General features: G+C 37.8%; 3 protein-coding genes across 3 annotated transcripts; 2 read left to right on the forward strand and 1 right to left on the reverse strand.

Moving 5' to 3' along the window:
* Positions 1–7,205: 7,205 nt before the first annotated feature.
* LOC145782524 (large ribosomal subunit protein mL48-like) lies at positions 7,206–10,453 on the forward strand. Its single transcript, XM_082594327.1, has 4 exons — positions 7,206–7,644; positions 8,327–8,508; positions 9,658–9,862; positions 10,003–10,453. The coding sequence occupies exons 1-4, from the start codon at positions 7,462–7,464 to the stop codon at positions 10,093–10,095; spliced, it is 663 nt and encodes a 220-aa protein (XP_082450453.1). The 5' UTR covers positions 7,206–7,461; the 3' UTR covers positions 10,096–10,453.
* Positions 10,454–16,980: 6,527 nt separating this feature from the next.
* LOC145782369 (COMM domain-containing protein 7-like) lies at positions 16,981–25,746 on the forward strand. The gene is made up of 4 exons (XM_082594155.1): positions 16,981–17,207; positions 19,947–20,103; positions 23,780–24,009; positions 24,496–25,746. The coding sequence occupies exons 1-4, from the start codon at positions 17,103–17,105 to the stop codon at positions 24,619–24,621; spliced, it is 618 nt and encodes a 205-aa protein (XP_082450281.1). The 5' UTR covers positions 16,981–17,102; the 3' UTR covers positions 24,622–25,746.
* Positions 25,747–28,951: 3,205 nt separating this feature from the next.
* Positions 28,952–38,519, reverse strand: LOC145782387 (lysine-specific demethylase RSBN1L-like). The gene is made up of 5 exons (XM_082594169.1): positions 37,672–38,519; positions 36,762–37,010; positions 31,402–31,578; positions 30,768–30,876; positions 28,952–30,061 (listed from the first exon to the last, which is right to left on the reverse strand). Exons 1-5 carry the CDS (start codon positions 38,415–38,417, stop codon positions 29,849–29,851), a joined length of 1,494 nt encoding a protein of 497 aa, XP_082450295.1. The 5' UTR covers positions 38,418–38,519; the 3' UTR covers positions 28,952–29,848.
* Between the last annotated feature and the right edge of the window lie 22,136 nt (positions 38,520–60,655).

Here is a 60,655-nt window from a genome sequence, read left to right on the forward strand (position 1 = left end):
ATTAAAAAAGTTCTAAAAAACGCACTTGAAAAATTATCAGTATTTTAAGCGTTATTGGTAGTAAAAATGTGCATAGCCTCCTGTGAAATCCATCAAGCTTGTCAAATTAGTCGTGTTTGTTTTAGAACAATAACATAATTATCGTAATTTAGGCTACTGATAATTTCAGATAATTTTTTTTTGTTTTCTTTGTGAACACTATCATTAAAGCAATGGCAGAAGGCTGAGTTGTTGAGATAAGAATTACAATATAGGCACTGTATTAGTGGAAATAAAAATATTTGATTGAGGTAGGCTATGTCGCATAGGTAAATGAGAAAGGTTATAGGCTACTGTATTTAGATTCAATTTTAGTTTGATTAACTAGGTGACTAGTAAAAACATTACTTTTTGTTATAGTCGTCATTTTATTTACGTTGATTTTATGTAAACTTGTGACCTGCCTCACTACATAATCACATTCAGCGTTTTCTGGTACAGACGTTGGAATTGATTACCACCGCACTGCGCGTGTAATCAATTGAGCGTTCTGTACCACCAGAGTCATTATATACATAGTGACTCTGGTACCACGTTCCTTAGTTGATTGTTTTGCGTTTCTTTCTTGATATATATTGAGTTGTTTTTGTGCACATAAGTCAGTAAGTAACAAGAGGTAAATGGTTTTCTCACTTGGTTGGCTATCGCTACAATTATTATTGTTTATTTTATATTAAACGTCTGGAAATACAACAGACATTTAACTGGCGTCGGCAGGATCTTTACAGAATTTCTACAGGATTTTAGAAACATGGAGAAACTGATCGAAGTCCTGCAACAACAAATTGCCAACCAAGAACGCCAGACGAAGGAGCAAATTGCCAGACAAGAAGAACATCACCGAGAACAAGAACAACGTCACCAAGATCAGACGAAAATACTCATGGAGCAACTACGAGAAATGCGAGCCCAAGCTTCAAGACCACAACCAACAACAATACAACAGCAGGTATCTTTACCTAAGTTCGTAACGTTCGATGCCACCGCTGAACTGTGGGCAGACTATTGGAAGAGGTTTAACACCTTTGTAGCAGCACATTCAGTCGCACAAGACAAAATGCCGCAGGTTTTTCTCACCAATCAATCACCTACAATCTACAAAATGTTAACAAATTTGGCTGCGCAGGAAACAAACCCAAAGGAAGTCAACAATCTCACCATGACGGAAATTACATGGTTCAACAATGACTGTAGGTTTAAGAAAGCCACTTGCCATTTCTGCAATATTACGGGACACTTACAGAGTGTTTGTCGAAAGAAAGCTAGACAGTTCAAACCTTCTAAGGTAAATTGTATCGAGGAAATTAACATGCTTTCTAGTTCTTGCAGAAAACCTCGAAATTCAAAGTTGGAAGTACCGATCTCCATTAATTCGCTAACCACACACTTAGAACTGGACACTGCTACAAATGGAAATTTCCTTTCCAACGACGTCTGGACTCGGGTAGGCGCACCTCAATTGCAAGCACCAGTGTCGCAGTTCCAATCTGCTACCAAGCATCTAGTACCAATCACGGGTTCTTTCACGGCCCAGTTAACTTGTCCTTCCACGGGAAGGTCAGATAATTTTCCTTTTGTAGTCACGATCACGACAGTCAAAGGACTAAACTTGCTAGGTCGTGATGCAATCTCGTCTTTAGGAATTTCCATCGATAAATTCCTTCTGTCTAACTATTCTACTTTACAGAGTATCCAGTCATACGACAAGCCTGATAAGAGTCTGGAGAAAGCATGCTCCCTCTTATGTGACGAGTTCAAAGATGTTTTTAAGCCTGAACTCGGGTGCTTACGAGATTATCAACTAGACATAGATTTTAAGTCGGATTACCTGTTTTTCCCAAACCTAGGCCTGTAGCCTACCTTTCGCGCTAAAGGAGGACTTAGCACAAGCCTATGATTCGGGCATTGCACGTGGTGTATGGACACCAGTTCAATTTTGCGATTGGGGCACACCGGTTGTTCCAGTCCGTAAGCCTTCAAACTCTTCAGAAGCGAAGGCCAAGTTACGCATATGTGGCGATTATTCAGTCACAGTGAACCCTTCCCTGAAGACCCATCGTCACCCGTTACCCTTACCAGAAGACTTAATGCAAAAGTTGGGTGGTGGGTATGGTTTCAGCAAGATAGACTTGGCTGATGCCTACAATCACATTCGACTTGGTTCTGACAGTCGAAAACGACTCGCATTAAGCACTCACCGTGGCGTACTTTTACAAAATGTTTTACCTTTTGGCATATCTTCTGCTCCAGGTTATTTTCAGAAGATCATGGACGACCTTACAGCCGACCTTCCAGGGGTCGCAGTCTACCTAGACGACATTCTTGTCAGTGGCACTACTGCTGAGGAGCATCTCCAGAATCTTAGACGGCTCCTCGATCGACTTCACTCAAAAGGCCTGAGGTGTAGGAAAGACAAGTGTAAGTTTGCACAACCTCAGGTAGAGTATCTCGGACACATTTTGTCCAGGCAGGGAATCTCCAAAGGTCCTAAGGTAAACGCCATACTGGAGATGTCTGCCCCCACTGACGTATCTTCTCTTCGTTCATTTTTAGGTTCCTTACAATTTTACTCGAAGTTTCTACCGTTGAACGCTTCTACTGTAGCAGAACCACTATACCATCTCACGAAAAAGGACATTCCTTGGAGATGTGGAAAACAAGAGGAAAACTCTTTTGTTCAGCTGAAGCATTATCTTTCTACTGATGAGGTTCTTACACATTTCAATGCGTCACTTCCGGTAGGTATCGCATGTGATGCTTCTAGTGTGGGCATCGGTGCTACTTTGTTTCACCGTTACCCGGATGGCACAGAACGGCCTATAGCAAACGTTTCAAAGATATTAACAGCTTCGCAGAGAAACTATAGTCAAATTCAGAAAGAGGCTTTGTCGATAATTTTTGCCCTAAAGAAATCTATCAATATCTTTTTGGTAGATCATTCATTTTGGTCACAGATCATAAACCATTGCTTAGTCTTTTTGGCCCGACCAAATCGACACCTTCTTTGGCAGCAAATCGTTTGGCTCGTTGGGCACTCTTTTTGTCGCAATTTACATACACTATTGAGTACAGGAAGACGAAGGATCATCAAAACGCTGATGCTTTGAGTCGCTTACCAGCAGGAGGGGATAAAGTCTTCGATGAAGAGGAAAGTGCGGATGACATTGATATCGTCTGCACTATCGATGCTTTGGATTTGCAGGTCCAGACCCCAAATTCTGCCTCACTACGTAAAGAATCTTCTAAAGATCCTACCATTTCTACGGTAATGCGTTTCATTCATGAAGGATGGCCGGCCAAGTCTTCTCCACAAGACCCGGTCGAACCGTTTCGTAGGTACGCATACTCTCTTTCTACTTGTTACGGATGTCTACTTTACGGTTCCAGAGTGGTCATCCCGTCCAAACTTCGTCCTTCCGTCCTTCAATTGCTTCATGTAGGACATTTTGGTATTGAGAGAATGAAGCAGTTGGCAAGAACACCCGTTTACTGGCCAAACATTGACCGAGACATAACGGAACTTTGTGGAGGCGCCATATGGACCAACTGCAACCTCGCTATGCATTATCGGAGGGCCAGGAGCCGGGAGAAACTCCTGCACCAAAAGTCGACTCCTCCCCTGTCTTCACCTCAGCTCGAACGGATTCGGACGACACACCGACTGTACCGGAATTCGGGCCACACAGCCCACGAAGGTCGAGCCGTCGCCGCAGACCTCCGGCTCGTTTCCGACTTTGAGTTTTATTGTTTAATTCGGTGTCTTATTCATATTTTTCTTTGTGTATAAAAATTATCGGGGAAGGTGTTATTGTCGTCATTTTATTTACGTTGATTTTATGTAAACTTGTGACCTGCCTCACTACATAATCACATTCAGCGTTTTCTGGTACAGACGTTGGAATTGATTACCACCGCACTGCGCGTGTAATCAATTGAGCGTTCTGTACCACGTTCCTTAGTTGATTGTTTTGCGTTTCTTTCTTGATATATATTGAGTTGTTTTTGTGCACATAAGTCAGTAAGTAACAAGAGGTAAATGGTTTTCTCACTTGGTTGGCTATCGCTACAATTATTATTGTTTATTTTATATTAAACGTCTGGAAATACAACACTTTTCATGGTCTTTCCACTTGTGTGTTGATCCGAAATAAAATTTATCGGCGATAATCAAATATTGCCTTTGGCGATAAGGATAACTGAAAAAATAATTGAGCGATAAAAATTTATCGCCGATAATGCCCATCACTGTCTGTGAATAAGTTTATCATAAAAGCCTAAGACAACACATTTCACTGATTGTTGAACACTCCTCGTTTACTTCTGATCCGGTTTGCAATACGCAAAATGCTAAAGAACAACAGGGAATTTTTGGATTCTTTTTGAATTCATTTACTTTTTGATTTTTTGGATTCATGGTTTTAAACTTTTATACATCGAATAAGTTTAGATGTGAGTGTACATTTTATACTGTTATTGCAAAATTGAATTTTTTACATTCTTTTGTCGATACGAACAGTGTTTTATTTTAATAATTCTTCTGTAGTCATAGTAATACTGTATGTTGACCCTACTGATGTATTGCACTGAAAAGAGTTTCCATTTCAGTAGTTGTAGATATCCCTGATAGTATGATATATACGTTCTTGTGGTGCAAACTAAGTTGAACTATCACAAGATGTATGATGTGATAATTTACATTTATTTTGACGTTTTGTCAATGAGACACGACGGACTTTATCAGGAGGTTAGGTCAGGTGGAAAGTTTAACTTTCCGTTTTCTAAACCCCACACTTTTTTCCTTAGTTCATGCTTCTCTTTCTTGTCAATTCCATGGTCATTGTCACAATCAATGCGCAAAGCCTAGCGGCGGGCTGCTTGTATCTTGACCGAACTTGCTGTTTTGATTGTGGAATTCTTATGCTATGTGTTATTGTTCCGGACAATTTTTAAATCAAACGTCACATAAAACCGTTCAGGTCTACTGAATCTTGGCGTCTGACTGGTCACAGCGGTAAACCATAATCTCTTCGTGGGAAAATTGTAACATAAGATTTCCGGATCCGTTCGTCTGTATGTAATGACCGAAAGAAACACTCTTCTGAAACGTCTATTCAAGAATTGTATTTCTGTAAAAAATAGCCCACTGGCCGTCGAAAATGGAGTGCAACGCGATACACCACTAAACTACAAAACAAATTACTTGGATAAAGACGGAAATTCGTCCAGCTGGCAAGCACTAAGCAAACAGTTAAATATTCGACCACTCTTCAAGCAACAATTTTAAAAAATGACGAGAATAGATTGCAATATTTCAAACGCACGTAAGCAGTTACTGTGACGTAATAATGATAAGCAATGATAAGCTATTCAAGCAGCTGTTCAAGTTTGGCTCACACCTGTTCAAGCCTGGCTCACACTTGCTCAAGTTTGGCTTACACCTGTTCAAGTAATGAAAGATTTAACGATGATGTAATGTTATGCTGCAGCTGCAAACGGTTGTGCAATTCAAGATTTAAAGATGATGTAATCTTTGCTATTTTCTAGCAACAGTCCATGACGTAAGACGTCAATTTTAGTTGACAACGGTTCTATGTGACGTTTGATATGAAAATTGTCCGTATCACTGACGTAATGGACTATTGCTAGAAATTAGCAAAGATTGCATCACCTCTGGTCACACCTGTTGAAACATTACATCATCGTTAAATCTTGAATTACGAGATATGGTGTAAGCCAAAGCCAACAGGTGCTGGAATAGCTTCATAATGCTTTTATTATTACGTCACAGAAACTGCGTACGTGCGTTTGAAATATTGCAATCTATTCTTGTCATTTTGAATTGTTGCTTGAAGGGTTGGTCGCATATTTAACTGTTTTGCTTAGTGCTTGCCAGCTAAACGAATTTCCGTCTTTATCTCAGTAATTTGTATTGTAGTGACAAGTTTTTAGTGGCGTAGGCCTACGGTGTTGTGTTACAATTTCGACAGCCTTGGGGCTATTTTTACAGAAATAAAATTTTTGAATATTTGTTGGACAAGTGAAATATTTAGGTATTGATGATACCATCAGTGATGACGCAGATATTAAAAGGCAAGTGCGATCTCTTTATGTCGCTGCCAATCAGCTTAGGTCCAAGTTTGGAAATTGCTCTACCGAAGTTAAAAATGTAATGTACCAATCATATTGTATGCCAATGTATGGTTCGCAACTATGGTGTAACTATAAAACTTCTACTTTAAATCGCACACGAGTTGCTTACAACGACTCGTACAGAATTATCCACAATTTGTCGAGATGCGACAGTGCTAGAGTGTATCAGGTACAGAACGACGTGTTAACATTTGATGCTCTATTAAGAAAAAATTGCTATGCATTTGTAGAACGTTGCAAAAGATCAATTAATCCACTTTTGCGCAATGTTATGTCTTCTGATTACTACTCTACATTTTATATTCACTACAACAGTATTTTGTACGTTGTTTGATGTAGCCTGCTTGATGTTGTGTTAGTCTGATATTTTGTGTGATGACTGTTAAAAAATTGAATTCTATGGACTTTGAGTCTGATTGCAAATAAATAATATCAAATAATAAACCTACCACAGGGCTACAGAGTCTATGCGTGCATTTGCGACCATTTTTAAGGATCTCTGAAAATCGTATTTGTTAACTTAAACAGGTACTTTTTTTATTACAAAGATATTTTCATACTCTTAAGTGTGCAATGTTTTGGTGGTATTGTTGTGTGTATTAAAATTACAATAGCCTAGCCCTAGCGTATTTTGTGATTGCTGTTTCAAAATGCGTCCATTAGGAACACCACTGTCATTCTGTCGGAATAATTTTGCGCGATCCGCCTAATAAGTTGATCCGTAAAAATACTCATGGTAGTCGGCAAATAATGCGATGACAGCAACAACACGCAAAGCCTGATAGGCACTTCTCGTATATATTTTTATGACGCTTGAAAGTCAGGATGCCAGTTTTAATTTTTTTTTTTTTTTTTTATAAAATAAACGGAATTTTTCTAAAAACGTAATTTGAAAACCAAAAAACAAGCCACATAGTTACCAAGTTAGCGTAAAAAGATAAAACTTACACTGTAGGCCAAAGTTGTGATAACATTTTTTATAAATAAACTGTTTATTTTTCTTATGTCAAATTACTTTTAATTGCAAAACATTTACAAATTTTTAATGTGGACGAGGTTACTGGTACCTCGAGGTCGCAAATACACACATCGAACCTATGTGTATTTGTTGCTTATTTAGCCTATTGGATTGGATCATAACATTTTAATATTATAGACCGAGCTGCTTTTGTATTTGGCATAATGTACCCTTTTCAATGGGGATACCATACGGTAGGCTACTTCTTTTCAGAAAGTTTGTGTATAAGTTCTTTGTAGATCTGATATTTTAACATGGCTTTGTCAAGCTGTGTGCGATTTTTTCTTAATCCTAAAAGTAAATTTATTGAAAAAAGTGATTTTGTGCAAAATGGATTATGTTCTATTTTGTTTGCATCAATTATTAATCCTCAAAGGTTTTATCGAAGGCGTCCAACTCATAATATTGGAAGGTTGTATGGACTTGAAAAACCAAAGGTAAGAAATACTTTGGCTGACAGATATTTTAAAATTTCAGAAGTCATAATTGCTCAGGTATCATATAGTTACAAAGTAATAACGTGGTATTAAATTATACAGTAGATAAACAAAATAATGACATATCTAGCCTTTTAGACAGCTGCTCCCATTATTTGACATGCTCTTAAGTCTTTTGTCGAAACATAGCCATGTGCTGTGAAAGCGCTTCAAACAGACGTTCCCACTATTCAACCAATGCTGACAAACTTGGTTGAAATATTTTGTTTGCAGCAAAGCTTATCAATCTGGATGTTGTATTTTGTCCTTCTTGCGTTTGAGGCCGCCCCAGATCACGTTGTTACATCCAGGCGTAACAGCCAATGGATTCTGTGTTCATTGAGCATTGTGAGGTCTACATATCTGTCCTGAGGTCGATATATAGGGCAATGGTAGATAAGGTGGTGTGCAGTCTGAGAATCTGAGCTATGGTCCCATTGGAACATGTTGCTGTTGAAACGGCCACCCCAGTTCGCAAGCAATTGAGCTTCACTCATTCCTTCTGAGGTAGTTCTGCATTTGCTAAATGCAAAATAGAATTTCGAAATGTGTGTTAATTTTTTCATAATATACCATATATATATGAATATTGATGATTTAGTTATGTCTAAAAACCATAATTTTTATACACTGATATTTTCAGCTTGTTGAAGTTTCACAAAAACTACAAGGAGTATGGAACCCAGAAATACACAAAGCAACATTACCCAATCACTATGATACATTAAACTTCATCGTCAGCGGTTATGACATGGTGCTCGTGGAAAGTTTTTCTAAATTTGTTCATCAGCAGATCCTCAAACAAAAAATTAAAGACGTAAAAATGTAAGAAACTTGTTATGGAATTTTTTTATTTAATTAGCAGTCAAAGTCGTATTGCTTCTCATTTTTGTTGGTATCCATTACAACAGTCTTTTATTGATCTTTACATATTTGCAGTTGGTAGGTTACTTTATTTTTCTGTTCTTGATTTGGGTAAGAACCAAAGGTTTGGATGCGCCAACAGTTGATCATTATTATCCAATGATTAAACAAATAGGCCGATTATGCAGATTAATTTGCAAGCCAATTTCTCCTGATGTGACAACCATACTTCACTTATTAGAAACGACGATTACTGATCTACAGGAGACCTTCATGTTAACTGTTCTTCAGTTATTTAATCGGATGATTTGCGTCATCAGATGCTTAATACAGTAGATCGGTTGTTGTTGGTGTATTAATCCTAATTAGACAACTCTTTCTAATGCAATTAAATAATCATAACATCCCTAAATTGTTTCTATTTGTTGTGTTTTTATGGTATGATCAACTACATAGTTTTCAGTTGAATTACATTACAATTACACCACCAAAAATTTTAGTTATATACATTACAATTGCATTGTTCTGAAAATTTTAAATTACAATTACTTTTAAACGTAATTAATCACACGTCTCAATTACTGTACAAAATTAAATGTTTTAATATTTATGTTCGTTGATGGTTTTTGAGAGTTTGATTAATGATTTCTTTAAGACAAGCAGAATGGTATTTGATCAGGTATTGGATAAACAACTGAAGCTGCAATGTACAAGTCCTTTTTTAACCCCAAACGGTGGCTCAATAAAAGTATTGATATCAATGCGTACAAGTTACCAAATGTAATTGTAATTTGCACCAAATATATTTGGAATCATAATTACACAACAACAAAAAGTTTCAATAACAAAATAAAGTAGGCTACAATTACATGGAATTGTGTGATTAATTGCACTCAATTACAATTGTAATTGATGCAACTCTGGTGTGTGTATGACTCCTGTTTTGTGGAGACATGAATCAGAAAATAAATATGCGACACACAGAATTTCAAGTTTTGTGAGAAGTAATCTGCAAAAGATGTGTTACTAAAAAATTTAGTCGAAATCAACACTGGTTTGTCGAATCAAGTGACTGATACAAGTATGACAGTTTTTTATTGTAATTTTTAGGTATGCTCTTCCGACCAACAAGGTGGAGATTAAAAAGATGAACCATGCTCATCAGCGAAAACTTAATGACATGGATTCCGACATTACACTCAAGTCTCACAAAAGAGTGCTTCAAGTCAAAGATTTACCGTCCAAAGTTTTCCCGATTCTGCTACAAATGCTTATTCATAATGTGCCGCAAAGCGTCAAGTTCACTGTCGAAAAGGTGAGATATTGTTGGTTATAATTGCATATTGCTTGTAAACACTGAGTGCACATCAGTTTTCTGGCTTCGTCTTGACTCATTCTGTTATAAAAAGTAACAATAAGTTTTCCTGAAGATTGTTACCATATGTTTTGTTTCAGCATTGTGAGGAGCACCACGAAGTGCGCTTTCAACGTAAAATGGAACTGGAGACCGAACGAGAAGCTCTTCGGAAGTTACAAGCTTCAAAATGATTCATTACCGTTTGGTTTGGATTCAAGGATTACCGATGGAGTAACTGAAAGAAATAACATGGAAGAGATTGGCCTCCAAGGGCTTACAAATGAACGGCGTTTTATGAATTTGCAATTTGTTTAGGGGATATTTCGTTCTTTGAAATCTTTGAGGCTGCACTTTTGGACTACCAATTTGTCAAATACTCAATCAAGCCTTTTGGTCGAAAACATTGCTATGTCGTATTTTAGGGTTTTAGGCTACACTAGTTTTTTAATTCCTACACACCAAACGATTTGGAAACTTAACTCCGAGAAAGAATGACTTTCAAATTGTTAACATTATATACATTGAAGTTAATAAAAAGGAATGTTTGCATTTATTTTTGTTTCAATGTAAGCTTGTAAATGAATATCTCAGTGGATTAGCGTCCATCAGGTGTCTGTTCATCACAGCCTTGCCCTGGCGGCTTGATGCGTGATGGCTCCGCGTTCACTGAAGTATTGAAATATTTCTTGGGAAGACGCTTTAAGAAGACACGAAGATTAGTTCCTTTTCTACGTCATTAAACCTCCAATCACAAGCCTAAACTGGGATGCGATAAAAACTAGGTTGCCTACATTGACAGTTCTGTGAAGTGCCAGAACAGGTCGAAGGTCATTTTTTTTCTCATACTTTGATGCCTTACATGCATTTGCATAACAGGCATCATGGCCACCTAAAGATACGGCCTGATTTGTCACATTTTGCATAAATTTCCAGGTTTTTCTAACTTTGGGCAAACGTTTAAATAAATTTTTCTAAAAATCAGATTTTTACGCTTTCTTTATTCTTTTCCCCAGATGACACAATAGGTTTTAACATCTTCACATGTTGAAAAACAAAGAAATTTTGATTTTAAAGATTTTAGTCAGACTGTTAATTTTCAATAACAGTCAGATTTTGCGTTTTTCAACTTACTTTTTCTCATTTGCTACTGCTTCCCCAAGGCAACAAAAAAGTTTTATGTCATTAGGAAACCGCAAAAAGTAAGAACATCTCAAAAAATGTCAGTCAAGCACCAGCAGTAGCTGTAATCAAAATCTGCAAAATGTGACAAATCAGGCCGCATCTCCAGGTGGCCATGCAAGCATATATTTTATCGTTTTATCAAATACGAATGTTTTAACGAGAACATTTGTTTAGGCTTATGGAATGGAGACTAAACTAATCGGAAGGACTGATCTGGTCTGCTTCAGGGTAAATTATAAACGCTGCAGATAATTGTTTAACCGTTGAATGCTTATAAGGCACCACTCCAATAGCTCTGCTGGATAAGCGGTGGAGTTTGTGAATGAAGCAACGGCAGAATCAAATAATCCTGGTTCAATTCTCGGTGTGCGCTTGAGCAGTGCATTATCACATTAACAGGTCTTCATTCAGCAGCAACCAGTGAACACAAAAATTCACAGGCAAGAACAAACTGAAATTCCTTTCTTTAATTTTGGTAACCGAACCTGTGGTTTCGTCTAAATTTGAGCACCTGCAACAGAGCTTCTCCTTTGGTTGTGCCCGCACTCAGGGGTGTGAGAACTCACTGAGGATATGGCTGAAATGACTTGTGGAATCAAAATATATTTTTTCGATTGTAAGACGAGATTCACACCGAACATACAAAACTCTTCAGCATACAAAACTGTCTTTTACATACAAACGTCCCACGAAAAATGGCGCATGTTTCTTTTCTTTTACCATCCACACCAAAAATTGTATTCCAGTTTAGGCCGAATTTTAAGGAAAGGGGATTGAAAATTGTGCCGCAAGCCAAGACCCGCTAATAGCGAAATTCGGGCAGTAGGCCAATCATGTACTCAGTGCAGCATCCCTTGATGAGAAGCGCTGCCATTGATCGATTAAAAAGATTTTGTGTCGAAAGTTGTCGGCTTACATTGCTACAGGCTGATATTTTTCATTATGATATTTTTTCATTATATCATTCATTATGAAAAAATGCGTGTAATCTCTTTTGATGTATTGTTTTAATACGTAAGTTATTTTGATTGAAAATAAAGTCATTTTCAAAATAGTGGGTGTGTGGTTGGTTTCATCAATCACTTGGGGATGTGGTGGGTGCAATGACCAAGAAAGCACCCCTCTACAAGTAAGCAAAACTGTCTGAATAATCTTCTAAAAATATTCACAGTCTATAGCCTATCATCAGGGCTCTCAAACTGGGGTAGCCTAGATTAGCCTCAAACAAGAGAAATTTCGGGGGGTAGGGAGATAGCCCAACAGTGCCCAGTTTTTCTGAATATTTGAAACTTTTTCTCAAAAGCTTGTCAATAATATTCATTTTTTTACGCTATGTCTTAGTACCGTACTATCTTTAGGGAACGTTCAAATATTACGTAACGCCTTCGAGGGGGAGGGGGGGTTTATGCAAAGCGGTTCGTTAGCGTCACATCGGGGGGGAGGGGGTTCAAGCAAAACGTTACGTAACGCTTTCGAGTACGGAATGGTAGCTTTTTGTGCTGAATTCGTAGTGAAAAAGCGTTACATGGGGGAGGAGGGGATTGAAAAAAGCGTTACGTTGGCGTTACATGGGGGAGGGGGGGTCAAAAATTTGTAAAAAAAAGCGTTACGTAATATTTGAACGTTTCCTTATGCTATTTATTGATAGTTTAGTTTAAATTCTACGATAAGCAGTATTTGCATAATGGCAATATAAAAACAGTGATGTACGCGCATACAAAAATATTGACGCCGTCAGCGTAAACGCAAACGTTCGAAAAACCATACGCCGTATGCGTCAACGTAACTTGTAACAAAAGTTGGCAGCGTCAGCGTATACACTAGCGCAAACTCATTTTGTTTGCTAGCTGCCAAACATTCACACGGTATAAACCACTCGAAACAAACCAGTTTTATTCTGAATTTCCACGAAGAAACACAAGCATCTGAAAGTGTTCATCTGACATTTTGCTGTGTTTTGGTTCCAATATGTCTTTGCCCATTGAAAACATTTTTTTAACTGCAGTGCTGGAAGGTAGGCTATTGGCGTGTTGTAGCGAAAAAAATACATTAAAAAGTATGCGTTGACGCTATGCGCCAAGAAATCGCGAAAACTTTACGGCGTAGCCTCAAGCGCAAACTATCCAAAAAAATGTGGCCGTAAGCGTTAGCGGCGTAGAATTTGCGGCGTATACGTACAACTCTGTATAAAAATGCTTAAAAAAAGTGGGCACTGTAGGATACGAATGCCTAACACTACCCATGTAGGGTTCCCACAATGCCCACTTTCTGTAAACACATTGGAGAACACAGTACCGTAGCCTACCAATTCCAATATTGTCGAAACCGATCTTTCTTTTTGTTAACAGTCTACTAACTAGCATGAAAAGCTGGAACCATTTCTTTCCAGAAGTTTTATTTTCGTTCTAACATTTCGGCTTTTTTTATTGTATTTTACAGCAAGTTCGAATGCCAGTAGCCTGGTTGAAACAGTTGTCTTGGTCGTGCAGCCAAAGTGATGCTTTGCGCGTCTTGAAGATATTCACAAAGCTTCCTCTCTTTTTCGTTGGAGAATATTCTGTTAACAGTATAGGTCTAGTTAGGTTGAACGTTTTTCGGTGCTAAAGTTTCTAACTCATTGTTGGTGCACTTTTCTAAATAACCCCCCAGTGTCCTGCGAGGAATGCCGAATTCTTTGGAAACAGAAATGGTAAACTTTCTATCGGTAAGGACATCTTTGCAAGCTCTTTTCATGATTTCCGGAGAATGTTTGACCATTTTCTTAGCCATTTTTCTAATTAAGATCACTCTGCAACAATAGGCAATTAAGTTATACGTATGCACATATGTAGTCAAGGGAGAAAACTGAAAATGGAGAATCGTTAAACGTTTGATAATGTAGTTTTGATCAAGCTAATACGGACCATCTATCATACCGAGTTGTCAGCTGACAGTTTCATTCTGCAAGGTTCCAACAGTGCCCACCCTGAGTACTGTTGGAACTATCGTTGGTGGGAATGAGAGAAAGAGAGAGAAACCTTTCATTTTGTCTGCTGCGAAAAATAGTATACGGTACAAATATAAACCGGTACAAATATATTCAGCAACAGACAGGAAGCAGCGAAAGACTATATCAGTCATCGAGTCAGCTGCTTCCCGTGTTTTTAATGTGACAAATGTAAAGCATCGGCATTACGTTGCAAACAAGATAAGCATAAGTTCTGCAAAAATGTAAACTAAAAAGTGGATTCCTGTGGTTTCATTGTAACATCAAAAAATATCATGCCCTACAAAAGTAAGTTATTGTATGAGAAAAAAAACACCTATGCAAAAACAACAACTGTTAACTGCTAGCATAAAGGACGAAGCAAAAACACTAAAAGTAGGCCTATCGTAACATAGTTTACAAATTCATAATTTAACAAAATCAGTCAGTTTATAGGCCGACTTGAGTAGGCTACAGTTAATAAGATTGCACTCGTTAGAAAAATTTGGTGGGCATTGTTGGCACCGACACCATTTTGAACAAAACAAGCTGTAACTTCCTAATTGCTGCAGTTATGTCTAGCCAAAACGTAACATATAAGACTATAGGCTACCTATTCACAATGCGAACATTGCTAAATATCTGATATAGTTAATGATGAGAACGGTTTTCCTTTTTATGTAAAATAATAATAATTTCCTTCAAATTTGACAATCTTTTGCAGCTAGCTGCCTGTCTTTAGCTGAGCCTTCAAGTTGTGACTGAGATATCATTGGTCACGTGGCAATAAGGGAGATGTGGGACCAATGAAACAAAATGAGTACTTTTTCCGTTGTCGCGCGTGATTTTCGCACTACAGGGCTACTTAAGCGTTTGAGGGAAATATATCTTCTTACTGTATTTACGCATTGCTAGGGCTTCGGATCGGATCACAGATTAAAAAAATATTTCCCTTTTTAAATGTTCACTTTTTGTATCATTGGTCCCACCTGGGTGGGACCTTTGCAACACACCAATGGGACCAATGAGACAGGTTTACTACTTACACGACAACTGTACTTTTTCTGAAAAAAGATTGCATTTTGTGTAAAAGCAAAGAACAAGCAGTTTTTAAAACGAACATGGACAGATAAAAGAACGAACGAGCTGATTCAACACAAAATTGTTTAAAATTAAACACTAACAGTTAGCTTGGGAAAGGGTCGTCAAAGACAAGTTTTTCATCATGCAATGTGATATTGTGACAAGTTTATTGCAAATTTCAAAACACCAGACAAGCGTTTCGTTTTGGCAACAGAGGTTGAATCAGGCAGAAGACACACAATATCTCAATGAGACACAGAAACCACATTTTTATTTTCTGGGAACACAAAACAGTCCTTCATTTTGTCTGATGTTTTCTCAATTCAATTTTAATAACTCAGTTTTATAGTCATTATCTTGATCAGGACGAAGTGCAAGGCGGCCGATGAAATGTTTAAATTTACCATCTGCATTTGCATGAACTTTGGCCGCTACATAGGTTTAAGTAGAAAGACAATCAAGAATTATGGTTTGCAATGCATTTTTTTCATATGAAGCATCACTGGTATCGGTGTAAATACTCTCAGCGTCAGTTTCTAGAATCTAGATGAACTTCCACAACACTGCTTGTGCTAGATTTTATAAATTTTCTTTTAAGATGTTGTGCCAGCCGCTTCTTTGGAGAATTGTCAGCAATCACAGCTGATTTACGTTTTCGTGATTTTATCTTTCTTCCCTTTGCAACAGCTTTTGGATATGGCCGTATTGAAGATAACAAAATCGAATCATTTTGTTGTAACGAAGCTGAGGTGCAAGACTCAGTTTCTCTTGTTTGGTGATGCTCATCAGAAGTTACAGAATTCTCACATTGTATGTTTCCAGAAATACCTAGACTGGTCTTGGAGACAATCATAAATTTAATGAAGTGTGATAATATTTCAGAAAATGGCTCATTTTTCATCCATTATTCAAGTATCTTCCAAGAGTGGTATGATCAAATTTATGCTTTTTGGCAGCTTTTCTCACAGATAAGTTATATTGAACAATGTCATGCAAAGCATTATTTAAAGCTTCATTTAAAAAATTCCTTTTTAAGCCTTTGGATTGCTTTAACATAGGCATTTTCTGCCAAAAATACTTTAAAATTCAGACAGGGGCCTTTGAGACATGGTTTCAATTGACAGTGTCTCAAAGCTCCCCTATCTCAAAAACTTTGAATTAAACGATGGTTCCGGTTTTCACAAAACTCGACTTATTATCTCTCATAAAGCCTACTAATCTTGTAGAATACCTTCCTACCTAGTACATGAAAAACTTAGCATTTGCTATAATAAACACCTGAACATAATATTGAAAGTTTTCTAGAAGTACAGTACTACATTTTACTTTTGCCTTCCAAAAACATACTTTTGTCTCTCATTTCTGCGTTTGCAACAAGCCAACTTTCAAACCTTTGCATGCAGTATGTGAAATAATGGCTGTATGTGTAAACAGATAGTTTGTTATGTTTTTTTTTTAATTAGGTAGGCTACACTTTATGATACATAACTTTTAAGGGTAAGCCATAACTATACATGCAGATGAATCGAAAGGGTACACAGCTAAGAATAGTTTGAGAACCCCTGGTTTATGAGGATAAGCAGTGTTTCCAAAAGAAACATTTTCATTACCGACATTTATGGAAATTCGTCGGATTAGGGAAAGATTTAATCAACCAAGGCATCTATGAGAATTTCTTAAGAAACACATTCTGTTGAAATTGGTTGCTTTTACCTTTTTCTAGACTACTTCTATGTCTGGCATATATTGTTTTTTGTTGTGATGGCCAGAAATAAAAACAAACTGATCTGAACAGGTGAAAACATCTGGCAACACGTTTTTAGGCTATTGAGTTTGAGTCGTTTTTTTTTATCATAGAATCTCTGGTTCTATTGCTTGGTTTGGTAGGTCAATGGTCAAAAGGTAACTTGTGGCATTTTCTTTCTATTACGCTGTTGACTTTCCAGGAGTCTTGGAAATTTCAAGATAATGACTTTCACGGGCAACAATGAATCGCAGTTTTATTTTTCCACTGAAACACTCCCTGAGGAGTTTTTTACGATGATTTCACTCATCAATAGACTAACAATTCAGGTAAGTTGACTTGTTGGTGTACTTATGCTGGCTATCAGCAGGGCTGTGGAGTCGGCTGGCTTACTTCCGACACACCAAAATCCCTGTAACTTAACAGCTCTGATAAGGCAGTGCAGTTGGTGGCTATCAGCTGTATATACAATTGGTCACAGCGGTAAACCATAATCTCTTCGTGGGAAAATTGTAACATAAGATTCCCGAATCCGTTCGTCTGTATGTAATGACCGAAAGAGAAACACTCTTCTGAAACTTCTATTCAAAAAGTGTATTTCTGTAAAATTAGCCCGCGACTATCGAAATTGGATGCAACGCCGTACACCACTAAAACTTGTCACTACAGAACAGATTACTTAGATAAAAGACGGAAAATTTGTCCAGCTAGCAAGCACCAAGCAAACAGTTAAACTTGCGACTGACTTCCAACAAACAATTTTACGAATGACTAGAATAATTTGCGATATCTCAAATGCACGTAGACAGTAACTGTGACGCAATAATGAAAGACATTGTCACGCAATTCAAACCGTTGTTCAAAGGTAGTGATGCAATATTTCATCAGGTCTTACGACCGATGGTGCAATATTTGGACATTTTCTAGCAATTTCCATGACGTAAGATGCCAGCTAGGTTAAGTAGACCATAACGGTTTTTATATGACGTTTGATTTGGTGAAAATTGTCGGGAACAACAATACAGTAGAATTCGCCTATAACGACACCTTTAGGGGATTTGCAAAAACTGAAGTTATAGCCAAATTGACGTTATAGACGAACTACCGCAAACTATTTCCAAAACTGTCTTTTGATTAAAGAAAGAGGTGTTGAGAAAAGAGGTGTTTGCAATGTTGACCTCGGAATTTCATATTATATTCTTTTGCAAGCTGTCATACGCTTGTAGCCTTACCGCTGTTGAATCGGCTAACAATTTCATATTTTTTCCAAAGAGGGAAATGTCTTCGTTTGTTTGGCATTTTGCTTCAGAGATCTCTTTCGACAACTGTACTGTGTAACACTGCGGCTTCTAGTTTATACAGTCACTTCTGGAACGAAGAAGCTTCAAGATCAAGCGGCGCTGGTTCGACTCTTGGGGTGTGCGCTTGAGCAACGCACGTTAAGGACTGCTCTCCATTCAGCGGCATCTAATGGATGGAATAGTTCCCCGGCAACAAGACTTCAACAATCGGAAACTTCACTCTGTCAATCTCGGTGACCGGGCCTGCGTCAGTGATTCAAAGCCTCTACAAGTATGCGAAACTGCCAGGATTAAGCTCTGCAAGAAGCTTTCCCAGTCCGAGGATAAAAATTCAATCAATCAATCAGTAGTTTATACATAAAAACGATAATATTGCTTGCCGATGTAAATTCGCACTTCGGATTAACACTTTGTTAAAATAAACGTCAGGAATTACAAACAAGACTTATAGCGGGTGATCGGAGCTGGATATTTTCCATACAATAGCAAAAGTTTCCGCACAATATGACATTGGGGATTATGACCTGCTGACCTAATTCTGCGTCACTCTTTGATACTAGATATTTTCGGCAGTTAATCCACGATCATTCTATTGCAAAATTAAATAATTAGCTACAAGAAACTGGCAGCCAAATTGGCTGACTGAGGGGGTAGCACTGGCGGTCATTCAAGTACTACTCAGCGGCGATGGCCGCAGCTGCTTTAAGGCTTGAATGATGCCATGTTAAGCTGACACTCTTTCAAATTTTAGTCAGGTTCTCTGATCACTCAGTTGACTTCACCCAAATGTTAGGACTATAGGCATGGTGCTTCAGAAATTGTGATAAAACTGATGAATGACTTGAAGTGTTAGTGGCTACTGGCTAGGTTATTCTTAATATTATTCTCTTTAAAATTAATTTCTCTTGGCTGGGGCAATGTTAAGATTATCTGCTTTACAAAAGGGTTTTATGCTAACTCGATAATGTTTTTATTGATTAATTATTGATGGCTGGTCTTCATGCTATGAAAGACTATCCCACATGTGCAATATATATATGTCTTTTGCATTTTTTAAATCTATTATAGTGCAATCTGTTTTCAATCAAACTCTGATTTAATTCCTGAAACATCTTAATTTTCTGATGTCAATATTCTTAATCAGACTCCAGTCATTGTCTATTTGTTAACAAATACAAATTCAGTTGTTTTCCTTTCCATCCAGCTGATACGTAACAGCCTCCTGTAGCACCACGTTTCAAAACTTCTTAATATTTTAAAGTCATGTTTTTTGCATATTGAAATCTCACATCCATACGTGGCAATTGGAAAACAAGAGTTTGCAGTACCGTAATCTTAACTTTGTGTTTCTACCAATTAACTTCTGTTTCCACTCCATTGTAAGTGATGTAGACGTGTAAAGTGACTTAAGTTATAGACTAGGCTTATATTGATTGATTGAATTTTTATCCCTGGAATGGTAAAGCTTAGAACTTTGAGAGCTTAATCCTGGCAGTTTCGCATACTTGTAGTGGCTTTGAACCACTGACGAAGTTTCCGATTGTTGAAATGTTATTGATTGGGAATTATTCCATCCATTGGATGTCGCTGAATGCAGTTCTTAACGTGTGTTGCTCAAGTGCACAGTTTGAGTGCCGAACCAGCGCCGCTTGATCTTAAAGCTTCTTCACGAAATCACACGCTACTGAGCTAACCAACTGAGCTGTTGGGGCGGACCCTAATATGTTTTATATAATGATATTGATATTATAAAACATTTTTCTACAGCAATATGGAGAACTTTTTAATCGAACTTTTCTGGTTTTGATCAATCCAGACGTTGCAAAGGAGTCTGAGTCGAACTTGCACTCATACACTGACGACTCTAACTTTGATGAAGTGACAGCGAAAAATATGTTGAAAGTTTTGTTGTTGATATGCAGAGGTATGGCATGATCATGACTTACAGGTGGTTATTTAAATGGATTGTATTTCACAATGTAGATATTAATGACCTGTTTTAGCCTAATGCTGCGAGTTCGCTGTGGTAATAGCGAATTGCACTAAGTTTCGGAACACAGTTTCCTAGTCATGTGCTATGAGAAATGGGATTGGAGTGAGTGAGTCGTTCTTTAATGCGGCTCTTTCATTTGGCTTGAGGCTGCAGTGTGTTGAGTTTCTGTGTTGTTAGGTGTTATTGCTTTGAAATTTTGTGGAATCAGTTGATAATAATGGATTAGCTGATGTAATTCTTCTCTTTCGGCACGGTTGTTAATATTTGGACTCTGTCTAAATGGCCTCTTTGAAGCGCAATTGTTCCGCTTCGTTTTCTCTGACAATGATTGTAAATTCGAAGTCAGCGAGGCACTGTTGTTGCTACTCAAAGACCAGAAAGAAAATCAACAAAAGAGCCGCATTAAAGAACGATTCACTGACTTCAACACCATTCGTCATCTAGAAGGTTTATTTTCAACCAACAAATTGCTGTTGCTTTCGCATACAAGTTTGCTGTTGCTTTCAAATAAAAGTAGATTACAACATACCATCCGTTTGACATTTGATGAATATTGAATATGGTATTGTTAAAACTTGCATTTCATGGACCAATAGTGAAAGGTCTGGTACCACTCTCGAATGGCGCCGGTTTGACAACGCTCAAGAACATACCGCTGTGTCCAGGGTTGTTGGTATTTTACCCGACCCAAAAAAACCCGGGTGGGTTTTTTTAATAAAACCCACTTAAAAAAAACCCAAAAAAAACATAAAAAAACTCAGAGCATCATATTTGTCCAGTTTTTATTGGAAAATTAAAAAAATTTACAAAAACACTACAAGACACTTACAACAAACTTTAAATTAGGACTTAAGGATGTGATTGTGAAGTAATTTCCAAGAATAAACTGAAAACGCAGTGGATATTGCACAGTACACAAAAATCAAGTAATGTCACTTTGTGTATACTACACTAAAACTCATTTATGCAAGAAGGCCTTATAGTTAAATTGGTGAAAGTACTACTCTACTGTAGTCTGTATATATGATGTGAAATGCAATTTAGGAGGCTATTTACCAATTACAGATTCTGGATTCTAACGCATGGCTGTTTCAGAGCATTTGCCTAATTGGCCACGCAATCGCTCAATTGCTCATCCATTACTATATATAATATATATATAAATGATAAAAAATATTTAAACATGATGGCATAAATGCTCCTTGCCTTCAAATCTAAACAAATAATGCAATAATGTGATTTCTACCACAGTAGCATCAACTTGGTATAGAAATCAGTGGATGATGCAACATCCAACTTGATCTTGAAACTAATGGTTGATGCAACATTCAAGCAACAACAGCCCTAGTGCATTATTTTATTGAGTTATGCAAGCGTGTACTGTGAGTGAAAGGCACTTCACTCGTAAAAAGTAGTTTTGAGGTGAAATAAGCATGAATCTACCTTTTTTTGCATCTTTTTAAAAAAAAAACCAATAAAACCCAAAAAAACCCGGGTTTTTCTCAACCCTGGCTGTGTCATTATTGGCAGGACATTTAAGGCGGTGGGATGGCGCAGCTAATATAGCGTTGGTTTTCCAAGCATGCAAACCTGGTTCGACACCCGGCTTAAGCTGATTGTTGATAAGGACTGCTTACGTTTATCCATAGTGTAATAAACTGGGTGAGCATAGTTGCTGAAGGAAAGTCGGCCGAGAAAAAGGAACTGACCACCCTACTCTCGTTAGTGCCAATGACCGAGTATGATGAAAACCTTATCTTCGTATTCCCCCAAGTTCAGTAACTGAGTATTGGACCTTTAGTTTACTTCAGGGGTGGGGAACCTGCGGCCCGCGGGCCGAATGCGGCCCGCGTGACTGTTCCATGTGGCCCGCGTCAAAATTTCTTTACCCAAAATATATTAAAACAACAGCTCAAAAAAGAGTAGGTTCTGCATTCTCGGTATATTGCAAATGGCCTTCTGTGACTAGTAATCCATCATAAAAGGCCATTTGTAACAACAATGTGTACGTCACAATGTGTAGGCTACGTCACAATGTGGCCGTCCCATGTGACCAGTTATTGTTAATCGGCCAGTTATTGTTAATCGGCCAGTTATGCCATTCGTGAAAAGTGTTTTGCAAAGTTAGTGGGCTACTTCTCAAATTAGCAAAATTTAACGTTGTATAATGGTTTCTGGAAAGAAAAGAAAGATTGGTGATGAAGACAGAATGCTCCAGAAAGATTGGACAAAATTTCGAAATTTTTAGTGGCCCACCTGTGTTATTTCTCATTTTATGTGGCCCGCAATGCTAAAAAGGTTCCCCACCCCTGGTTTACTTAAAGGCATGTGTGATGGTAGACAGGAAGATTGGCGTCTTTGCCTTTCTATTCACTTGAATCTAAATCTTCAGCTATCTGGCGTAATCGGTTCAACTAAGCCCAAGTATGACAAAATACTTGCATTTCAATGCAAAAACTAAATCGATATCGGAGGGCTTTTTTATTTCGGATATTCCCTAAGTAAAGAGGAACCTTTTTTACTCGTGGAAGTTTGAACCATTTGAAGCTTCACTCGTGTGTTTCCCATTCTTGCTATTTTATATGATTTAGAACAGGGGTCACCAACTGGCGGGCCGCATGCGGCCCGCGGAAGGTATCAGCGTGCAAGTATAACCAAAAATACTTTTCTTGAGGAGTTAAAGAGCATGAAGGCAAAAAATACTTTCCGGGAAGCATATTTTCGCTTTGCATACGATTTCACCGACCGACCAATCAGATTATAGTTCTAGGTGGGGGTCGCTTAAAGTTATTCCAATGCGATGTCCAGCCACACTGTCCCAGTGGTTAATTAAAACGCATATAAAGTGGAATTATTATGCTTCTGGGAAGTTGAAAAATATTTAGCGTAGTAGCCTACTGCAAAAATGTTGTTAATCAACAATTCTTGCCATGCTGATAAGCACCGCAAGTGACAGTTGTCTAATAATAATCAAAAAAAGACGGTTTTGTAGACTCTCACAAAAAGGATGAAAAACCAACTCATTTCTTTTTTTGAGGACGCTATTCATGAGTTACGATAGAAACGTTTTTTCGGTGATTTCAACAAGCGTTTGTTTCATGGTGCCTGGTTTCTTCCTGTTATTGGAGCCTATTTTCGCTGATATGTTTGCAGATCACTATTGTTGCTTGTATTGCGATGTGTCAAATATTTCCTTGTTTACTGAAACTGTTAATTGCAAGATATCACTTGTGAAGCAAAGTGACAACACCACTCTTGCTCTGATGAAACCGCTCGCCTCGCTATAAGTGCGCAAAACAAGTGGCCTCGTTTATTAGACATTGTTAAAGAAGTCAAAAGTGTTGTTAAAGGAGCATGGCCTGGCAGCAGCGTTGTTCGACTAATTTTGTTGCTGCGGTATTCTAAGATAAATATTAACAACATGTAACGCTGGTTACTGGGTACGAAATGCGTTCTTTTTTAGCAAAAGAGTCAACCTACCTAAAATTTTATTAGTGCGGCCCGCCACAGCTCTCCTTAGTGCCAAAGTGGCCCGCATACAAAAAAGGTTGGTGACCCCTGATTTAGAATAACTACATTATTACGGTACCTAATGTTAATTCTACAGAAGCGAGACAGAATAAGCTGACATCTGGACAATTGTTCAGCGATCTACAAAAGCTGAAAATGGACACTGCACGTGCGTCTGCGTTTTGCCAACTATGGAAAAAAAACTTGACTTCAAGTAAACAAACTGCGTCTGATGCGGAAACAACACATTTGAAAGATTTTCAATGGAAATTTGGGGTTACGGCATCTAACAGCGAACTTCGCCGAGTTGGAAATTGCCATATTCAGGTAGGCCTACGGAGCCCACCGTGTCTGAAATGACAAAATTGTCATTTCTGTAGCGTGGTAATTGACTAGTAGACCGTATGGTCGTTTGGTTGTTTCCCTGTCGGTATGGAGACTTGTGCCACTTTTGTAGTGTATATACAACTTGCATATTTCAAACATGCACTGTTCCTGGCAAATAAACCATTGATTTGTTGCAAAATGTAAAGCTATTTTGAGGTCCACATTTTTTTCGGTTTTGGTCTTTAGAATGTAATTGCTGAATCATTCCAGGGATGACGTTGAACCACCGCACTGCATAATTTTATTTTGCGTCCCACAGATGTACTTGGACCGCAAAAGGTTGATAAAACACTCATTTGCGTCCGGACGGCTGAATTCCCTCCGAAATTTTATGCCTTTAACCAACCAATTGACGAGAACTTTTGCGAGTTGGTTGATCATTCGTATGTCATGATGGCTAACCAATGCAATTATTTTCACATCCAGATCAAGATGGCGGTGTACAAAGGTTCGAAAACGGAGAATGTGTGGCTTGAACTTTCTGTGCCCCAATTTTACGAGTTCATGCACGAAATGGAGAAGGCCAAGCTTGAATTAGACTCAATTAACTGAATGAGATGATTTTGAAACTTTTCCCTCCAAATACCATGTGCAATAAAATGGTCTACTTTTGCATATGACAGTGTTTCATAAATCCTTTTTTCGGCACTGTCCAGAATTCACTTATTTTTCGCTAACTTGACTTGCGTTTGCAGTCTCGCCTTAACACTTTCTTGCAATTAAAAACTTCTCGGCCCATGGTTTGGGAGCATGGCCGTATGAGATAGTAGGTGGTGCGACTGCCCACCTGCACTACGAAGTTGGGCAAATTGTAAATTATTACATTTTTAAAGTACATTTGCAAAGACAAAATTTGTTCGCATTCCCAAAATGTTTCATTTCTCTACGCCCTACGGCTATGATTGGGAACCACTGGCTTATACGAATCACACATTGTTTGTTTACCACACATTTTTATTCACTAAATGACGAGTGTTGTTGATTGATCTTCTATATTCACTGTATGACAACGAAATCCCGATGACGAGAAAATACTTTCAAATGCGACGTAAGCAGTAAGGTATATGGGCAGTAAAAATCTGATTGTGGCATCACAAAGCATCCAGTTCAAGTAAATCTTATAAAATAAATAAAAGCAATTTTTACAATAGAAATTGTTCATTTCCAGCACCACGCTGTTGTCGCAGTACGTGAGAGAAGAGACGAAGATGTCTTTTTCCATACATCAAAATCCGTCATTTTTACATGGATTCAAAGTCTGCAGACATCAATGCAGAAACGACGAATTTTGCTGTATGGGTAGCTGATAATAGGAATCGTGTGGTCAGGACAACACCATACAAAAATACGGACAACAAAAGTTTTATCTGAAGCGACAGTAATAAAAAATAAATTTCTTTATGATACACAAAGCAAGAATTCAATGAAGTCGTTCCATTAAAGTACCACCATCAAGGTGAATAGAAAAGCCGGTTCCATACATTTTACCTCAATAATTGTGACAGCCAATTATTTTCAGTGTTTTATTGACTAAGTTCTGTTCGTGATGAGTTCTTTATATATCCGGCATTTCACTGCAATCGATATTTTTAAAATAATAACTACACGTTGCGTTGACGACTTTCTTCCCTGATAGCTTGTACAAGATTAGCGTCTTCAAGGTGCAGCAAAGTTGGCCAAAATCATTCAATCGATAATTTCAGTAAAAATATTTGCAAGGTGAAGTATATCAGAATAATCGTCATTGAGAGTGTCCAAATATGATAAGATATATAATTATATATATATATATATCAACAGCTTCTAACGTGGCGTTGTTGGGACAGGGGCCTCAGATTTGCAGTGAGTCCCGTCAGCGAAACCCTCAGCTCAGGGCTGTTCAAATATCATCAGCCACCGTCGGGATGTCAGAACAGTCATCCTCTCAAACAGCATATCACTTTTTTTATATGTAAAAAATAGTAGTTGATTGGTTGTCTGAGTTGCAATTGAAGGTTGACAATGACGTCAAACGGGGGTGAAAAAAGGCAATAAAATGGCGCCAGTTAATACTCGGACTAAGCCAGAAATTTCTTGAAAAATATCATCAAGCGACAAACAAGTTTTTTTTGGCCATGTCATGAGAAAGGAACACTTAGAACACGCTGCTTTTTGTGAAAAGATCAAAAGAAAACGAGCTCGTAAAAAACAGCGACTCACTTTTCTCAATAACCTCAATCAATAATAGCCATCTTCACGTTCCAACCGCAACAATTTTAATACAGTTACATACCGGGATAACTGGAAAGAACCAGAGAAGAAGAATATTCGGATATCCTCAATGAATGTAACTCAGTTGGTAACGCATAATTCATCACATACTTGCAGGTGAGTCAATATTATTAAGCAGAATGCGTTCTCAAGGCACTGTATGTATATCACTTTCATTCATTCCAGCACCGTTCATTCTCTGCAAACGCACTGACCAAACATGTTACAGAATTCGCCGTCGTGGTGGCGGGTTGGTTTTTGCGGATCTTGTGTGATCAACATTATATTTGAAACGTTCAAATACAATGAGGTCAAAAGTTCTCGTTAAATATTTTCTTGTTCTTTCTAAGTAACATTTTGCTGGAAATTACTGAGAGTGAGAATACAATATTCACACAAGATCGTTCATATATTTCAACGACAAACGACGTAGTTCGTGGAACCTTGCAGAGTAATGCCAGGTGTGGTGATAGTAGTTAATAAAAAAAACTTTTTGTTTACCTTTAAAATTCTCTTTGACGTGTAACAGGGATGCCGCAAAGTTTTATAGTCACGGGCCGCTTTTTACGGGTTTTGGCGGGTCGCATTACATTTTTGATTTTTTTGTCCTTGCAATTCGGCCTAAGCTATATATTGTCGAGCCCAGACGGGGAGCGCATTTTTGGCACCCCTGACTTAAGCAGTCAAGTCACAGCATTTGTTCAGTTTTTAACGCATTATAAAAGTAATACGAAACCAAGGAAGTTTCCAGAAATATTCGATAAGACTACCATTCAACGTTTTGTAGGCAGAGACAATTTTTTCTCGAACCGTTAAAAATTCCATGATCAAATCACCGCTTCAATGCGTGATGGAAATCTACAAGTAAATCTGCATCAGGCATTGCAGAGTGCAAAACAGTGCTGCAGAACGCGTTTTCGAATATTAAATTCTCATCAGTGCAACTACGTTTATGAACGTACCAACAACGGTCAAATTTAAACTCAATACAATACATTACAAAGATTATAAGGACATATTCTCAGTGTTCCATTGAATATTAACAAATCCAGAGACATCAGACATCTGGATTTATTAATATTCAATGGAACACTGAGAATATGTCCTTATAATCTTTGTAATGTATTGTATTGAGTTTAAATTTGACCGTTGTTGGTACGTTCATAAACGTAGTTGCACTGATGAGAATTTAATATTCGAAAACGCGTTCTGCAGCACTGTTTTGCACTCTGCAATGCCGGTAGCCACTTTAACAAGTCGAAATTCTGCCACTGAAATTGATTAGAATGAAACCGCCAACCAATCACAAGCCACGGTTTAAGTGACGTAAAAAATGGCGAAAAGAAGATAATAGAAAGAAAATTAAGTGATGTATTTTTTGTCAGCTGGTTGGCTTAGGGGTTAGGGTTAGAGCTAGAAAGTAGTCATTTCATTGACGCGGGTTCGATTCCCACTACTGCTATTGCTCTTTTTCTTCTGTAATTACCAAATAAAGTTCAAAACAAGCATTAACTCTCTGGATGAGTGCGAGAAGGATCACAATTGGACGGTAGCCTCTTATAACATGTTCTGATTGGTTGGCGGTTGCATTCTAATCAATTTCAGTGGCAGAATTTCGACTTGTTAAAGTGGCTACCCTGCAATGCCTGATGCAAATTTACTTGTAGATTTCCATCACGCATTGAAGCGGTGATCTGATCATGAAATTTTCAACGGTTCGAGAAAAAGTTTTCTCTGCCTATAAAACGTTGAATGGTAGTTTTATAAAAAGTAGTAGGGCAAAGTGGGGCGTGTTGTCACAATTTTTACAAATCAGCATATATCTCGTTCTGTGTCAATGGTATCGAGATGCTAGATAGTGCAATTGAAAGAGGTATCATTTGACTTCTTTTAGCTACAGCTAAAGTTTTTCTAGATTATTTCGTTTTTACATAAATGCATGTTTAATGCAAGTAAATGGGCTGTGACAACACGCCCCACCCTGGGGCGTATTGTCACAGAGCACGGGGCGTGTTGTCACAAAATTTCTGCACATGCTTTATGATTAAAATATGACAGAAACCATTAAAAAATAGTTTTAAAACAGGCTGAACGAATAAAACAATATGCGCAATGCAAAGAAATTAATTTACAACATATTGGTAAAAAGTTTATGCCCATTGTCAAAAGCAATAAAAATGTCATCTTGAGAATTATGTGTCACTATCGAATATATGTGTGTATCATTTATCTAATATTAATTTTTTTTTCTAAAAAAGCGTTGTATTTTAACAAATACGCATATTACCTCGTTGTATAAGCAAAAATATTTTTTTATGTTTCTTACATCAAAAATGCACACCATGGGGCGTGTAGTCACAGCTGTGACAACACGCCCCGTGGTATGAAATCACGTGGTTTCAACAACCATGTGTACATCTCTACTTGCATGTCTTATCTGTTTGGTATGATGAAAAGAGCAGGCTTAAAGCAAACAAATGGTATCTTTCCTGATCAGTTATGATCATACCTTAGTTTTCCAGATCATTTTTTAGTTTAGTTATAAAACCTGATTTTGCCCAAAATTCAATGGCACTCCTCATAATTTCTGCTGTGGTGACAAATTTATTAATCTTCACTGCTTGTGCGAAAGAGAACTGAAAACTATGCCTTCCATTGAAAACTCGTAGTTATACGCTTGGGTTATCACATGGAAATCGTGCTGTGACAACACGCCCCTGTGACAACACGCCCCACTTTGCCCTATTCAGCTGTCAGCATCATTAATTTCATCAAAAAAGTTTTCACTCATTTATAACTTTTCTTCACTACAGCAGTTACTCCCCAAGTCTGCCGTTAAAATACGCCACGCCGCCATGCTGATAAGTGATAACCCCAGTTAAAACAAGTCACAACACAAAAGATAAAATAATGAAGAAATGGAAAGGCTTCTACCCTGGGCTTCTATCACGAAAAAGCGCTTGATAAAGCTCCAATTTATGCTTTTTATGAGTTCATAGTAAAATTACTGTACAAAATCTTACGATTTAGAAACCAATTTCCAAATACTGTACAAAAATATATATACTTGGTTTTTTTGAATGGCAGTTTGCAATAGGCCTGTGGCCCTGTGTGCGCTCACTTCTAGTCGCTTTCCCAATGTTCCGAAGGTACAAAGTAAGCACAGATCGCAATTAAAAACAGTTTCTAGACATAATAGTGCAAAACAATCTTAGAAACTGTACATACGATAGCGTCAATGAAAAGCCAGCTTGATAAAATACGCCATGAGCGTGGGGTGGCCGCTCGCTCAGAAGCAGTGGAACGTCTTCTGACTATATGGCCGACAAGGAAAAATGAGCTAAGGACGATAAAAAGCACCGGCTAATTTACAAAATGTACAGTGAACGGTACCACAATCCAGTGGCGTGCCATTGACAGTATCCCAAGTGGTTGCGTTGACGCGTAATCGGAATATTCTCGCTTGCAATGAACATCTTCAACATACACCTTCTTGCATGATTGTGCATTCTGTGAGGCAATTGTCACGTCACTGCTCGTTGAAATAGACGCTCGACTCGTCGTGGAGTCCTTTCATCCTCATATGCCATGCTATGCTTGTGGAAGAGGAGACTGTACGGAACTGATGGATGATGTTGCGAGGAATGAAGTAGATATCGTTGTCGTACAGTTTCACTCTTGAATATCGGATCCCTTCCCGTCGCATCTGATTCAGTTTCGCTTCGTCGACCCAACGTACGCACTGAAGCATGAAATTTTTGTTTTAAAACGCGTAAAAAGCACAAAAGTGAGAAATGATTTGTTCGTAAAACCTTTGTTCGAATGCATTAGTTACCACAAGCGTGGGTACTGCACTTGGACAGCAAACAGCAACTGAGAACCCAACACCGAAATTACCAAAAAGAAATGTCAATTTGCTAGTTAAAACCTGCAAGCCGAGCACGGTTGCTAAATATTTTCAGGTACAAAAAAAGTTTGAAATGCTACAGAAGAGAATCGAACCTCAAGACCCAACCGTGTACACTAACGTGACGGACAAGTTTTTAAAGGTGCAAGAAAACTTTTTTCATGTTGAAATAAATCAGAATTTGGGTGTTTAAGTTTTCATGAAAAGATACTTATGTCAAAAGGTAAAAATGTTTGATTTCGATTTTTTTGTTGTTATAAAACAAAAAACAATACCCTTCTAAACGTCCGCTACAAAAACAAAAACACTTCTCTTCGAACATCAGTTTTCATCTCGTAGTTTGACAAGATTTATAGAACGCAATCTTTCTACACAACCGGAAAGCTGACCTTTAAACTGAGCATAACTATCAACACTTAGAAATGGCTCTCAGAGCAGCTACAATTAATGCTAGCAGCCTCCACATGCAATATCACGCTCACTCGTCGATATTTTTAATGAAATGAAACCAAATAAATGAACTCGAGTATGTAGATCTCACTTGTGACATGGGTGGTTCAAATAAGTCTAGTTGAAGAATGCTGGTCACAGCTGCAAAGGATGAAGAATGAAAACACACAACGTCTTTCACCATCTTGTTCATGACTGGCCTGAAATGCAAGTGTTGTGAACTACATGACAATTGACAAATTATATTGATTTAGGTATTCTATTACAAAGGTAGAGGCCGCACACGCATGTAACTGCGCAACCGTGATTATCCAAATGGAGGTTAAAAAGTAAAACTTGTCGCTGTTGGCAACTGATAGAATAGCTCAAAGGCTCAAACCTGCCTATTGAGTACCTAATCTTCTTGGTTATAGAATGGTCCGCATTATTATGACACGAACAGCATGTTTACTTTGTATTTTTAGACAAGCATTGTTTGCTTAATACTAAGAAGAAAAAACAAAGCACGAGGATGAAAGGGGTGTTCCAACGCCAAATCACGACATCTTTTTTTTGCTTTTTCACAACCTTCTTCAATGGATAGATTTTTTTGCCAGCCTAGATACAACACAATATGACACTTCACAGAGGGTAACATGCAATCTTCCAACAACCCATCGACTTCTTATTTCATGAGTTCAGTTCAAATCAAACACTGTTTACACATAATAGTTATTCCCACTCACTTGTAACCGGCCGATATTCCTTTCAATACTCCAACAGCCCACGTGGTTTGCCGGTCAGCAATGTGGCCAACGTGATCGGCGTGGGCATGTGTTCTGTCTTCTATGAAGGTTTCTCGGCTGTCGTTTGAACGAGCATTGCTGCGGAAAGCCAGCTTGTGTTGCTGAGATGCAAGAGATCTAAACATACAAAGACACGGTTCTTGAGAGGTTTGTATAGAGTGGAAACTTGCTTTCAGAGTTGTGCTAAGCTAAATTAAAACATTTGAATTTCTAAAGCAGAGGTCACCAAACTACGGCCCGCGGGCCGGAACCGGCCCGCGAACTGATTTCATCCGGCCTGCCACGTGCTGCGGAAATAACAGCTGCACTACAACTGTTAAAAAAAAAAGTTACCGTATCAAACTTTTGGTAAAGGACTGACGTTGCTGTTGAGCTACCATAACATTGCACCTTTATCATTAGGCCACCACAAATGGGGACAGCGTAGGCCAAATTTGGAAAGATGTAATGTTTTTTCAAGTGCACGATGCCCTGTAGCGTATCACAGCAGGGGATAACTTTTCCAGCAACCTTTCGATTTTCATCACAACTTTGCTATTCTACCGCTGACTTTGTTATTTATTGTGCTCTATTCAAGTCAATGGAGATTCCAAATAGTTGTATATCTTTTCGCAATTTGCATCCTGCCCACAGCTGTTAATCTCGCAGCAATCCGGCCCTCAGAGAAAAAAGTTTGGTGACCCCTGTTCTAAAGGAAATGATAATTCGCTTTGTACAAATCCTAAATTCAACCCAAAATTGCAACCATCGTATAGATTCGGTTTCCAAAAACCGAACAGAATCTTTCGATCGATAGGAGAGTTTGCTACTTACAATGTATTGAGGCCAGACTATTTGGTATCCCGACCTTTTAACTGAATCGAACATGCAAGTAAACTGCTTTGAAAACTCCTTTATTTGAAACAAATACAATGAACAACAAGTTAATGACATATTTCAAAAAACAATAAATCTGCTACTGTATTTACTTTTTTTCTTGGCTGATTACGGAGTTGTAACTTTTAAGGTTGAGGAGTCTGATTCTAGTGAAATTTTGTATGCAGGTTTTTGCTGTCAGGACGTAGTAACGCCATTTCAATAAATATGAGTAAGCAAATTTAAACTTGTATACACATGCCACATTTCATCCATATCATACCGCCTAATGCTAAGCAAACATTGCATCGTTTACTCAGTGATGATAGCGTTTTATGCTTGGAAATGTACGTAGTCTAACAGGTGAAATATGGTGATTCATAGGCGTAGAGTTTTAGAAACTACCGGGGGTGCAGTTATATCAGAATATCACACGCATAAACATCAAATAGCGTATATACTCCAGTATAAGTCGAGATTTTCGCAAGTGATTTTCACCTTAAAAAAACAGGTTCGACTTATACACGAGACAAGCTGTTGTCTACAGCTCGGCAGCTTTCAAAATTAACGCATTTTTGCTGCGGCAAAATCATTGCCGACGTAGGTTACGAATTGTGAAATGGCGTCGGCCGAACTAAAAGTTTTGAATACATTTAGTTGCAGTGATTCAAACTTAATTTTCAAATTTAATGATTTCTTGTCAATTCTAAACTTTATACACCTGTTATACTTTATACACTTGTTAACCGATCAATTTATTAGTTTTGCGGGTAGGATATAATCGTTCTTATTACGTAACATTCCATGATCGTTGAAGTCGATGTCAAACCTTAGCGGCCGCATAAAACAATGGTGTCAGGTTGGCTAGGTGATAATGGCGGTAAGAGACGTCGTTAATGCAAGCAATATATGCGACCAAGATCATTAAACACCTTTTCTTTTATCGGTTTTCGATTTAATTTTCACACATTGCAAACTATCTTTGCTTGAAGAACAAGGTAGGGAGTCATAATAACGCATTTTGCTGGCCTAGTTCAACCACTCAAGTCAGAAGTTACAGTTATGTCTTTGCACTAGTGAATAAGCTTATTCGCTCGAGATAAATAATTGCTGGCGCTGGCGGACATTAGCTTATTTTTTACATTGATTCAATGTCTGGCAGTGTTGAATGTTTATGTGTCAATGAGCGGATTTCGATTCTCGCGCCTCTGATAATACAATACGTTCTGTTAAATCATACTTGATCTCACAGCGGGAAGACCTCGTTGAAAATATCGCGTTTGGATTACTTATTATTGCCGTGAATATTGTTACGTGACTATTCCAGCAGCGTAAGTTACTCTACGCTCTACTTTGAAATTCCCTCACCGTATGTCAATACCGATAAGAGCAGGGGGTGCACCGCACCCCTGCACGCTGCACCCCCTTACTCAACGCCAGTGTGGTGATTGAATGTTGACTGTGGAATGTGGATGGGATAAAATCAGAAGTACCGTATACTTTTCACATAATTTGTACTGTGCAATCATGCTGTTGGTGAATTATCTTAATATTTATATTGGACTGTTGGGTCTTTCGTGTAACTCATGGCATTGATAAATTGCATTGCTTAATCGTTGTTACGGTGCGTCTACACGAGAAAGTGTTCTTGCTTAGAAATTCTTGCTTAAGCTAGTGATTAAGCTCGTTTCGTCTACACTGGCAACCTCGACGAAGATTTTGCTCGCTTGAATCGCGGTCACGTGAGTATCTAATCTCCAATGACGTCACGTTTTAAAAAGTTCGCGCCAAAGCATAGCAGTTCGCGCTAAAGTACAGCAGAGTAGACCAAGCAACTGACTGTTCTTTAACCATTTGAAGTTGTTGCAGTCTTTCAGTCATGGCTTCCTAGAAGTTGTGTAAAAAATGCTGCAAAAAGCGAAGGATGCAAACCCGCAATTTACTGCTTATTGAAGCATTCAGACACCTCAGTGAGGTTGAAATGTTGGCAACAGAATTTCGTGTCAGTGTGGGTGACTGGTAACAACCAGCAAGATCATTCCTCCGCTATTTTTATTACCCAGTGTACAATGGCAATGGCTTTCTGCTGAGATCCTGTTTTGGATTTGAAATTGGAAAATATTGTGCTTTCTATGGGCTATTTCGAGTACGGTCACTGCCAGTTCAGCCCGCAACATTAATAAGAACGGGTTGGGATCAAAACTTAACGAAATCCTTTAACGATACCGCCCTGCCCTGTCTGGATACTGAGCTGAGAGGAGACCTGAGATTTTGGCGGGAAAAACATTTCTAAGCAAGAGAACTCACTTAAGCGCCCGGTTTTTCGCTCTGGAGCGTATTTTTTCTCGACGGCTCGCTTACTTGCCCATTTTCTTAAAAGTAAGCGGCACAAACTGCAATTAACTTAAAGAAACAAGAAGTTTGGCTAGCTTAAGCAAGAAAACAGTCGTCGTGTAGACGCACCTTTACGACTGCAGTGCACAATAAAGCCTCATTTACCCAAACAGTGATAAGCCCTCGCAGTCGCATACATATTCCATACATTCAAATCATTGAAAGGGGTAGGCTATACCAAAATCTTTTGAGAGAAGCAGCTGACTTCAGCATGAAACGTTACAACGTCAAACAACTGCTTTTAACAAATGGTAGACAATTTTGAGTAATAAACATATAATACTATTGTCACATATATAAATATTTAGGAAAAACAAGTTTTACTCAATGTGTCCGCCACTTGCGTCGATAACAAGTCGGAGACGCTTCGAAAAGGACCTGCAAGAATCACGAATAACTCTTTGAGGTATTTAGATCCATTCTTTTTTCAGATTAGCCCAGCACTTTCAAACTTTGGTGGTGTTTAGTCGAAACCTCGCTCTTCAGGTAAGACCAGATGCCAAAGTCTAGGGTGTCCACTGTTCAGGTCTGGGGATGAAGGAGGCCATTCTTCCTTGAAAATGAAGAAAGGCACATTGGCTGAAAGCCAGTTTTGAGTTCTCTTAGCTTCATGTAAAGGGGCAGAATCCTGTTGGAATGACTAATTACGTTTTTTGAAGTGTTTCTTTGCCCAAGGCAACAATGAATCCTCAAGAATATTATTTCGGTAGTTTTCTTGGTTCAATTTGACTCCTTGGTCCACAAAAATCAATTTCCTGATTCGTTGACTGCAGCCCACACCATAACTGATGCCACCCCTTGTCTCCGAGTGATTACCGGGGTTCCATCTCTTAACCAAACATGATGATTCCGACTGTTAAAATGATGCTGGACATCAAATTTCTTCTCATCGCTGAACACAAGGTTTGGCAGCGTGCCTCCTCCTTCAATGCGTGACAGCAGAATTCTGGCTCTGGAGACATTTCTCAATGGTATTGGCATTTAGCAACTGTTTCTTCGTGTGTATGAATGGACTCATCTTCAAATCCTTCTTGAGAACTGGAAACATGGTTCCATAGGCCCCGTTCACCTCCTTTGCCAGTTTTTGAATTGGATCTCTTGTACAGTAATGTTAAGTCGTTAATTATTGATGACCCTGCAATCCTGCGACCTGCATACTATATAATATATTCTAAAAAACATACAAACATTGGTTATCAAACTCTAGAAACAATAAACAGATGAAGAACTAAACTTAATAAAAAGCCTTTCTGCACTAAAGGGATTTTTTGCGTTGTTAACTTGTTTACAAAATAGTATATAACCATGGCTTACTAATATAGTAAGCCATGTATATGACCGTCTCACACAATATAAGAAATGTTGGGACGCTCAGTTTTCTATAATTTATAAATAAATTTTGTATGAGTCTACAAACTGACTTACTGTGTGTTTATAAGTTGTTACTAGTGTAATAGTGTTGATAACCAATTAATATTAGGTAGCCTATGTTACATTACAACAGAAACATAATAGAAAAATAAGAAAACTAAAAGCTATTTCAAGGACAAAACACATTTTCTATAGCATAAACTAGAAAAATGCAGACATAAAAATTAAATTATACGCTATTGATTGGCTAATGAATTGTGGCATTTTTGTCAAATAAGAGATCCAATTGTTACAATGTAATTTACAAAAATGTAATGCAGTAGTTTGTGAAACACATTTCAATCCACTCCGACACAATTAGTATTTTCTTACAACAAAAGTGGTAAAGCACACATCACAAAGAACGAGTGCAGGTGTTTAATTAGCCTGTTAAAAAATAATTAGCTTTTGTGGACCACTAGTTTCAAATGCTCTTGGATAAGCGAGCTCTTAAAACCTGTTGAAGTGTACCGCTGAAAATGGTAAAAAACCATTCTTCCACCTGACATGCAACATTAATGACACATGAGTTAAAAAAATCACTTAACTTAAGGTCTCCTTATCCTTGACTAATGACTATCTCTTGAAGAAAATGGAGCTCAACCGTACAGAAATACTTATAAAAATAAATAGAACCATACCTTCTACGTTTCGATGGAGAGCCTTTTAAATCAGCCGCAGGCACCATCTGTTCCCCTGGTCGTATCCATAGTATTGGTCCATCATTGCTAAGAGACCGACATTCTAGATCAACACAAGACATTTCTCCCCATGGTGATGTAATTCGGAGAAATGGATCCCTTTCGAGGATGTCAAGGATGTCCGGAGAATATCCTCCAGCTTCCTCATGAACAGTTCCAACAAGGCTGATCTGCCTCATTGCTCCAGATCTAAAAAAAACGTAAAAGAAAGTGGTCAAAAAAAACAAAATACAACTGAAGCTTGATTGCGGAATCATTTCAGCTCATATATGAGTTCTACTGTGTGAAGATAAAAACTATGCATTACCAATCAAAGTTACTAAAACTTGTAGAATCTGTAGATGCAGCAACAAGTTATGCATTAATTAATCTGTAATTTAATGTAAGACCCATTTTTGCTTTTTTAAGTATAATATAAGGTCTTTTTTGTGAGTCATGCAACAACAAAGATCCATCATCCCGAATAGACACTAGAGAGCATACAAACTTTGCATAATAATCATAATTACACACAAGTCAAGTAGGCTATATAATTGTAATCAATTGCATCTCCATTCTCCATTGTGATCTACTACGGTATGTCTGTTACTCATTCAAATTAATTATCACACTGTTTAATGATCCAACTTTTAAGACAAGTCTACATGGGTTAAACAATAAGCTTACCAGTGCTCAGAAGATTTTAAATATATTTGCTTAGATCCAAGTAGGCAGTAGGCACTCTAGAATTGTGCTTTAATCAGAAAAGTATTTTTAAAAAAATGAATGTGCAACTCGTATACCGTACATGATATTATGTATATTCTGTAACTTTGAGCTTCAAAAATACACACGAAGTGCTGTAATTTACCTGTACATTCCACTGTCACAAGAATATGTTTTGCGAACTTGTTCCCGAAAATCTTTAACTGTCATTGTTAGGATGTCTCTCTGTCCCAGAACTTCAGCTTTCACTAGAAGGTCACTGTGTTCTTCAGCTAAATATTCCAAAAAGTCAGGCATATTTGATGCAGCTCCATGGACAATTCCCATAACAAAATCAGCTTCAGCAGGATTTCCTTCATTGAAGCACAGAGAACAAAAATCTTTGGCAAACATATCTTGCTCTTCTATTGAAAGATCATTTAACTCATGCTGATAAGCATGAAGCACAGATGCTTCACCATTGGGGTCAGTTTCCACATGAACAAATGATCGAAACTTTGCTTGAGAAAATGGAAATTTATTTACAATTTCAACGTCTGAATCCAAAGCTTGAGCATAGCTAAGGGATGAAATTCTAAACGAGCGCTTGTCATTATCGTCATCTTTCAAATTGTTAGGAGAATAGCTCGGAGAGCTGTATGGAGAAGGTAGCTCCGGCTTTACAGTTGGCATGAGATCTTCAATTTCTTTTTTAACATAAACTTCTGAAAAGGCAGAAGTGGCATCTACACTTCTTTTTAGCTGTGAATCAGAACTTTTAAACAAAGATTTGTGTAAATCAGCCTTGTCACGTTTATGCTTTTTATGTTTATGTCTGTGTTTATGTTTTTCTGAAGAATCAAGTTGCAGATTTGATTTATGGTTGTGTTTGTGTCTTTTGTGTTTGTGCATGATACCATCAGCGTCACTTAACTTATGTTTTAGTTTATTAGGTTCATTTTCCAGAATGCCATTAAATTTATTTTTAAGTGCTTCTAAAGTGTTAATTGCATTGTCTTCAGGTTGATTTTGCTCCGATACATGTGTGAGATGACTATGAGGTTTTTGAATACCAGTGTTCGCATTACTAATTGTTTGAACAGCACCTGTACCTTGATGAGATAGATTGGGATCAACTGAAGAGTTTTCTTTTTCAAAAGTTTGTTCAGTAGGTGATTGTGGATCATCATAAAGTGAATTGAAGTGGTTCACTGCAGAATGAGTATTCACTTCATTTGCATGTAAATCATTTGTTTCAACACTTTTTGGTGAGCTTGAAACGTCTGGTTGAATTTCAATTTCCTGTATGGGCAGTTCTCCTATATCGGAATTGAAATTCAAAATGTTGTCAAATACGTTGTCTCCCAATTCACTATGCCGACTGTCAGCTCTTTTAAGTGTTGGCTTGTCTGAAATGTCATCACCATCATTTCCAAACACAACTTTAATCGCACTGTCTTCACCATTAGATGAGTAAATACGCACTGGGGAAACATGTGTTTTTTCTGCATCATCTTCGATGTTACCAGTGTTTGTTCTGGAATTTTTGGAGGTAACAGTCTTGTCAATCTGTTCTTTTACTTGCTTACAAGCAAGCTCAGCTTTTTGCATTTTCTTGGCAATAGTTTCCTCATGGCTTTTCACAGAGTCAGATTTGTGAAATATAGGTTTAACTTCCTTCTTGAAAGTTATTTCTTGAGTCCCACCATTGCTAAAATGTTTCACTTTCTTATGTGACTCTGTATTTGCAGTCGCAGATAATTTCATAGTGATAGAGGACTCTTTTTTTGGACGAGCACTTTTACTAGGTGAATCCGCATGTTTGGTACTTTTTACAAGCATGTTTGCATTTAAGTGCAATGCAGATTTTGCTTTATGACGATGATCGGGCAGGCTTTGCTTTGCCCTGTTGCTGTCATGAGAGACAGTTTTTTTAATCTTATGCAACTGAATTGGTTCAGAAAATAGACTGGGCATAGGATGAAATAAATTCTTCTTGTGTTTGGCCTTGGGTATGCTGTTATGCATCTGTTTAGCAGGAGAGGTAGTCATGGCCAAAGAGCTATACATTGATCAGAAGCCACTGAAGACAAATTAACTTATATGCATTCAATAAAACTTAAGCTAAAAACATCTGATTAGCCTAAAACCAATAGATTATTTTCAGTTACCGGTGCCGGTAATTATAAAACCACATTAATGCAACAAGAGATACAAAAATGAATGTTATATATATACCTATTAAGAACTAATATTAATTTTTCCAACTGAACATAAAGAACATAAAATCAGCAAAAATTAATAAAAATAGTATATATATACAAAACATATAGCAGCTAGCTATTGGTATCTTATGCTTAAAAGCCAAATTAAGAATTAACTCCATAGCATCACAGACCTAACAGAAAAAATTAAACTGCTTGTTCATATTAAATAAATATGCCAGGTCGCCTAAAAAAAATAATTGTATTCCAACCAGATGTTACAATTTTGAGTCAGTAATATTAGTAGTGGTGGTACTAAAGTTATCTCACTGGCAACACTCTATTTACAATCCAGACCATTTCTCACATTTAGACTATGAGCACGATTTGCACGGTACCTCTAAGTCTAAATACTTATTGTCAGGCATTGTCATCTTTTGTCGTTATTTGTCAGGGTTGTCAATTCAAATTGGACCAGTTTTGCAAATTACAGTTTGGGTTATGATTGGGGTGAGCATTAATAATATGGTCCAACAAATATCTCACATGTCTGAAAAAGCCGACAATGCTCAATGCCTGGTTATTAAAGGGTTGCCAGATTTACAAGTTTTTCCCGCTAACTGAGGTAGTTTAACTTTCCAGTTGCGAAAATTTTTAGGCAGTTGCAGGTTTTGATATTGTTGATTCCTTTGATTTCCTACTATTTCGAATCGATTTCGATAGAATCATTGGTGCCAATTTTTTTACTGACGTAAGCCAATTCCAAAGGGGTGAAAAATCTCGCTGACTCTGAAAGTGATTTCTCAAAGATGCCAATTTTCAGCATAAACAATTATAAAGCACTATTTGTGGACCCACAATCCCACATGTCAGTCTGTCGCAATTGTCGTGCAACATTGTTTGGTTTGGCTGTAATTGCGTGACGTTGACAAAAGGTAAATGCTAAAGTAATTGAACAAAATATGAATCGCCAACAAATGTCGTGGCGCAACTTTCAAACACAGTGTGAATAACAGAAACCTAGTCAGTAGTCAGCAAATCAACTCTGTTTGCATTATATATTTCATCGCCTGTAAACGTTGAATTAACGTAACAAAGGGTGATATTACTGCCAGCAATTGTTTAACTGAGCTTAAAAGGCACATCCACTGTTCAGTAGCAGTAAGGAAAGTTGTAACTCGCGATGTGAGCATCGATATAATTAAAACAGTAGAAGTGCAGTGCAACCATGAAAAGATCAAAACAATTGAATTCAAACAAAACTAGGCCAGTAAAGTGCGCGATAAAAACTCCCAATGACGTTCTTAAAGCAGAGATACTCGTAATGTGTGAGAATTAAATCGAAAAATGATAAAAGAAAATCTATGTGCTGAACAGAAAAAATAAAATTCTTTATTATAAAATTTTTCGACAGGCTAAATTCAAAATAATCACCAAGAAACATTAATACCAACAATGTTTTATGTGGTAGACAATTAAAGTTTTGATCTATAGCTTCCATCACAATTTTTTTCCAACTCTCTTGATTACCGCCTAGCTGTCTTAGATAAATACATCACAAAATAGTCGCACACAGTTTTGATTGATTGAATCTTTATTCTTTATCCTCGGACTGGGAAAGCTTCTTGTAGAGCTTAATCCTGGCAGTTTCGCATTCTTGTAGAGGCTTTGAATTACTGACGCAGGCCCGGTCACCGAGATTGACAGCTAGTGAAGTTTCCGATTGTTGAAGTCTTGTTACCGGGGAACTATTCCATCCATTAGATGCTGCTAAATGGAGAGCAGTCCTTAACGTGCGTTGCTCAAGCACACACCCCGAGAGTCGAACCAGCGCCGCTTGACCTTGAAGCTTCTTTGTTCCAGAAGTGACGTGCTAACCAATTGAGCTATTGGGGCAGTTTTTTCTGTAAACAGTTTAAAATTAAACATTGCAAAAACATGATTACAAAAATTTGCTTTCTGAAATTGAACCAAACCAACACCTTTAATAACCGACCAGTTAGCTTAATAACTTTCAAAACACCAATTGCAGCTTTATTAAAACTTCAAACTTGAAATCAAAGTTTAAAAGGGTATAAAAGCTGTTGTTACGTATGACTATATGCAGGCACTGAAAAATTAAAGTAAAGTCAAAAATATAGACTGTATTATATGAAATATTCATGTTCCAGTATGGCTTCGTAAACATAACCACTTCCTATAGCCTATTAATGTAAAAACACACTGTGAGGAAAATAGATTAGATAATAACTAACGGCATTTATACTAACATACAACACAAGATTCCATGCATGTTTTAAATCACAATTTTGAATTAAATATACCGGTATAATATTTGAAAACAGCAGCTAGGCTAAGCATGCAATTTCAGTAGGCTATTATACACAGTGACACAAGTATAAGAAACATAACAAGTAGAAGTTTTTGTTTGTTTTTGTTTTATTATCTTTATCCTGCATTGCGGGAAAGCGGACTTGAGCGCTATGCATCGGTGTACGCCTTCCGACTTACACCTGACCCACGCTGCAGCCGACTGCAATGTCTGTTTTCGGTTGTCTACTCTACTTATGACTTAAATTTGTTACTACCCATTACTCGAAATCGATCACTGAGTAGAGGCAATTATCGTAAAGTTTCTTGCCCAGAGAAACAACAGCAAGTGCGGGCGGGAGAAGAAACAAGTATAAGGAACATAATGGAATATTACAGTATTACTGTTCTATAACTACAGTACGGTATATCGTATATACGGTATATTTTATTATCCGTGATTGATGTCTTTGTTCTCCAAACAAAAAAAAGTGAGAGTACAGAAGTCTTTCAATCCCTCAGAGTACCGTATCTAGTACCGTAATCTGCAATCTTATCAGTGACAACCTTCAACTATAAGCTGTTGCTAATGTACCTACCCCTAATAAAGTTACATAGCCCACTGTACGGTACTTATGCAACTACCGTACCACATACACTTAAAAATTAGAAATAATTTTAAGTTTGAAACTCTGCATGACAACAGCAAGTACGGTAGCCTAGCCATTGGTGCTGAAAAAACATACCAACAATCACTAAACAAATTAATTAGATTATATCCCGTGCAAGTTGAGCTAAAATAACATTTGTTCATTAAGCATTGTAATTGGAAAACTATTTTTGAAATAAAGTTTGACATGGAGCGTGGTGATTACAACCGGCTAGCATAACAAACAAGATTTTCAACCTGAGTAAATCACGTATCAAATCTAAAAAATTAATCAAGGAAACCCAATTCTTTGATGACACTTGACAGCAAAAGTGTCGTCAACCAATAAGAATTAAGTCAGTCACTCCATTTTCGCTGAACTTATCCATTCCATAGTATCAATTTTTATAAATAGAAAACAAGTAATAATCTTGACTAACAATTAGACTGCATAGAGTCTAAGTTTTACACATGTTTCCATCACATAAAGATAGGAATTTATCAAAGGACCAATTTTTTATAATCAATTCAGTTCGGTTCAACGTGTGCCTAATTCTGACTTTGACAACAAAAACAATAGGTGCCAAAATTAGCAGAAGTATAGTTCAGTTCAGTTTATTTTTTTGTTTTGTTGGCGAAAAAGAAACACACAAAAAGCAAAAACACAATAAACACAAATAATTCGCACAACAAGGATGGCAGCGAAAGACCAAAAGGTCACCAAAGTCAGCTGCCACCCAAACATTTAAACAAAAGACCCAAAATTAAGAACATTAACACATACGGTATATAATATATAGCACAATACCAGCACTTTAATTTGTAAAAATTAACAATGGAATTAACAATACATTATCGGCAGCAGTGGCCGAGTGGTTAGCGCGTTGGGCTCGCAGTCGAGAGCCTGCATGTTCGACTCCAGCCACCCGCACTTGCTGTTGTTTCTCTGGGCAAGAAACTTTACGATAATTGCCTCTACCCAGTGATCGATTTCGAGTAATGGGTAGTACCAAATTTAAGTCATAAGTAGAGTAGACAACCGAAAACAGACATTGCCGTCGGCTGCAGCGTGGGTCAGGTGTACGTCGGAAGGCGTACACCGATGCATAGCGCTCAAGTCCGCTTTCCTGCAATGCAGGATAAAGATAATAAAACAAAACAAAAAACATTAACAATGGAATAACACAGGGCAACATGAAAAAAAACATTGTGTAGAGAAATAAGCGGATGGTACGTTTCAGGAGTGATCATTGTACAATTTCTTTAATAAACATTTATATTTAAATTTAAAAACATTGTAAGACTTTTCTTTTATTTCTTTTGGTACTTGATTCCATAGTTTCACTCCATTAAAACATAGCATCCTCTTACCAGAGTTTGACGTTTTAGAAGGCAAATATAGCCTAAATCATTTTTTTGGTTCTGACTGGTTTTATGATGGTGAATTTCATTTACAAAATTAAAGCAGCCAGCAAAGGCCCGGGGCAGCATTTTGTGCACATATTTGTACATAAATTTTGCAGTTTCTAATTTAATAATATCGTCAATTCTGAGCACATTAAATATAGGATAAAGTAAATGCAATAAATGCAAACGTTATAACACTCTTGAGACAGAAATAGAACAATCAGTTTAAAAATTTAGCACGTCACAACTACTTAAAATAATCTCAAAAATTCCAAAAGAAAGTTAAAAGGTTTGTTCAGTTTATGTTTAGTTCAATTAGTGTTTGCCCCTGTCTTCAATTTTTGTGTATAAACTACTACTATTTTACTTGTGTCTTTTTTACGGGGTATGGATTCGAGGTTTTTATTTCGTTGGTGTAGATCTAGCCTACTCATGCAAAAACATATGGCTTTTCGAATTAGGCACTTACAAAACTGAAGAACTTTCAAAATGGAAATTAAATAAAACTGTCCACCGAGCATTTAACTCAAAAGTGGACTGCGTTAAGTCTTCTTCTAATATAAAATAAGCCAGAACAACTCAAGATAGCCTATTAGGCTAGGCCAGGGCTACTCAACTGGCGGACCTCGGTCCGAATCCGGACCTTCTGGGTGTTGAAAGTGGACCTCGGGCTTCTGGAAGAATAACTTTATTGCCACATTTTAGGGCCTCTTTAAACAGATTTTCATTAGGGAAAAGCAATTTTTTGTGATTATCCAATTAGGAGCTGGGGGCTTCGCCCCCAGACCTCCCAACGCTTTGCCGTCTTCTCTGATGTGCAATCCACACAGTTACACTACAAAGAAACACAATACATTTTTTCCTTTTTTTTCTTGTTTGTGTCAGACACAAATCCAAGTCGTGTTACATACTACCGTACCTGAAAAGTGTTTCGGTGCTCGTAGGCTACTGGTAGTTTAATTTTCGTGGTTGCATATGAAACATTCACCGGACCGCAAAAATATTCAACTTGTCAAAATGGACCTTTGCTAACATTAGTTGAGTGACCCTGGGCTAGGCTATTGTTTAACCATGTTATTGTTGTTGCATTATCGTAGTCACGTGGTGGTTGTCAGTCAAGCCTACATCTTTTTTGGTTAGTATGTAGAACAGCAGTTTTCAACATGGGAACAACGACTCCTGTGGGGGTCACAAGACACCTGAAAATCCAGTAACTTATATTGTTTTCAACTCTTTTTTACCAGAAAAGGTAAAAATTGTGTTTTTCGCAATCAAACATTTCTCGGTTTGGGTTTTGTGGTCGTGCTAACTGTTAAAAAAAGGCAATAAAAGATAACTTGTTATGATGGTATTAAAGTTAGAGTGAGCTGTCATTATAACTGCAGAGAGAAAAACAAAACAAGCAACAACAACATACAACAGCAAAACATAGGCTACGGTACGGTACTGAACAAAAAAAAATTGAAGGTAGATCTACAACAGCGATCACTTTAAGCAAGCTGATTAAAATAAAGCTAAACTCAAGCTAAATTTGACTGAGTGAAGCTTGTCTACAATACTTGAAGATCACTGGTAGCCTAAAGCCCACAATAGGCTACTATAATCGGAAGTTCATTAAAAACGGCCTCTCCATTAAAAGAATCCTATAGGCAACCTATAATAGATGTTAACCTACATTGTAAGCAGGCCCGAATTTAGGGGGGGCAAGGGTACAGGTGCCCCGGGCCCCCCGACTTTTAAAGGGCCTCCTTATCTCGGGGGGGGGGGGGAATTATTTTTTGTTATTATTAAGGTTGAATTTATCTATCTATTATACATTTTAATAGCAACATTTGTTGGAGCTGGCTCCGCTGAAACCAACGCTGAGCCAAATGACGTCAGTTGAAACAATCTGAAACCTGAATTGTTTTATATTTTTTAGTCTTCATCATAATTTCAATCAATTACCGTAGGCTATATGCCTGCAAACATACAAATATCCAATTGGTCATGGACACTGCATACCAGATTTCAAGTTTACTTTGCATGCTTAGCAATTTTTATTCCAGCAAAATTTATTGATGAACATGGCTGTTTTAATGTCTATTTTATAGCATATCGTATATGTCGTAGTATCATTGTTCACAGTGGCGTAGCCGAGGGGGGGGGGGGGTTACAACCCCCCTTTGGCACGCGTGTGACGTCACGATATTGAGAATGATGCTTTCAGTCTCTATGTCTCTAAAACAAAGTTTGCCTAATTTTAAGCAAAACTGCATTAAAAGATCGAGTTTTGCCAATACCAAACATTCTAACATCTCAGCCAGGAACTAGCAACAAGAAAACATAGAGACTTGGCTTTATTGCCGATAAAATGCCGAAGAAAACATGATCTTATCCTTTTGCTATGCCACCGGACAGCACGATTTTACAGGAATATTTATACCCATATTTTTGTTGAAAATGCTCTCAGAATGCACAAAATTCAAAGTAATTTTTTTAAATTTTTTGGGAGAGGCCTCCTAGATCCCCCGCCGCTGGGTGTCGCCTTTGGCGAACACGCCGTCGGGCTTTGCCCGCCGGCCGTCAAAACCCCCCAAATTCCTGGCTACGCCACTGATTGTTCATATCTGTTTTATCTTTTCTTACTTTTTAATTCATTTTAAAATTTTCTCGCCCCCCCCAAAAAAACTCCTAGATCCGCGCCTGGCCTACAGTAGCCTAACTGGTTAGCCCAAGAAACAGCATTTCACGGGTGGCAATTACCATGAAATCCTATCGAGTGACCTTAATAGGCTACATAAAATACAAAAATATAATTAAAATCACTGTAGCCTATAGGACGAAATGCAGTATGACATCGTGGAAGGAACGAAAGATTGTTTGGAGGAGCTTTGTGTAGGTAGGCTACATTTACGAGACAAACTTATCATCGTATCTTAACAGAACGATCTGTTGCAAAAGCAAACTTGCAAGTAATTTCCAAAGTTGTATTTATAGTTAGTTTTGTGGAGAGATCGTGGGCGTGAGCAAACCATTGGCAACTGGCGTAGGCTACTGTCCGCCTCGTAGGCTACTGTCCGCCGCCAAGACCACTCGGCGCTGGTTCGGCTTTCGAGGTGTGCGCTTGAGCAACGCATTTATGGACTGCTCTCCATTCAGCAATAGCCTATCTAGTGCATGGAATGATTGCCTGGCAAAAACAATTCAACAATCGGAAAACTTCACTCTGCCAATCTCGATCGGTAACCGGACCTGCATTAGGATAAAGGTTCGTTTGATTAACGTTTCTTAAAATGAAATAATTCGATTTTTTGTTCCTTGACCCAGCGCAACTGTTGTCCTGACTCCGGACGGTTGTTCGAAAACGATAAGTCGACAACATTCACACTTCTTGACTCATTGAGTAGGCTACGGTAGCATAGTTTCACTTCAGTTCAAACATTTAAATGCACTGCATCGCTCTTGAGTGGCTCTATTTGTGCGAACACTTAAACATTAAATCAAAGAATTTGGGAAACAATGACATTGTTTGGCAGCATGCAGAGCACTCTGAAAACCAAAGTGCTGAGTGTGGTAGGCCTAATAAGTTATATAATCTATCAATCAAGTTCATCTCAGTAGCTTCATATAAGCCTACCGGTGTGGTAGGCTGCAAAATTCATATATCAAAAACACATCTTTTATCGATGTGAAGTAGGCCTATACCCGAAAAAATTATGCGGATATCAAACTCAAGGTAGCCTACCCCTCAATTTTAAAATAAAACTTAAACTATAATAGAAGCTTGTAAGCTTGCTCTTTACAACCAAAATAACAGGTTTTAATCTCGGTGCTAACGGTTTTCCCCGCTACAAAATCCAAACACACACTAGATAGTAGCCTAACCACTGGGAAAACAAAAGCAGCCGCTCAGCAACCCGCAAAAACTTGTTGACGATAGACTACATCTGAAACATCGAATCAGAATCAGTTATCTAAGCGAAATAGGCCTATCCTTGATGCTTCAAAAGGATCGTCGTCGTCGTTTGTATGAAACAGTTTCTGCTTCTGGTTGTCGTCATTAGCTTGAAAAAGTTTTCAGTTACCAGGATTCACCACGTGGAGGAAGACGACATGAATTCCTTGGATCAATTGACAGAACACGAAAAGTAGCCACTCCAGTCTCCAACGCGTTCCGCCTTGCACACCGCGGAGTTAGATCAAATACTACAATCGCAATTGAATGTAATTAATTACTCATTTTTGTGCAATTGCAAATGTAATTATAAATTCAGGGCTGGATTTCAGCCGGAACGGTCCGGAACGCCGTCTTGGAAGCTCGAACAAAAAGTTGACTTTTCCGGAACGGCGTTCCGGAAGCTCAAATATTTTATGCTCTTATTATGCTTTTCCCTGTTCAAAGTAGCGTTAAGATGGTGTTTTTAATTTGTATCATTCATGTGATCCGTTGTTGTGCAACCTTGAGGCAGCTTGACTGTCCTAGTACCACACCCTGACGTTATGGAGAGAAGTTGCGAGACCAACCCAATTCACAGTCCTTCCCAATATCAACACTCCACCCGGAGCAGAACTACCTCGGAAGGAATGGATGAAGCTCAATCGCTTGCGGACTGGAGTGGGCCGTTTCAACAGCAACATGTTTCAATGGGGCCTCGCCGATTTACCATCTTGTGCGTGTGGCTCAGATTCTCAGACTGCACACCACATTATCTACCATTGTCCTGCTTGTATCTCGACCCCAGGACAGATATGTGGACTTCAAAACGCTCGATGAAAACACAGTCCATTGGCTGCTGCGCCTGGATGTAACAACGTGATCTGTGGCGGCCTTAAACGCAAGAAGACGACCCCGACGTTTACACTCCGATATTTTATTAAGCCACCTTATTACCTCACAATTAGTTTTTCCCGTATTTTTCCACTTTTATTACTGACTGTTTTCTGCTGATTATCACCACTCATATTTTTTAAATCAAAACCAGAACAGATTTGTGGCTGTTATTCATGGCTAGAATTCGTCCATCCAGTCTGCGGCTATTCGACCACCCCGATAACTCAGTTGGTTAGCGCGCGACTTCGTTTGACTCTCGACTTTGTTCGACTCTCGGGGTGTGCGCTTGAGCAACACATTTTAAGGATTGTTCTCAATTCAGCGGAAGCTAGTGGATGGAATAGTTCCCCAGCAACAACACTTCAACCTTCAACAATCGGAAAACTTCATTCTGTCAATCTCGGTAACCGGCCCTGCGTCAAATGCCTCTACAAGTATGCGAAACTACCAGAAAAAAAACTGTCAAGGCTTTGTTAGTCCGAGGATAAAGATTCAAAACCAACCAACCATTGTTGCACTAACGTTTCGCATCCTATACCAATGCACATCTGTAGGCCTGCAATATTAAAATGCAAAAGTATCTGCTGTAGGCTACTACTGGTGATGACAATAAAATCCATTCAAAGTTGTCAATAAAATCACTCAAGATCAGCAGCGTTGACACGAAGGCCAGGGGGTACTATTGGAGCAGGTCCCGGGATAAATTTAAGGGGCCGTAAGTTTTCCAATAAAGATCCGTAAACGAAGAAACCGCCGCGTATAGGCTATTCTTTTAATACATTGCGCTTTTCTTGGAAGTGTCTTGATTTAGAAGCAGAGGATCTCGTTGGTACCAGGACCGAATTACCCGATCAACGGCCCTGATCAAGAAAAGTGACTGAAGTTTTTACAATTTAAAACCGTTTAACAAAGAATACCCTAAATTATGGAGAAAATCATTTGGAGAGGTATTGACAATGAAAGCTGCCTACTCATTTTGTTTTCTAAAAAATGTGATCTATGGGTGTTTGAAGTGGCCTACAGTGACCATGCGCTTGACCAATTTTATATGACCATTAAAGAAAAGGATTCTTGGCCGTTTACGTAAATGTTCCCCACTGTTTAGTGCTTGACTCTAATGCTTGACAATTCACACAAAGCGATTTACGTCACTGGGTTGTTCATTGACAAAAAGAGGCTGTTGAGTGCCCGATTTGAAATACACTTTGTTAAACTTCAAAATGATTACTTTCGATAATTAAAAAACTCTATGTTAGTTTCTATATATGTTCGGACCATACCTTTGGATAAATGTTCGAAGTTAGGCTAGGTCTGCAACACATTACGGAAGAGCTTCCATTGAGATGTGATAAATTGCAGCGTATATAGTGTAGCCTACGTTTACAAGCAGCAATGCAGACTATCCTACAAGAAAATTTTAAGCAAAGATACGAGTGTTGGTACCGTAGTTTTAGATAGTGATCCTTTGTGCTCAATATTAGGAACACAGTCTAATGATAATGCTCATGATTTGATAAATCATATTTTTTTCAACTGTTTTCCTCAAAACATCAAGTTGTGGTTGTTAAAGACACATCAATTGTGTCTTTAATGCTTAATAGATTCTAATTGTTCCACGAAACAAGCTCGAACAAACTGCGTAAAATGTAAATTGACTATTTTTTGTTTCTATCCAGAAAAAGAACAGATTTTTTAAAATTAAAGTAACATGTCTCTTTCTGGAATGTACAAAGAGTTTTTGCAGCGCATGATACCATTTGTGGCCAAAAACAATGAAGTTGAAAGCGATCACGTGATACGACGAGTTCTTGCCATGCAGCGACTTTGCTACCAGGATGTTCCAAACGCTGTTGAAACAATGGACAAGAAATTGCAAGAAAGAATCAGCTCGCAATGGAAAGAAGAATACGAGAAAAGAAATTGCGAAAATGTTCGAATATGAAATGAAGTGGAATAAAGAAATGGAAGAACAGAATTTAACGACCGCTATCTTCAAAATTGTTACTTCTTTGGAATGCAAATCTGAAAAACGCACAATTATTATGAATGTAAAAGAAACCTCGAAGCATTACTCTGCTGGGGACTGAACCCCAGACTGCAATAAACTGTTGAAATTATTAGCCTATCTTGCCATAGTTTAAACGTTTTGCCAGTCAGCGTAACTGGATTCATCAAACATCTGAAACCAAAAAAACTTGGGAAAATATCATAAGCTTGAAACCAATGCTGAGCAGTTTCGTTGAGCACAGCACAATAGCTTGTCATTAAATTTATGTCATCAATCGCCCAAATGTATTTGATCAATATTGTTCGCTTACCTCAATTACAATCCAAGAAAATTTTATTGCAGAAGCGTCATTTATTGCATTTGAAAATACAGTAGATAAAATTGCGAGACGCAAACCTTTCTTTACATGTTTTTTCAAGTTCTGTTGTTTTTAATTTATTTACGTGTTTGTGTAGTAATTTTTTTTGTATATTTTTAACAATGGTTTGTTAACGTAAATTAGTAATAAAAAAAAATCAATTAAATGTACAAGTACAATCGTAAAACATTGTTGATGTTCAAAGAAGTATGTTTGTATGTCATATATGAGCCTACACAACAATAGCAGTCATTAGAAGCAGGAGTCGAAAACAAAAACAGGAAACACTGAAAAATAAGAATAAAAATGATGTCTAACCAAGGATAGCGGGAATGTGAAAGCAAGTTGTCCTTCAAATTGTTTCGACCCGTACTTTATGCCATGGAATCATTTTATCTTAACAGAAAGACCATTTTGTTTCGTTTGTCGTTTTTTGAGCTTTGAAAGTCTAGGATGTATTGTAGGCTACGTTGCAAATTAAAAATAAAATTAATTGCTCAATTAATAAGTTTTAGTAGAAATTTCATTTTTTTGCAGAAAGGCATAGCCTATAAACCTAGTTTAGTAACATCATACAACGATAGGTTTAAAATATATTTTTTTAATTTCCTCACGCGAAAAAGTATTAACCGCATAATATTTCTTGTTTCGACGCGAAATTTGTTGTTTTAGTTTCGTATTGTTTCGACATAAAAGTCAAGTTATTTTGTCGTTAAATCCAAAGCAAAACACACAAGAATCTTAAAGTTTAACTTTGTGGTAAGCTGTTGCGATGCCTACTGCCAAGGATGTAGGCTATCTTTGGAATTGAAAAGTAGCCTATTTTGATTTCAAAACGAGCCGGAATAGTGATTTTTGCAGCTACTCAGTTGTGACTTGTCTTTGACTGTTATATTGGAAACAATCTAAAGTAATTGTATTAAAAAGAGAGTAGAACTCTTAAGTTCACAATTTGCGTCAGCAGTCAGTCAATAAGAACATGTGATATAGCTTTGAATTTTTAGGTATCTGTGCATACTTTTTAAGCAAAGCGACTGTCTCTATGTCCTTTTCAAAACAATCTAGTGTGGATTCGAATGGGGAGTGGATTGATTGATTTTGGCAATTCTTCATTTCGGACTAAGGCAACCTCTTTGAAGCTTAATTCTAGCTGTTTTGCATAGCCTACTTATAACGGATTAAAATCACTGCCGCAGGCCGGTTATCGAGATTGACAAAGTGAACCAACCTTTCACTTGTTGAAATGTTGTTGTCAGTGAATTATTTCATCCGCTAGGCGTCACTGAATGAAATTGAAGCGCTGTTCTAAACGTGTGTTGCTCAAGCACACACCCCGATTGTAAAACTATCATTTTTATCTTGATACCGATACCAAAACAGGGCTGTCAGCTTATAGTATGGCACGATCACAACTCTTTTTTTTTGACAAAGTCTCACGATTAACCTATTACGCTATCGAGAACAGACGTAATGCTATTAGATGACGAAGTTTTATCTTCATTAGGCCTAGTCGTTACAATCAGCATTAAAGTTCTTCATCCTTCTGTCATCAAAATATATTGAATAAATTAATGAACCTATTGCTGCAGGAGAGTCTATAACACTCGTTAGAGTTTCCAATTCCGGTGTTGCAGACATCTCCTTGTTTCACAGCCGAGTGGTGAGAGCCCTGGACCGGCAATCGAAAGGGCGCCGGTTCGACACCGCTCAAGAGCATGCGGCTGTGTCTTTGGCAGGACACTTAAAGGCATGCCTGAAGGTGGACATGAAGATTGGCTTCCTTGCCTTCCCGTTCACTTAATCTAAATCTTCAACCACCAGGTGTAAGCCTGGATACGACAAACAAAGACTAATAGACTATGCGCTAATCGGTTTCGGTGTGTTAAAAAATAAAAATTGAAAATTCTGATATCTTGTTTCGAATTAAACTTCTTTATAAAGGATTCTGTTTAGAACACCCATTTACCGTACATACAAAAAAACTTTGGCTTTAGTCACAAGTGGTGCCATAACTACAAACTTGCAAATGACGTGTTAGAAGATCAGACAATTTAGCACAAGTAACATTTTAAAAACATAACTTCGGATGACCAGACTAGGCTACTTTTTTACACTTGTGCTCAATTAATCCTTGAAGCAGTGGATCCAAGGGGGCAATTTACTCCCCTTAAAAAACAGAAAAGTAACTTTACAGTATTTAGGGTATATTTGCAAAAGCGGATTAATGTAGACTCACACATCATTGTGTTTTGTTGAAATCTCCCCTCTCTTTTCCCCTTCCGGCTATTTGCTAGATCCGCCCTGTCTTAAGTCTTTTAACATAAACTTTTTGCTGCATCGATTTCTTGAATGCAACGTCAACTGGTTTAGGCTATGCAATAAACTAGTTTTGTGGAGTCAGCCAGTTTCATTGACAAGTTTGAAATAATTATCTTAACTTTGTTTTCGGGAGCATATTCAGCTTTTGGTAACTTTGCGTTTTTTTAGCGTATCTATAAATTCAAGCAAGCTCATCTTTGCATCTTCAAGGATGCCATGGCATAGAGCATGGATGGGCAAACTTTTTATCTCGAGGGCCGCATTCAGAATCTGAATTTGTTCGAGGGCCGCAGTAGCCTATAAAATAATTAAGATTATAAATCAAAACATCAAATCTAAAGTAGTCAAAACACAAGTTTTATTTATTTTTAAAGTGTCAAAAGAAACGGAGATTTTATATACAGTAGGGCCTACATATATTACAAAAAAGATATAAAAAATGTTTGTCTCAATTATTTATTTGAATACAACCCACTCAAGATAACACTTTGCCAGACGCACTGTGAGCGAATTAAACAGAATACATCTGTGAGCGAATTAACATAATCAGAAAAACTGTCGCAATCGCCGCTTTTCTCTCTACCAACACCAAGAGTCTTGGCCTTGATCCAAGACTAAAACGAAAAAGAAAGTCTCATGATGCAACAGGCGGAAGTCAGAAATTTCGATAGTGACGTAACCGGCTGTTTAGCAATGGCTGCTTTGACACTAATAATAGCCATGCATTCATGCAAGATCAAATGTGACCAGGGAAACAAACTACCACAATGCAACAAAAAGACGATAATTTATCTCTATCACGATGAAATATATGAAGAAAAAGTTTAATTAAGTCACCATTGTAGTAATTAAAATTTTCAAACAGTTTTAGGATTATTTTATTATATTATATATTTGCTTCATGCTTTCGCGGGCCGCACAGATAGTTGTTACGGGCCGCATGCGGCCCGCGGGCCGTAGTTTTTCCACCTCTGGCATAGAGTGTTCTGTTAATGACACAGGTCCATGCTCTGGAGCGGTGTCGAACCGATAAGCAAGACAAGTGGGGTTACCCAATCAGGGGCGGATCCAGAGGGGGGCGATTGGGGCGATCGCCCCCCCTAAGACCTAAGAAAGTAGCTTTATTCTTCATTTATATGTATACGATTTGGAAAACAACATATCGAAGCCTTTGAGTACATTTCAAACTGGAATGAAACGAAAAGTGCTTCTCAAGCTAAAAGTATGATTTCATCCATGCGAAATGTGGAGTTCATCATCACACTCTTTTGTCAACTATCTGTGTTTATGTTGTGTCTACCACTTAGCAGGTTGTTTCAGAAGAAGAGTCTGGATTTATCTGCAGCTACAACACTTGTCAGAGATCTAAAAAGCATTCTCAAAGCCCGGCGTGAAAATTGTGATGATGAATTTTGTAGTTTATTCCAAAAAGCATCCTAAGTTTTGTCACATTACCGTTACCTTACCTCGAATTAATCAACGACAAGTTCACAGGACAAATGTTCGATCTTCATCACCAAAGCAATACTACAAAAGGTCGATCTATATTCCAATGTTGGATTCCTTCATACTTGACTTGGAAACAAGATTTTCAGCTGAGACTTTAGCATCTTGTCACCTAACATCATTGCTACCACGAAATCGCTCAAGTATCGACCCGATAGCATTGACAAAAGTCATTTGCAATGCCTACAACGGCTTGTTACGTGATATAGCCTATATACTGTAGTGCGAAATCAGTGGAATCTGCTCTATGTTCAGAGATCCAACTATGGAAGGAGAAGTGGGAAAATATAATTGTTCCGGCAATTGCTGCACGACCGATGACTGCGGAAGAAGCTTTACAACAGTGTGATGCAGATGTATACACAATCGTACACTCTCTTCTAAAAATACTATTAACCTTGCCAGTCAGCGTAGCATCAGCCGAAAGAAGCTTTTCATCTCTTCGGTTGTTGAAAACCTGGCTGAGGAACAACATCGGCGAGGAAAGACTGAATGGATTGGCCTTACTATACCAGCATCGGGACATTTTAATTGACATATTCCTTGATAAATCGATTTGCCAACAGTAGAAACCGCAAATTTGACTTTTTGTTGTAGTCAAAAGTAGGCCTACGATACCTGTTAGTATTACCCGTAGGACCTACCGGCAAAGCAGCCTTTTTATTTTCGTTTGATTTGTGAAGTCCACAGAAATAGTTGTTTCTGTTATTGTTAGTTTCTTTCTTTGTCTGGTGCAACGACCGTGCATGACACGTTTTAAGGAAGAATATATCCCTTGGTCGTCATTTCACAATGTTTAACTGCCATTCTATAGTTATAATTTACAAATTGTAGTGTTTTGCTGGTTCAGAATAGAAATTTACAATTGATACCTAGCCTATAGCGGCGATTCTACCAGCTCTGATTCTACGGTGGGTGGAGCATGACCCAATGTTTTGACCTGGCTCCCACTTTTGTTGCTCATTATGTTGAATGTATGCATAACCTTTCCTGTACTCTTTATAACAATTCAAAACTTGTCAGAGGAATAAAACCTTGGTTTTATATAGTAGGCTAAGTCTATAGGAACCTCAATGTCTGTATCAATATTATGCTGTGACATTGCAAAGACAGAACTACTTGTTATTATCTTTCCATGGTCAATTTTTGAATTGCTGTGAAACAATCAAGAGTGAAACCTTCAGTCTCAACTATAAATGCGGCTAGGTTGTTCAGGTTTCAACTTGACATGGCAAGGGCACATCAGCTTTTCATTCCTCCCTTTGTTAAACAACAGCATTGTTGAGGGTTTTTTAAGTTATAGATTTTCTCATAATTTGTGTTCGAAATGCTCTCAGAACACACCAAATTCAACCTAAATTTTCTATGGGAAGACCCCCCGTTGTTGTTTGTGCCGGGCTGATCACTTGCCTAAATGTCAATGACATCGCCCCCCCCCTAACGTTAATACCTGGATCCGCCCCTGTACCCAATTATGCATCACAAAAAAACTTTTGTGTCACAGTTTAAAATTTGACTAGTTAATCTCTAGGCTACTTCCCAAAAGTAATGTTTATTTATGTTTTTATATCTGGAAAACTCATAGTTGCGTCCAATGTAGTTCTTTGCCATTTAGCTTACCAATCTCCAACTGCAAACACCAAAAATAACTTATCTGTGATAGAAAGCATGTCACGTGACTAAGCAAAGTACGCAGCCCTTCAATTACAATAACTAGTTAAATTTTAACCGATACTCGGTATTGTCAACAATACCTGAAACGATGACTCTGCCAAAATAACTGAGATCATACTTTCATTTCCCCAGTCAGCAAATGGTGGCACGTTAGCCTGAAAAATGAGAATCAGTGCTGAAATATTCAAGTTGCTGGAGGGAAAGTAAAGTTTCATAACGATGAAAAGTTGATTTGGCGTTGATGAGGTGAGTAGAAAAAAAGTTGATAAAAATTTCGTTTGAAACGTTGAGACAACATCAGCAAGCAGAGATATTTCAAAAGGATTTTCAACTAGATTATTGTGTGAAGCAGCACAGCAGCCTGGGGCGATGGAGACACTCTAAAAGTTTATACAAGTTACAACATATTCTGTGGAGGGTACATCTACTTATCAAATCAGCAGATTCTGTTGGCTTGTGATGAATTGGTTGAATCTTTGTGATATTCTCCATTCCAAACTATTCAATGATAAAGAGATAGCAAGTACAGTAGATTGATCAGATCTGAATGAGGCGAGAAAATAATAATATTTAGTTTATTATTTTGTTTGGTAGTTTGAGCCGTCGAAAGTAGATACAAGTAATTGCTATGTCTGAAAATATATCTGAAAAGTTGATTGCTGAAAACTTGATAGCTTACAAAATACGCTGTTTGAGTTTTGCAGCCTACCTTTCGAGTCACTTCTTGAATATACGTTCGTCTGTTCCAACTTATGTGGTGGTTAGTTGGTATGCAGCCAGAAGATATGACGTTGAATCAATGTCAAAAAACGATTTATATCTGGCTGGGCAAAGCTATGCCTATTTGTTTGCAGTTTTCAAAGTTTAAACAACCAATATTAGTTTCTCTTTCTAAGACTTTTTAAGTGATTCCGTCATGCTTGAGCAAACAAATGCGTCTACTCTATCACCGAAAACTTCCTAAAACGAGATATTTACATCGTTTGGAGCTACGAAAAGAACTGAGAAGCAAGCTACTTAAAGTTCAGTTCAGTTTATTAGTTTTGTTGGCGAATACACAAAAGTACGGTATACAAAACACAATAGACGCATAATTCGCCCAAATAAAAAAAATATAAAATTTTATTATGTACAGCTACAAAGGTTTGCAAAAGACAGTAAGCGGAGAAAAACTCATTTATTTCTAGCAAGTTCACAGCCATTTAACAAAAATGCAAAGTAAAGTTGACCAAGTCAGAAAATATCTTTTTTCGACATTGATTCAACGTCTGTAAACATTATAAAAAATAACTGATTTTTTCACTGGGAGACTCTTTTTTCTCATTTGAAACGAAATTTTACCCAAGTTACTTTGTTTTTGCAATTTCCAATGTTATTTGCGTGTAGAATCAAATCTGCTCTTAATATTTTTCCGTTATAATCTAAGGTAGTTTTTTCCATGGCGTTGCCACCGTGTCAAATCATTGTATTTAGTGAATCATTTCGGTCTCTTGCATGGTTTAATGCACGTGTTTTGTCGTTCCTACCTATACCCTGCTATGTTGATTACTATGTATGTTTTTGTCACCAATTGCTTAAATAATTAACATCAAACTGTATTTTTGTCTTCCGTGGGACAACATAGTTATAGTAGCGCAACAGCGAATACGTCTTAATGGATAAGTAGGCTACTAAGACTATGTAATCTATGAGTGTCCGACGTTTTTTGCGTAAACAATTGTTCGTAAAACAATTGTTCGTAAACAATTGTTCGTAAATTAATTCTTCGTAAAAACAATTCTCCCTAAAGCATTTCTTCGTGCACGCGACTGAGAATCGATGTATACGAAGACATGCTTTACAAAGAATTGTTTTACGGATTTAATTTTACGAACAACTGTTTACGAACAATTGTTTTACGAACAACTGTTTATAAACAATTTAGCTATAACCAATCTATGAGTCAGTCTCTCTGGTGGTGATGAACGTGGCCTACGTAAAGCAAGAACGCCAATGTTTGTCTCCAATTTTTGACAGTGGTGGATCCAAAGGTAGAGATTAGGCATGATCCTTAAAACATAAGAAAGTAACTTTATTTTTTGTGGGATTTCGCCATCACGTGAAGCACATTCTAATGCAGCGGTCTTTAAACTTTTTTTTGTCTACGGCACACCAAAGAATTTCGGAACCAAAAAATCTACTGCAAGCACATTGCCTCCCGACGCCATTGTTTTTGTCAGAATATTTCCTTTCACTAACGTTGTGATCGAAGCTGCTACGTTGAACAAACTATACATTATAGAAGTCAATTAAGCGAGTGATTTTCAACCGGTGTTCCGCGGAACGAAAGATCGTCAGGTGTTCCGCAAGAAATTTATTAATTTGACTAATGTCGAAAATCACACGAGCTTCGCGTTTGTCTTTCTGCAATTCTTGCCCAAACATCAACTTTGCGCTAATTCAAACACGCCCAGACACCGCAATAGGAAATAGTGAAAGTGAACGAATTGTTGTTGCATTGTTTATTTTATTGCATTATTATAAAAACTTAGTTTGATGTTCCGCAAGCTAATTTTGATGCAAAAAGTGTTCCGTGACTCAAAAAAGGTTGAAACCACTGACTTAAGCTGTATTTTGATCAAAGTATGCCAGTGAAATAATTTTATTTTATTGTAATGTGAGTAGTAATGGTAGGGTGAAAACTACTATCCTCGTAAATTCGCATAGGCTATAATTGTTGCTATAGGCCTACTGTGGGCTAACTAGTTTAGACTTTTTTGGAAGCACCTGATGTTCAAGTCATTTGCGCATTTAATTGTTGGCAATTTATAGTGGCCTACTCCAGTGGCGTAGCCAGAAAAAAATTTGGGAGGGGCCAAATATTTGGTGAAATGATGAGAACGACAAAGTGTTTGATTAAGCCATCGCCATCTGATGTTAAGTGGTGGGAGGTTGGAGCGTGCCGAAGGCACGCGTTTTCTAGGGTGGTCCGGGGGCATGCTTCCCCGGAAAATTTTTGCAAATTTACACTCAAATACTGGATTATAGCGCTTTCTGGAAACACTTTTAGGGTAATATTTGTATGAAATTTATTAGCAGATAAACAGCTACTAACTTATTAAATGTAGCTCTTACACACAAACGCGCAAAAACTGCGTCTAAAATTAGAGAACACCAAAAACTCAGCTACACAAAAACTCAATAACTACACAAAAACCCAACAGAGTAAGCCATTCTGAAATTGCTCCACAAATTAGATAAAAAAAACGTAAATAGCGTAAATTTTGCGCGATTTACGATTTGCAAAACTTATTGGTGTCTAAAACAAGTCCTTGGGGCTGTTAATAGCCAGATGTCTTGGAAAACGTTATAAATTTCTACAAATTTTACTATATTTTCAACAAAGGGCTCAACTTCGGAATCCAAAATTTAAAAATTTGGGGGGGGGGGCATGGCCCTTTTCGCCCCCACCCCTGGCTACGCCTATGGCCTACTCCCTATTCTGTAACACAAAAGCAAATCCTCTCTTTTAAACAAATCTGACACTTTGCAGCTTTGCGCTGCAGCTGTAATATTTAGATCACCAGACTTTCGTGGCACACTTGCGACCCTTTTGTGGCACACTATAGTGCCACAGTCTGTTCTAAGGTAATTTCTATTGCTTTGTCGTGTTTTTGTTTCCTATTTTTAAGTGTCATTTTAAAATTTTATATAATCTTGTTTCAATTGTACAAAATAACATGGAAGTCGTCATCTCTTCTCCCCTTTTAAAGTTAGTACTAGTTGGATCCGCCGCTGCTTCTTGGCCTTTCAGATGTGACCTGGGGCGTAGTTAGGGAGGGAAAAGGGGGCAATTGCTACCAAAATATTTTAAATAAGCATTTCAACCTGTGTTACTACATCTTTTGACAGAGTTTCACTGT

The sequence above is a fragment of the Aplidium turbinatum genome, chromosome 13 (genome assembly GCF_918807975.1).
Source record: "Aplidium turbinatum chromosome 13, kaAplTurb1.1, whole genome shotgun sequence".
NCBI classification, from domain to species: domain Eukaryota; kingdom Metazoa; phylum Chordata; class Ascidiacea; order Aplousobranchia; family Polyclinidae; genus Aplidium; species Aplidium turbinatum.

Coding starts and splice junctions, on each gene's coding strand:
- LOC145782524 (XM_082594327.1), top strand. CDS start 7,462: ATGGCTTTGTCAAGCTGTGTGCGATTTTTTCTTAATCCTAAAAGTAAA. Junction 7,645..8,326: donor ATGGACTTGAAAAACCAAAG/GTAAGAAATACT, acceptor TGATATTTTCAG/CTTGTTGAAGTTTCACAAAA. Junction 8,509..9,657: donor AAAATTAAAGACGTAAAAAT/GTAAGAAACTTG, acceptor TGTAATTTTTAG/GTATGCTCTTCCGACCAACA.
- LOC145782369 (XM_082594155.1), top strand. CDS start 17,103: ATGACTTTCACGGGCAACAATGAATCGCAGTTTTATTTTTCCACTGAA. Junction 20,104..23,779: donor TTTGTTGTTGATATGCAGAG/GTATGGCATGAT, acceptor TTAATTCTACAG/AAGCGAGACAGAATAAGCTG. Junction 24,010..24,495: donor TTGGAAATTGCCATATTCAG/GTAGGCCTACGG, acceptor TTTCACATCCAG/ATCAAGATGGCGGTGTACAA.
- LOC145782387 (XM_082594169.1), bottom strand. CDS start 38,417: ATGCACAAACACAAAAGACACAAACACAACCATAAATCAAATCTGCAA. Junction 31,579..36,761: donor TCTCCATCGAAACGTAGAAG/GTATGGTTCTAT, acceptor TTGTATGTTTAG/ATCTCTTGCATCTCAGCAAC. Junction 30,877..31,401: donor GGAATATCGGCCGGTTACAA/GTGAGTGGGAAT, acceptor CTTGCATTTCAG/GCCAGTCATGAACAAGATGG.